The 72089-nt window shown below is 45.1% G+C and overlaps 1 protein-coding gene, 1 long non-coding RNA gene and 2 other non-coding genes across 4 annotated transcripts; 2 read left to right on the top strand and 2 right to left on the bottom strand.

Moving 5' to 3' along the window:
* Window positions 1-10030: 10030 nt before the first annotated feature.
* On the bottom strand, window positions 10031-10139 carry LOC125396436 (U6 spliceosomal RNA). Its single transcript, XR_007230803.3, has one exon. It is a non-coding gene; the product is annotated as a U6 spliceosomal RNA (small nuclear RNA).
* Window positions 10140-40503: 30364 nt separating this feature from the next.
* On the bottom strand, window positions 40504-44396 carry Sowahb (sosondowah ankyrin repeat domain family member B). Its single transcript, XM_048426007.3, has one exon. The coding sequence runs from the start codon at window positions 44107-44109 to the stop codon at window positions 41788-41790; it is 2322 nt and encodes a 773-aa protein (XP_048281964.3). The 5' UTR covers window positions 44110-44396; the 3' UTR covers window positions 40504-41787.
* A 15976-nt stretch (window positions 44397-60372) lies between these two features.
* Window positions 60373-70361, top strand: LOC148121098 (uncharacterized). Its single transcript, XR_015738534.1, has 3 exons — window positions 60373-60629; window positions 63718-63781; window positions 69958-70361. It is a non-coding gene; the product is annotated as an uncharacterized LOC148121098 (long non-coding RNA).
* On the top strand, window positions 60449-60582 carry LOC148121099 (small nucleolar RNA SNORA70). Its single transcript, XR_015738653.1, has one exon. It is a non-coding gene; the product is annotated as a small nucleolar RNA SNORA70 (small nucleolar RNA).
* Window positions 70362-72089: the final 1728 nt, after the last annotated feature.

Genomic DNA, 72089 nt, shown 5'->3' with positions numbered 1-72089 from the left:
CAAGGGGGGCAATGACTGACACAATCTATTTTCCTAAACATTCTTCTCCCAATCTCATGTCCAGCCCAGGATGATTCCAGAACTAATCTTTTTTAAAGTCTAAAACAAGTCCAAAGTACCCTGGAGCCCCACCCACTGCGGATGACGTCCTCACTCTTCCCTTCCCAGAGCTCCTCTGGAGAGCAGAGCCCAGTGCAAGCATCAAATTGAAAAAGCCTCCTTCTGTCAGCCCCTGTGCTCATATCATCCCTTCAGCACTAAGGACCCCTACACGTGCATGTGTGCACACGCTCGCTCACACACACACACGCGCGCGCACACACACACACACACACACACACACACACGCACACACGCACACACCCTGGCCAGACTGCCCTCCTGACCCAGAGGTGGCTTGGGGCTTTTCTGATTTGCATATCCACAGCTCTCAGCTTTGGTGACCTGGAAGCAGGCCTCCTCTCCAATGAGAGTGTCCATCTCTGCTGGGATATCTTCAGTGATTGCTGTGGAGATTGTCACATGTGGTCGCACACTAAGAAACAAGTCTGTAAAGCTGTGTAGCAGAGGCCAGCAGAGGTCCTAGAGCCTGGACCTCCTTCTTGGCATATCCCCAGGAGATGAATTCCAGCTGCTTTTTTCTGGAGACTTCCTCTTAATCCCTCCCCCTTTCCTGTTGGGCCCCCTTTCCTGGCTCTCTCTGGCCATTCACAGAAGGGGAACTGCTTCACCCTAAGGAACAGAGCACAGGGTCTGTCACCTTGTCTGGCACGCCTGGGGTAAGGCAAACACTCCTCTGGCCATCTTAGGCCTCCCTCCTGTCCCTCACTTCCCTTTCCCACAGGACTGACTGGCCTGAAACTTTTTTCTCTCATTTACTTAGTAATTTTCAGACACTTTCACAACCTGGAAATAAAGATGCTTTTGCAAAAGGGGGTGTGGCAGGGTTCGAAGAGAAGGGATACATTCATATGCTAGGAGCAGCCAGCCATGGTGGCGCATGCCTTTAATCCCAGTACTCTAGAGGCAGAGGCAGGCGGATCTCTGAGTTTGTGGCCAGCCTGGTCTACAGGGCAAGTTCCAGGATAGTCAGTGCCATACAGAGAAACTCTTGTCTCAAAAACTACCCTGCCCCGCAGAAGAAGCACTAGTAAGTCACACATCGATCAAACTTGTTTCCAGGCCCACTGTGTGGACTAAAGCTGTCTTCTGTTTTCACCTTTCACCGGCTGTTAACTCATCTATAAAATAGTTGCATTTCTTTCTACTTCTCAGGTGGGGACTTTTCTCCTTTTGAGGTGCTGGGGAACCAACCCCAGGCATTGTGCACGGCTAGCAAGCGCTCCATCACCCTATCCCCAGCCCTGGTGTTCTTGTAATGAAGTCCTAGAGTGGGCTAGAGATCTCAAGATGGCATTGAGCTTCACGCGCACACACACATATACACGTGCATGCATGCTTCAACCTCCATAGTGCTGATATTACGGGCATGGGTCTCAATGCCCTAAATGAGACTCTTAATACACTTCTTATGTACCGCAGTAAATCTTGATAAATGGTAGTGTTGTTATAACGAACAGTGCCATAGATTGTGAAGACAGGAGCTGGTAAGTACTTTCCAAGAAAAGAAAAGCCATGGATATGTGAATATGGAATGGTTTCGCAAATAGGAGTATCCTGTTAATAGCACCCACTTTAATAAATCAGATTTGATAGCTTCCCAGCAGTCACCTCCGTGTCAGGCAGGATCTTTTTTTTATTTCTTTATTTTTATTGGTTTTTTTGAGACAGGGTTTCTTTGGTAGCTTTGGAGCCTGTCCTGAAACTAGCTCTTGTAGACCAGGCTGGCCTCGAACTCACAGAGATCTGCCTGCCTCTGCCTCCTCAGTGCTGGGATGAAAGGCGTGCACCACCACTGCCTGACTTCAGACAGGATCTTTGTGAGTGTGTAAAGTGGAGAATATGTGTTGATCACACTGTCTGCATTTCACAGATGAAGAAAACTAAGCTCCTGGAGGAGCTGAGAGCCAATGTAGAACTTCATATACTACAACATTGCACAAAACAAACCAATGTGCACACGATGGCCACCGGGGTTTTGTGTCACAGACCTGAGAAACAATGGGTCACCAAACCCCAAAGTCCTAACCCTTCAGTGCCTTGTCCGCTGCGTTTCCCAAGAAGAAAGAAAACAAACGGTAGTCTGTGGAGACTACTGTCCTAAGTAGACGGGAGGAGGAAGGCCTTAGGTGTGAGCCTGGTGATTTATGGGTACATCCTCCAGCCTCAGGGGGCTGAGATAGGGAGCCGGCTGATGAGGCTAAAGCCAGTCCCTGCGGAGTACTGCCTGAAAACTGCAGCCGCCCAGATAATAGATTTAGAATGGGAGAGAAGCCAGACATCTAAAACCAAACCAACAGTCTCTCTCCAGTCACAATCCTCCTGATGGCAGAGCAGAACTTACAAACCAAGAGGCCATTCTCAACAGCATGAAGGCTGGGGTTGCATTTTATTTTTATTTTATTTTTTTTAATATTTATTTATTTATTATGTATACAATATTCTGTCTGTGTGTATGTCTGCAGGCCAGAAGAGGGCACCAGACCTCATTACAGGTGGTTGTGAGCCACCATGTGGTTGCCGGGAATTGAACTCAGGACCTTTGGAAGAGCAGGCAATGCTCTTAACCACTGAGCCATCTCTCCAGCCCATGGGGTTGCATTTTATAACCTTCTACAGCAGTGGTTCTCAGCCTTCCTGATCATATGACCCGCTAATACAGTTCCTCATGTTACGGTGACCTCCAATGATAAAATTATGTTCGCTGCTACTTCATAACTGCAATTTTGCTACTGTTATGAATTGTAATGTAATCACCTGTGTTCTCATGGTCTTCAGTGACCCCTGTGAAAGGGTCAGGACCCACAGGTTGAGAACCTCTGTCCTGCCGCTAAAGCGTCTTCTTTCCTTCAAGCCCTGGAGGTGATAGCTTGGCTTCCTACCAGAAAGAACAAGTCGCTGGTTCTGGGTCCCAATCAGTGGTTCCCTAAATAAGAACGGAGAGGAGCAAGCTAAGTGTGGGTTCCTTGATGAACATAAACAGGAAGTGGGCAGCGCACAGAGAACCGCCACGATTGCGCAAGTGCCCCATCTGGTCCTATATACTCTTTAGAAGGCTGAAGAGCGAGTCTTTAAAAAAAAAAAAATACCTCAATCTGTTTTCCTTGTCACTCCTTCTGAGTCTTTGAATAAAATTAAAGCTGATATTTTCTTTAGGGTAACTGGCTGCTTAGCTATACTGCAAGCCCCTTCGACTCAGCAGATCTGAAAATAGGAAGCTGAGTTCATCATCTCCATGCAGGGCACATCCATCCTTCGCCAACTCACGAGTCAGCTGATGGAGCTCGGCCCGCAAACCCGAAGCCTGGGTTTCGGTTCTTTGGGTGCAGATCCTTTATGTCATTCCTCCCCTGGGTCACTGAGTGCAACTGTGTGCAGCCTAAACTGGTTTCAAGTCCCTACCATTATCTCACATAGACAGCTATGGAATAGCTATGGATTCCCCAGGCCCCCAATACTGGACCCTAGACTGCTTGCTCTTTGACTTAGCAGCCAGCATGGCTTACAGCACTCAGCAGTGACCCAGCATTGTGTCCAGCTGATTGGGAGAGATGGCTAGACACTTAGGAGAGGCCATGACTCTTCCAGTTAACAAGCCCAGCTGATGTGGTCTTCCGTGAGAAGATCCAGCCAAACTCCCGAAGATGGCAGCAGTGTGGCCCAGAGGAGAGTCTGCGCAGCCAAGCTTCTTCTAAACTGTAGCACGAGTCAGAACGCCGTTCCTTTGGAAGGCTGCATAGCATTCTATTGCATGTGCAGTTTGCCCAGCCATCCTCCTTCAAGCACTTGGGTTGTTTCTACATTAGGCTAGGATGAACAATTTTATTATAAACATTGGTTTACAAATCTGAGTGTCCGTCTTTCATTTCTTTGGAGGTAATATACCCAGAAGCAGTGATCCTGGGTAATCCGGAATAATTATTGTTTAACTTCTAGTCTTTTCAACTACACTGTGAACTCTTGAGAGATAGAGAGTGAGTCTTGACATAAATATTTGCTGGACAACTATCATTAGCTCAGCGGAAAGGATTCTGTGAGAGACGGAAAGCTGGAGACAAGGGCTGGGGAGAAGACAGGGACTCCAGCCCTCTGGAGGCTTGGCTTCTGACAAGCTCGCAGAACTGTGATCAAGATCTCGAGAAAGGAAAGGTCAGTTGGAGGGCTCCACGGGCAGGCTCCAGTCTTGTAAGTACCACACTTGCGCGAGCTCACAGACTTCGAGGGGCCGACCGCGGGCAAGCACAGGGAGTTAGTGTTTAACAGGTATAGAGCTTGGGTTTTTGACACTACCAACTGAGAGGTAAATCATTCTAAGTTTGACTAAGAGAGAGAGAATGCTGCCAATTAAACTGTGCATACCACAGACTTGAAGATACGCCTTTACTTTGGAGATGTTAAAAATGTCATTAATGCCTCTCTCGGAGTCCTAATAATACATGTTTTAACATGCTACAACATGTTACATCATAGGGGAGTCTTGAAAACAACTGTGCTAAGTGAAAGAAGCCAGCCACTACTGTCATACATATGTGATTCCATTTATATGAAGTGTCCTAAACACATTAATCTACAGATAGTAGGTTTGTGGTTGCTCAGATCTGGAAAGATTAAAGTATCAGTGGATGGGAGCTAAGCAATATAAGGCTGCCTCATAGGACAATGCAAATAGTCTAGAATTGATTGTGGGGATGATTTTACAACTCTGAGGTGATATTAAAAGCCATTGAATGGTTCACTTAAATGGTGTCTTAAATGGGTTGATATGCCTCGATCTAATTTTAACTCCCCCTAAAATTGATGACTCTTAGAATACAGAATAGAATACATGGCACACCGGCAGTGCAGGGGTTAAAAGAGAGGTTAGGTCCCCTGGAGGTGGATCTAGAATGCTTCTGGATTACACATAAATGCTATGGATATAGGCAGAAATGGAGTCAGACACACACAAGCAAGGGGGCAGGAAAGACGTCAGTCTGTGGCAGCGGCCAGGAGATGGCAGGGCTGAGTGGAGCTAAAGAGAGCAGCCGGGGTAGGAGGAAAGCATTAAAAGGCAGGCTGGCACATGGACGTGGGTTCCTGGGATGTGGCTCTTTGAACACACAGTGGGAAATCGCGCAAGTTTCTCCAAATGGCTGTCTTGAAAACCCTGTCAACTCCGTTCGCAACGGAAGCATATTACTAAGGTATCTTCTAGCTCCAGGACTCGGCGGAGCCGTCTGCCAGTACAGTCCCCTGTGGAACTTAAAGCCAGATGATCAAAAGGTTACAAAAGCAAAGGGCACTGCCCCCGGAAACGCTGCCTTTACCCAGAGGCTGGGAAGGGCTGGCGTTTCTGACAGGAAGCCAAGACATTCCAGAAGTCATATCTGCAGAGCCAGGAAGCAGAAGGAATCGAGCCCCACGCCACACCGGAAGAATCAGTCACCCGGCTACTCCAAGGGGATTGAGAACTGACAGCAAAAAACGCCACAAGGAGGAAAACTGCCTGCCCAGAAAGGGAGTGGAGAGGCGCCAAGGGAGAACAGGGATAACACCCCAGGCGAGGAGCCAGCCAAACCCCACAACAGTTCCAAATCCTGTAAGTTCACAGCTGGCCCCAGTAGCACACACCTGGAATCCCTGCCCTTGGGAGGCTGAGGCAGGAGGCTCAGGAGTTCTAAGTCAGTCAGGGCTGCAGAGAGATCTAGGGGCTCAGCTGAGGAGGGAGGTCTGGACAGACTGCAGACAGCACCCCAGCCAGAAGCCGCCAGTTTATCTGCCTTCAGGCAAGAGGAATCTTTACTGATAACTGAAAAGATGTGGCCTCTGCCCCCTGAGGTCCTTCTAACTCCAAGGCAGCTCTTCAGTTTCCCCTAGCCTTGTGGAAGTTTAAAGGAGCCAATCAAATGAGTAAAATGAGCAGCAGAATCCATTGTCATTGTTCCTGAAAGTTCTGACTCAGTTCCCCTAGCTGTACAGAGTACCGCGGAAGGCCCGTGCTCAGGCCAAGAGTTCATTTTCAGTAACAGTGGCTGTGCCGCCCAGGACAGAGCACAGGAGCGAGGAATAAACAAACAAACAAGAAGTCCTGATCTTTGTAGGTAAAATCAAGCCTGGAATGTAAACCAATCAGTGCTACCGAGGCTCAGCGCCCCACCCCCACATCACTGGGCCTGTTACTTGGAAATTCCTTGGTGCCAGGTGCCATGCAGTCTGTCTTCTTCCAAAGAGAACTAGGGACCCTCTCCTGGTTTCTGCCGTCTCCCCATAGAAGGTGGCGCAGGGAGAGCCGTCCTGGTGATGGTGTGGATGGCGTGGAACTCCAGAACTTTCTTCCTTCCTGCCAGAGGAAGCTGTACCTTGCTCCCTTTCTGGATCCACACTCAGCAATGCTCTTCTCAACCCAGGAGCAGGGACTTCTGGGCTCAGATTCCAGTCCAGGCCGTAAGGGAAAGGAGAGCAGTGCAAAAAGCCTCAGCCTGGAAGGGTCCTCGGGCTTTAAGTAATGTAAAACTGCAAAGCCCAACTGACCGGGCCTGGCTTAGCCTGAGACAGAAAGCACAATAGCTTGTTCCTCAGATATCTCCATTCTGTAGGACCAGGGCAGAAGCTCAGAGGCCGGAAAGCACCCCGGACCACTCTTGAAAAGATACACGCTCTGAGGGACTGTCGGAGCTCTAGAAACCCAGCTATGTGCCCCACCGCAGAGGGCAACCACTCCTAACTCTACGTATAAGCTGCCCGAAGCTCCACGCACCCACCCCCCACTGTCCGACCTGACGCTACGGCTCCTCGCTTTCCCACGTGACCCAAGGCAAACTCTCACCACTACCGTGCTTCCCAGCCTGGTCTCAAACTTTTAATCCTCCTGAGTCAGCCTCCAGAGTGCCTAGGGCTATAGGTAAGTGCTAACCACAAATAGCCCTGTCTTTTCAAAATCACAGAGGATTTGCCAGAGCTGTTGTTGAGGCCCTTTATCTCCACCCATAAAACCCTTCCTCCTTCAAGGCTCTCAGGCCCTGAGGTGTCTGTCTGTTTTCAATTACTGGGACTCCCCCTTTCCTCCAGACTCAGATAAGTCCCTTCTCTACACCATCCCCTCAGGCTTAGCGTACTCCATGCCGAGGTTATTTGAATACGTATACAGTCTCTAAGAATGAGTTCCTGGACGGCAGAGGTCATACAACATAGGGCCATAACATCGGCTCTCGTCATACATGGAATAACAGGACTTTGTCCACTATGTTCTCCCAACTTGGAGACGGGAGAAAAAAAGTTGCCTCTCCGGCAGTTTCCAGAGGTTCTGTCTCCATGGACTCTGCAGACCTTCTCTGGCAGCAGTATTGCTGTTTCACACACCCTCTCAATCCACACACAAAAGCCAGAGCCCACAAACAGTGGTATCTTCGAGGTCTAAACAAAGCGTGTATTCTGTCTCCCTCCAAATCATGACTCACCCAGGAAGGGGGTTAAACTGAGAAGTGCCGGTGATAGCTCACTGTGGAAGGTTGTCCTGTAGTGTCGGTAAAATGAACTGTTAACTGGACTCGGAACTGGGAAGATGAGCGGCAGAGCCAGCAGCAGCCAGCACGCAGCAGGAGAGCATGCAGCAGGAGATGCAAGCCCATGGGACTAGGCTAGGTCAGTGACTCGGAATCTTTAGATCCAGCTACGACAGAAATGTCACCCGTTCTGAGCCGCATGGTAGTCAAAGAACCGCTGCCACACGAATCTCCTGACATTTCAATTGACCATGATAGAAGCAAGTGTGATGAGCCACTTTATTCCAGACAATGCTCCACACTTGCATGATGGACAAGAGGCTATTCCTAAGAAGTCAGGACTAGAACACCACAGAATAAGTGTCCCAGATTATATAGTGGCCCTGCACATTGGCCTGATGTGTGAACGGAAAGATGGGTCACCAAAGCATAAAATTGGCACTGTCCCCTTGAGCTCAGGTGGGGAGAATCAGCTCCTGAGTTATAAATAATCTCTTTCCATCAGGTCCCGCCCTGCTGTGATTCAGTCAGTCAAAGTCTCTCTTCTTCCTAATCCAATGTTCAACAAGTTCCTACGATAATTTCTCCTCAAAGCTATATCTAAGGAGAAATATGTTTTTTCTATCAATATCAAAGATGAGAAAGTTCATTCTCATCACAACCGAATCATTTGCCTCTGTGATTTATATGCCAAGCCACCATTGGGCTAGCTTTTTCTCCTTGTGGCATAAGGATGAAATCAGATGGGTCAGATCCCAGCTAATGCCAAGCTCAGGCTAGCAAACCTTTATGCTGCAATGACTACAATTTATTTTTATTTCAGTATTTATAATGTAACATTGCATGTCTATTTGTTTGAGCCAGATACATGACGGTTCATCAGACATGTGTAGGCAAAGGGAGGACAGCCAGCACCCCACCCAAATGGCCCTGTCCTAGAGATACTTTCCCTCATCCTATGTCAGCCAAGTCTTCAGATGGACAACCAAGCATTAGAGGTGGGCTTTATGGCTATCCAGGGCTCTTCAATGAAGTGATTGATCTTAGAAATGTGTTTTCATTGGTGAAATCTAAGGGGTGGGAGGCAGTGTAGCATGTAAGGCCCTTGCCATGTAAGATTTGAGTTTGATCCCCAGAACACATGTGGAAAGCAAGGTATGGCGGCACATGCTTATCATCCCAGCACTGGGTAGACAGAGACAGGTGGATCCCTGGGAATCTCTGAATCTCTGGCCAGCAAGACTGCTCGGCAAGTTCCAGACAAATGAGAGACCCTATCTCAAAAAATAATGAACAACCTCTGAGGAACTACACCTAGGGTTGAAATTTGGCTTATGTACACACCACACACACATATATATGCACACACATGTTAAAGAAACATGAAATGGCTAAAAATGACCACGCTATAAGTATTCCAGACCCTATATACACAGAGAATAAAATTGCAGTGAAACCATCTAACCCCAGATATTGGCGTCTGTGTGCCACTGCCCTGCTCCTCCTCCTCTGATTGCTGGGCATCCATTTGGAAAGCAAACACTGCTAGACTTTGGGAAAAACATCTCAGAGGAAGCAGATGCTCCAGTTCAGCCTTGTCATGGTGGATCATCTCTTGGCTCATGTCTCTGCCTGGTAGAGGAGGTGCTTGTTGGAGAACTGAGTCTCAACAAAGCAGCAAGCTCTGGCTTCACTGGGCAGCAGTCGGAGGCCTTCAGAAGCCAGTCCTGGCCTTCAGGTGGTGTCCTTGATTGCCAGTCTGTTGGCTGAGTACTGGAATAGTATACCAGCGGGCAGATGGCAGCAAGCTGGCTGCACAGCAAGGCTAAGGGAGTGTGAGGCGGGGCTCAAACTCCAAGGTCACTGAGCAGGAGGAAAAATAAAGAGGAGGGGGCAGGTGCTTTCCTACCAAACTATGTGCCTAGTCCTAGGACTGAATGGTCAAAAAGTCCAGCCTTTCAGCCCTTAGTATGAGAAACCTGGATCCTAGCAGCCTGCAGGGCACAGTGATGAGCTGAATTCTGCTCCGCCTGCGGGTCTAGGAACCACTTAGCCACCAGTGCGGCTGCACTTTGGGGCATGTTCCGAGGCCAACCTTTCACCCTTAGGATGGTGACTGTGTCAGGAACTGAGGTGGAGCAGACTAAGGCGTGGTCATGGCAGAAAAGAACGGCTTTCGTTGGGGCAGTTCTTTTTAAAGTTGGCACATTCCATGGTCAAACTTAAACCCATTGCCAATAGACTTTTGAAGTGTAGATGTCGCCTTTTTAGCTACATCCATTAATAGCCTACCTCTGACCCAGAAAAGCTCTAGCGTTACCTAAAAAAAAATCAACATTTTCCTTTGAGTCATCAGAATCAATTGCAACTCAGAAAAAAAAATAAGATAGAAGAAATAACAAAAAACTAACATGTGGATCTGTTTTACAAAAATTGTGGACTGTTTCATGAGTTTGTGTGCTGTCCTTGCCCAGGGGCCTTGCTAATCTTCTCTGTGTCTCCCAGCTTTAGCGCCTGTGTCGGTGCCGAGGGGAGCACAGGCAGGGTTCTTAGCAAAATGATTCATTTACATCAGAAATCCTAGCGCTCTGGTACTCTAAAGGAACAAGGTACACAGAAAGGGTTTGCCCAAATTCACACAGCTTATACGACAAAGGGGTGGGGTTCAGACCACAGTCACCCACCTCCAGAGCCCCAGCTCTGAATATTAAACTCCGTGTCTTGCTACATCTCGGTCTTTTATTTTCTCAGTTGCATGGAAGCTGTCAAATATTTTGTCATAAACACTCTTCGTCTGGAATGGCAGCTCTTGTTTCCTTTTTAACAGCAGTGACCTACATTTCCCGATTTTCTTTTTAGTCCAGCTAGAAGTTGATCTTATTGAACTTTAAAAGTAAACCAATTTTTGTTTCTGCTGGTTTCCTAGTTCTGCTTATCTATGTGCCCCTGATTTCTGCCTCAGCTCTATCTCCTCCCCACTGCTTCTTCGCCCTTAGTCCCCCTGTAGCTCTTAAGAGTCCAGATGTTGCTCGAAGAGCTTTGTTTCCAAGGAAACCACTTGAAGATGTAAATTTCACTCTAAGCATTGAATCTCTCATATTCCTCTATTTTATATTTTCACTATCATTCACTCAAATAGTTTCGAACTTTTCTCACAATTTCTTTTTTGGCCTATGCATTTCTTAGAAATGTCTTAACTTCCAAATGCTTAGAGAATTTCAAGGCACATTTTTTAAAATTTAATCTCATTATCATCAGAAAAACTATTCACTTAAAATTTATTAAAACATTTTATAAACGACTGTATGATTTCTCTTGGTAAGCGTTCTATGTATCCTTGGAAATAATACATATTCTGCCTGTTCAGTGTAGCATCTTATTTATGCCTACTAGGTCATCTTAGTGGATAATGTCTTTCAAATCTACGTTCTTTATTTTTAAGATTTATTTATTTATTATGTATACAACATTCCTTCCATGTATGTTTGTATGCCAGAAGAGGGCACCATATCTTATTATAGATGGCTGTGAGCCACCATGTGGTTGCTGGGAATTGAACTCAGGACCTCTAGAAGAGCAGTCAGTGATCTTAACCTCTGAGTCATCTCTCTAGCTCCCCAAATCCACGTTCTTTACTGTTTGCTCTTTATAAATCATGAAAAGCATTAAAATCTCTAACTATAATTGTGCATGTGTCTGTTTCTCCTTGCACATCCATGTTTTCATGTCCTGTATTTTAAGGCTATTATCAGTTGTATGTAATGTACATTAGGGGTTGGCATGTGCTCCTTAATACTGGACAAATAAAATGCCAGGTGTGCCATCATGGTCACAGTAGAAGTCAGACTCGGGCCTTACTAAAGTGACCCCCCCACCAGAGTCCTTCTTCTCCTTGGGTGCCACGTCAAAACCTTCTCAGGATTTCTCTCATTAATCTTCATGAAGCCCCTACAGAGCAGGACAAGATTTCCTTACTGTGGAATCGCAGCCTGGGGCTCAGGAACTTGCCCTGGTTCACACACTCAGCAAAGCAGGGGTTAAGCCTCATCCCTGTCTGGTCCTCTTTCTTTAACCTCAGTTTTAGAGACAGTCTCGTGTAAGGAAGGTTTGCCTCAGATTTACTGTGTACCCAAGGATGACCTTGAACTTCTAATCCTGTCTTCACCTGACAAGTGCTAGGATTACAGTTAGGCAGGGGCCACCATGCTGGCTTTTTTCTTTTTATTTTACGTGCATTTGGAGTTTGCTTGCATGTATCTCTGTGTGAGGGTGGAGTTATAGACATGGTAAGCCACCATGTAGGTGCTGGGAATTGAACTCACGTCCTGTGGGAGAGCAGCCAGTGCTCTTAATCATTGAGCCATCTCTCCAGCCCTGTTTTGAAGAATATAATATTAGATTTAAATTTTTTTTAATTTTTATTTATTTATTTATTATGTATACAATATTCTGTCTGTGTGTATGTCTGCAGGCCAGTAGAGGGTACCAGATCTCATTACAGATGGTTGTGAGCCACCATGTGGTTGCCGGGAATTGAACTCAGGACCTTTGGAAGAGCAGGCAATGCCCTTAACCTCTGAGCCATCTCTCCAGCCCTTGGATTTTAAGGTGTATAAAATATACCTTATTAAATGAATCTTTGAAAGTGTGAAGAAAATAAAAATCTTTAATAGTTTTTTATTAACATGCTCTCTGGTTAAAAATAACTTGTAAAGAAAAACTGATAGGTAATAGACTGTACAAAATGAATGTATTATATATATGTCTTCATTCATTTCCTGCTGCTGTCATAAGACACCATTAAAGGAAAGCATTTAATTTGGGGCTCAAGGTTCCAGAGGGTAATAGAGCCCATGGCCATCCTGGCAGGGACTGTGGCAGCAGGCACGGCACTGGAGCAATAGCTGGGAGCTTACATTTGACCACAAGCACAAGGCGGGGAATGGGAGAAAGAATGAGCTAATTTGGAATGGCATAGGCTTTCTAAACCTTAACGCCCATTCCCAGGGCACATCTCCTCCAACAAGGCCACACTTCCTAACCCTTCCCAAGCAGTTTCACCAAACTTGGGACCAAGTATTCAAACATACAAGCCTATAGTGACCATTCTGACTTAAGGCACCCAATGTGAAGCACATGCCAAGAGAATAAATGTATGTATGTACTTATGTGGGGCTGTGGGGCTGTATCAGCTGTGTTTGTCTGTTTCACACATTTGGAATTCTGTGGAAACTTCCTGACTTCTGCGGCTGTCTGGTAACCTGCTTTTCCTTAATGATTTAGTTTACTTTTCACTGTTGAAAACGTCAACCATGTTGCAAGATATACGTAATATCATAGCGAACACCCTTGAATTTATCACTTAAGCTAAAATTATTAATACTTTCAAATTTAACTTAATGGCTCATATTATAATGCACAGATCTCACTTTGCTAATTTAATCAATTTTGTGGCAATGGAAATTTGTATTGTTTTTATTATTATGTTTTTCATTATTATAAGTTATAAATTTAATTATTATAAATGTTTTTATTATTATAAATAATGTTTTTCATTATTAGAAATAAAAATAAAATCTGTCTGCATAATTCTTTGTATAAATATAAGATTGCATCAGGGTTAAATTCTTACAAGTACGATTACTTGATTGAAGAGGGGAAACATTTTAAGGCTTTTGCTCTTGTTGCCAAAGTTTGCTGGAAATCTTATATCAATGTATTATACCCTCAAAAAAAATCCCCCCAAAACAAAACAACAACTAACCAACCAACCAGCAAAAAACCTCTTTTCAAGAATCTGCAATAAGATAAAATGTGGTTCTAAAAGCCATAAACCTTGTTGTAAGCAAGCTCACGGATGGGACTGGATTGACAGCTCAGGATCCAGAGTGCTTGCTACTCTACCAGAGAATCAGCATTCCATCCCCAGCACCTGTCCCAGGCAACTCACAACCACCTTTATAATAAAAACATAATAAACCTTGAAAGAAGCTCATGTCAGATCATGGGCTACAAGTTGCATACCAAGTTATCATTGAAGCAGAAGGTTGTGAGTTTATAGTTGGGAATAAATATTGTATGTGTTATCAAAGTTTTCTGGGTAATTTCTTTGAAGATTTAGTATGGTGTGTGTGTGCTTGCGTGTGTGTGTGTGTGTGTGTGTGTGTGTGCGCGCGCGCTTGCATGCACGCATGTGTGTACTCTGTGTGTGCAGGTGCCCTTAGAGTCCAGAACATGGGGTCAGAGCCTTTGGAGATGGAACCCCAGGCAGCTGTGAGCTACTTGATATGGGTGCTAACAATGGAGCCCTGGTCCTCTACAAAACCAGGCATTACTCTTAACCACTAGAAAGCTCTTCAGCACCCACCTTTTTACCCCCCTGTTGTCATGTTCTATATCACATGGTCCATCCTAACTGTCTACATCAGACTGAATTGGAACATGGGGCACTTAACCCAAGCTATGACATCCTAAGTCCAGCTAGTCTGATTTACCTATGACATACCAAGGCCAGCCAGTCTGTGATTGACCTATGACGTGCTTTTCCTGACCTAGTTTCAAAGACCTCTCTGATAAGTTTCCAGAGCAGCAGGCTCAGAGTTATCAGCTGATAAAAGACACATCAAGGCTGATTAAAGGATGGATTCCTCGACTTCTGGCTATGGCCCTTGATTCAGCACGCAGACCATTGATTCAGGAGCTGGATAGCCCTGCGCACCCATTGGTTTTGTGAATCAAGAGAACCACAGTGACTTTCCTTGCGGCTGTGATGAATTATGCTGACAAAAACCACTTAAGGAAACTCACAGGTCTCACATGGCAGGAAGGACACGGAAGCAGGAACTTGGAAAGGCTGGTCACATGACATCAGCAGTCAGGCAGAGGGTGATGAATGCAGGCGTCCAGCTCATTTATCCTGCTTATTCATACTAAGACCCCAGCCCATGAAACGGAGCTGCCCACAGTGGGGGGAGGTTCTTCCCACCTCACTCTAAGCTAGAAAAATCTCTCACATGCCAAGAGGCTTGTCTCCTCTAGGGTACTCGAGAACCTGTCAGGTGGACAATGTTAACCATCACGAACTATACCTTGGCACTGGGTGTGTCAGGAGGCCAGGTGAGCAGCTGCCCCTTTGGGAAAGGCTTGGGAGACCCCAGGTCTGAAAGAGGCAGTGATTCTCGAGCTTAGGTGACCGGTACAGTTACCTGGATCACTGCAGATCCTGGGTCTGGCCTGTGGCCCAATAACCAGCATTTCATTCCCCTAGACAATTGACATGTCTGTTTAGGTTGGAGAAGAGCCAAGCTGAGATGATTTTATGCTGGCTTGGTTCCCGCCCATCCAAGAATGGGATTCTTTTATGAGAAATAAGCAGCAGTGTAAGAGCATTTCCGGAGAGAGCGAGTCACGCGGCGACAGCAGATACACACAGTAGGACACGCTGGGGACAGGTCTGGAACACAAGGCTGATCCAAATTCTCTGCCAGCCTGACTCTGCCACTGAGTGTGTTCCTGAAGGGTTGAATCCGGCGGCCACTGTAACCACAGGACACTGTAAGTGCCTGTAAGCTGCAGCGTGGCCTCCATCTTGGCAAAGATAATAAACAGCAACCTCAGAAGTGTCAAGGCCCTGGGATCTCCTCCTCAGCATCACACCAGCTTGAGATCGTGATGCCCCCTTCCAGCGAGGTACTCACCCTTCTGGTCAGGTTCCAGCGTCTGTGTTCCCAGAAACTGGTGCAGTTTGCTGCTTTCCTTCCTGGCAGGGATCTGGGCGTCTGTGCCAGCTTCCCCAAGAGAAGGGGTTTTCTTCATGTCTCCTGGGAGAGAGTGTGCTTTGGTCATTTTCAGAATTTACAAGGAGTAAGACAGGATGTGAGGGTGCATGCCTACATGAGCACTTGAGACACTGAGGCAGGAGGATTGGGAGTTGTAGCTGGCCTGGGCTACATACCCTATCTCAGAAAAGGAGAAAGGAAGAACGTGCAGTAACCTTCCCCCTCCTGGCGTCCCTCAATCCAGTGGCCACCTTCTGGGTCCAGATCTACTTGTTGTAAGCTGTTTGTTTCTGGCCAGATGAGGGACAGCAGGGTACTGTGGCTGGAGAGGCGGGTCCTAAGGTCCAGGGTCAGAGGAAGAATGTTATCTGGGGAAACAAGAGGCACCAAAGGCAGAGGGACAATCTTAACTGAAGTCTAATGCAGAAGAGCTTCAGGTCCCTGACCCTGGGGAAAACAAACTACAGAATACAAAGAGTTCAGGGGGCAAGAATAGGGGGAGAACCCGGAGCCTAGGCTAAAGGTCAGAGGTTGAGAAGGGGGGAGGGTGCCAAGTTCTATTTCCTGTACTTTTCCCCCTAGTAAATTTAAAAATTGCTATGGAATTGGGGTGTGGTGGTTCATGCCTCTAATCCCAGCACTCAGGATGCCGGGGGCAGGAAGGATTATCAGGAATGCAAATCCAGCCTGGGCTATAGTACAGAGTGAATTTCAGGTCAGCCTGGGCTACAGTACAGAGTAAATTTCTGGTCAGCCTGGGCTACCAAGGGAGAGCCTGCCTCAAAAAAGAAAAGGAAAAAAAAACTTTTAATAAATGTTCTGCTTGTTTAATGGACATCAGGAGAAGTAATTATTGACACTGGGTAATAACATGGAAACTTCTAGGTGATCCGAAGGAGAAGAAATTCAAGACCCTTGTGCACCTTGATTTTCACGCACAGAACCAGACAGACTCACTTTGAGGCACTGTGAGGCCTCCTTTGATTCTCATGGGACTTTTTACACGTTTCCCTTCTATCTGGAAACATCACAGCTCACAGAAAAGTGGCAGGAGACTTTCTCTAGATCAGCTTCCCCAAATGCTAACTCTCCTTCCCAGGATGCTTTCCCCGGACTGCTGGGACAGCCGGAATGTTCCCTGTGGATTAAAGCATGACCACCCTCTGCTGTGAGGTTTCACTCTTTTGGCTTTTTGAGGGACCCACCACCCAGCTCCCAGATAAATCACGCACGGAGTCTTATTCTTAGTTATGAGTGCCGACCTAAGCTTGGCTTGTTTCTTGCCAGTTCTTAAATTATCCCATCTACCTTTGGCCTTGGGGCTTTTATCTTTCTCTATTTCTGCTCACTTTTTCTTTCCTTCTTTTTCCATGTCTGGCTGTGTAGCTGGGTGGCTGGCTCCTGAAGTCCTCCTCCTTTCTGGTTCGCAGATCTCCTCCTTTTCCCAGAGTTCCCTCCTATTCATCCTCTCTGCCTGCCAGCCCCGCCCATCCTTTCTCCTGCCTTGCTATTGGCTGTTCAGCTCTTTATTAGCCCATCAGGTGTTTTAGACAGGCACAGTATCACAGCTTCACAGAGTTAAACAAATGCAGCATAAACAAAAGTCACACGCCTGGAAATAATATTCCCCAACAGCACCCTACACTTCCCATGTATATTTCACAAAAGCAAGGACTTTTGTAAAAACAAGGGAGATTATTAAAATCAAGAAATGAGCACGGACTGACTGGTATATGTTTTATTTTTATTTTATGTACTTTTGGTGCTTTCCCTGCTTGTGTGCCTGTGTGAGGGTGTTGGCTCCCCTGGAATTGGCGTTACAGACCGCTGTGAGCCACCATATGGTAGGAATTGAACTCTGGTCCTCTAGAAGAACAGCCAAGGCTCTTCACCTCTGAGCCATCTCTCCTGCCCTGCCCCCAGCACTGGTATCTGTTAATTGACAGCTCTCCCTCAGAGTTTAGCCCTTGTCCCATTAATGTCCTCTGGTGCATTCTGTGGGAGGCAGGGCAGGGCTCCAAACCTCAGCTGTGCAGTTTGGCTGGGAGTGCAGGGTGTGGTGGGTCTGGACAGCTGGAGCTGTCAGTCATGCAGCGAGAGATGCAACTGCTGCGTTTCCATGGTTGTCAGGACCAAGAAAGAACAAGGCAAGAGAGTTGCAGAGGGGCTGGAGAGATGGCTCAGAGGTTAAGAGCACATGTGGTGATATTTCATTTATTTTAATAAATAAGCTTGCTAGGATCTTCATTTCAGACTGAGGTAGAGGTAAGAGGCAGTGGCTGGCTGTTTTGCTTTCCTGACCTTCAGGTTGAACCCCGGCATCAGTCTCTGGGTTTTTATTAATCATGCTACAAGCACATGCCTCTCTTTCAGAGGACCCAGGTTCCGTTCCCAGAACCCACTGCCTATAACTTGAGCTCTAAAGAATCGAATGCCCTCATCTGGCCTCCTCAGGCTCTGCATATATGTGGCACACATGGACTAACATAAACATATTAGAAAATCAAAACCCTTTCAAAAAAAAAGAAAAGAATGGCAGAGGTCCATTTAGAGCAAGTTGGGCTGCGGAGCCAGCCAGCAGCTCCCGCCTCCTGCCCTCCTGGGAAGGTCAGAAACATAAACCGCCGTTTATCTAGGCTCCTGGAAGTTGGCTTCCTGTTAACAATGCCCAGAAACTTCTCTGACCTAACCCTCTAAAAGCAGGAATGCCAGCTCTTTGTACTCATGTGCGTGTGTGCCCACACAGACATATTCAAACTGTTCTCGCCAAAACAAAAAGAAAGAAAACAAGAGTTTTCCCCAGCAATTCGATCTATTTTTATCACTTTCCTTTATTTGGGTGATTTTTAATAGACATAGCACCTCTCTTTAACAAGCCGCACAGGATCACAGAGTTTTAGAGCTGCAGGAAATGTGAGAGATGCGCTCATCGAGCCCCCTCACGAGTGTCGTTTAGAGAAGGGTGTTTGCACATAATAGAGGTAGCCATGTGTAGCAAGGAGGAGACCGCTTGTTGGTTCCTGGCCGCTTAGCCCCGAAATAACCAAATAGATACTGTATCAATTAAATCATTGCTTGGTCAATTAGCTTTAGTCTCTTATTGGCTAACTCTTACATCTGAATTTAACCCATTTCTAGTAATCTGTGTATCACCACATGGCTGTGGCTTACCAGCAATGTTCCTGCATGCCTGTTCCTGGAGATGGCTACATGGCATCTCCCTGACTTTGCCTTTCTCCCAGCATTCAGTTTAGTTTTCCCCACCTACCTCTATTCTGCCCTGCCAGGCCCAAGACAGATTCTTTATTCATTAACCAATAAAAGCAACACATGTACAGACTTCCCACATCAACCATGCGAAGGAAAAGGGTGGCCTCAGGAAGAGGAGGCAGATGAGCTTCAGTACCTCCCATCAAACAGTCTAAACTGGAGGCCACCAAGGTGCCCAGGAAATAATACTTCCTACAGTGTTTCCAACAGCCACTGTCACCAAACTGTGTGGTAGTGTGTGTGTCTGAGAGAGACAGTGTGTGTGCATGTGTGTGTGTCAGTGTGTGTGTGACAGAGAGGCAGTGTGTGTATACATGTGTGTCAATGTGTGTGTGTGTGAGAGAGAGACAGAGTGTGTATGCATGTGTGTGTGTGTCGGTGTGTGTATGTGAGAGAGAGACAGAGTGTGTATGCATGTGTGTGTGTGTGTCGGTGTGTGTGTGTGTGTGTGAGAGAGAGAGACAGAGTGTGTATGCATGTGTGTGTGTGTCGGTGTATGTGTGTGTGAGAGAGAGAGAGACAGAATGTATATGCATGTGTGTATGTATCGGTGTGTGTGTGTGAGAGACAGAGTATGCATGTGTGTATGTGTGTATATGAGAGAGACAGAGTGTGTGTTCATATATGTGTGTCGGGGTGTGTGTGAGAGAGAGACAGAGTATGTATGCATGTGTGTGTGTGTCAGTGTGTGTGTATGTGTGTGTGAGGGAGAGATAGAGTGTTTATGCATGTGTGTATGTGTGTGTTTGAGAGAGACAGAGTGTATGTGTATATATGTGTGTCGGTGTGTGTGTGTGTTTGAGAGAGACAGAGTATGTGTGCATATATATGAGTCAGTGTGTGTGTAAAGGAGAAACAGAGACAGAATGTGTGTGAACATGTGTTTATATGTGAGTGTCAGTGTGTGTGTGTGTGAGAGAGAGAGAGAGAGGGGGACAGAGACACAGAGTGTGTGTGCATGTGTGTATGTATGTGTGTGTGTGAGAGAGAGAAGAGACAGAGATAGATTGTGTGTGAGTCATGTGTTTGTGTGTTAGTGTGTGTGTGTGCATGTGTGTGAGTGTCAGAGTGTGTGTATGAGAGAGAGAGGGATAGAGACACAGAGTGTGTGTGCATGTGTGTGTTTCTGGGTATCTCTCCTACTCTCAAGGAAGGCACTATCATTAAGCTCCACTCCCAGCCCTCCTCTTTCTTACAAGCAATACAGTAACAAAGCTTAAGAGAGGTTTACACTCGATGTCAGACTGCACATTGTAGTGGGAGCAGGAAGTTCTTCAGTCTCAGTCTCAGTCAGCTTTATTATAGGCCACCCCCTGCTAAGGATGCAAGTCCTTTTGCTTGCTCTTTGGGGTCTTGTTCCTTTAATTTTTTTTTCTCGGATTCTTTGATGCATTCTCTCCTTGATTTTTTCTTCCTTTGCAGTGATAAGGACTGAACCTCAGGCCTCTCACTTTCCTGTGTTCGACCCGAGGGGCATCCCAGTCCGTGATCTGCCCTTTCTTTGCCTTACTTCTCTCTGTGTGGCAGCACACATTTGGGAGGTGGAGGCAAAAGGATGGGAGTTCCGGGTCCTCCTTAGTGAAGGCGAATCCTTAGCTACGTAAAGAATTTGAGTACAGCCTGGAGTATGAGACCCTGTCTTTAAAACAAGCAAGCAAGCAAGCAACACGCAAAGTCAGGCGTGGCGGTGCACATCCTTAGCATAGCACTTGGGAGGCAGAAGCAGAGGCAGCCTGCTCTATGCTGCGAGTTCAGGGAAAGCTATGGCTATGTAGAGAGAACCTGACTTTAAAAAGCAAGCAAGCACACAAACAGAAGGTACAAATGATGCCAGGCGGTGGTGGTGCACACCTTTAATCCCAGTACTTGGAAAGCAGAGGCAGGCAAATTTCTGGGAGTTCAGAGCCAGCCTGGTCTGCAGAGTGAGTTCCAGGACATCCAGATCTACACAGAGAAACCCTGTCTTAAAAAACTAAAAAACACAAACAAACAAAAAACGTATAAATGAAATAAGAGTGCTTCTAGGAGTTCCTACCTCTTAAGGGGCTTGTGACAGCTTGGGGATTCCAGCACTCCTACTGTTATTACAGTGTCCCGATTATTAAGGCGGGTCACATGCATTGGTTACACCATATGAGGAAATGTGGTGAGCTTACACTGCTCCTGTGGGCCTTGGGCACCCAAGGGTTAAAGAACTTTGCACTCTGCGTTTCCCTGAGTCTGGCTGGGCGCCAGCTTGCATACCTTCCCATGACAGGCAGAGGAGGCCTCAGATCTTTGGAGACCTTTGAACCTACAATTGCGACAAAGGCATGGCGATTTATCCCTGTTGCTACAGAAACTGACCCTGCCCGCAGCCTTCTGTTTGGAGTTGCTGCATCTCAGCAGATTCTGATGGTGGGGGCTCCCATGAGCACCTCACACTCCCAGATCAGGGCCTGCCCCTCCCTGTGAAGCCCTCATGTCAATCTCTGCAGAGCTGCTCCCAAATGCTTATGTAAACAAGAGGAAGGACTCTGTGTCTTAAAGGGGGAAGCTCTTTTGGGTCTGTCCCCAGCTGAGTTGTTCCATGCCAGGAAGCAACAGAAATGAATTCCAGTGATCCAAGAGCCCAGAAAAACCTACCTTCGTGGAGCTGATCCTGAAGGACTCTGTTCCAGAGTCCAGGGGGATTGCTCAATGGCAGAGTGAGTGCTCACTTAATAAGACAAGGCTCTGGGTTCAAGCCCTAGTACTATGAATGAATGAATGAATGAATGACAGATAGATAAGTTACCCCAAGGAACACTCAGCAATGGAAAGAAACTCAGCAGTGGAAAAGTTATGGTATGAATAAAAGTCAAGGTCAGAATAAAGCCACTCTCCCAACCTCGGCTCACACTAGTCCCCTGAGTAACTATGCATGAATTATCTGATCTATGTGCTGGTGTACATGATAGGTTGAAAGGGCACAGCACTAGCGATCTTTGGAGACAGTGGAATAGGGTTCTACAGAATTTCCTGGTCCGTTCTGGAACAGAGCTTCATTCATGTCTGCAGTCTACAGTAAACCAATGATTCTGGTTACTTTTGGTCCACTTGCTACAAAGTAGAGCTCCCGGGGAAGAGGGCACTTTCATCTAGGAGTCGGAATCGCTCCCATCAGATTGGCCTGTACATTTTCTGGATTAATGATGGGTGTGAGAGGTCCTGGCCCAGTGGAGGAAGTGCCACCCCCTAGGAAGGTGGTCCTAAGTTGTAAGAAAACAAAGCGAGTAAGCCAGGGAGAGCAAGTCAGCAAGCAGCACTCCTCCGCAGCCTCTGCTTCAGGCACTGTCTGGAGTCCCAGCCCTGGCTTCCCTCCATTGTGGACTCTGATTTGCAAGCTGCACAAACTCTTTCCCAGGTTGCTCATGGTCAGGGTTTATCACAGCAGCAGAAAGCAAACCAGGACCAGAAGTGTAAACAGGATGTTTCCTGAAATCAAACAAGTTCCTACTTTGTGCTTACTAAATGGGCCTTAATAATGCCTCAATTCTAGATTAAGTGTACTTCTCACTGTGTAAAAATGACACACATTAATGAAAAACATGTTGCTGCCGTGGGCACGCTTTGAGCCCCTTTGTGGCCCTCAGACACCAAATGACAAAAGTACAAATACTAGTCAGGAATCAGCTCTGCCTCCGTAAATTTTCAGCTGTGTAATCTTAGACAAGTGACCTTTGCTCTCTTCTCTCAGATCCTTGATTTATCTGCATTCCTCAGGAAAGAGAGAAAGGGGAGCAAGGGCAGCCGGTCCACAGCGGATACTTCTTCTTCTTCTTCTTCTTCTTCTTCTTCTTCTTCTTCTTCTTCTTCTTCTTCTTCTTCTTCTTCTTCTTCTTCTTCCTCCTCCTCCTCCTCCTCCTCCTCCTCCTCCTCCCCCTCCTCCTTCCCCTCCTTCTCCTCCTCTTCTCTTTCTTCCTCTTCTTTATTTGTTGTTCAAGACAGGGTTTCTCTGTAGCTTTGGAGCCTGTCCTAGAACTAACTCTTGTAGACCAGGCTGGCCTTGAACTCACAGAGCTCCCCCTGCCTCTACCTCCTGAGTGTTGGGATTAAAAGCGTGCGGCACCACCACCCTGGCTAACAGTATGTACTTTCACAAACAATGGGGTGGAGAGACACTGAGGAATAGGCCAAAGAACCAGGCCAGATCTGGGAGAAGTGGAGGGTCCAGCCTCCCCCAGATGGGCAGAGTCACAACAGCTGCATGATGTGTGGCTCCACGCGTGTGTGATGTCATATGCACAGTTCCTGGAGAAATGATCCAGTGTTTCCCCAATGAAGTGACAGACAGACACTCGGGGGTATTAATTGGCTCATATGAAGCAAGAGACAGAGGCGATGTGGGAGTTAAAAAGCATGAGAAACATTGGTCAAAATGTCTCAGCCGACCTGTCAGGACCCTGGGAATCTGCCGAAGAGGAGTTTAAAAAGCTGTCTTTCCCACTGTCACCCACTTTGTGACACTTTTGCTGTCCCCCTTCCTGCGCCTTCTGCCCAGCCCGATAGCGTGGAGGGCTCACAGAGTGGCAATCCTGGGGAAATCAGCCAATGGAAGAAACAAAATGAGTTTACGAGCCCCAAAAGGACACTTGTCAGAGAACTGTCATTTGATGAACCTGAAGGTCCCCAGAGAACTGTGCCCTAAACCCTCGTCTTGATTTGAGTTGACTCAAAGCAGCCTGTCCCCAGGAGTGTTGTCAAAAATGATTGATAGCGCAGCTGGCTGAGGCAGCCACTGCAGTCAGAGGCTGACCAGGAAACTGAGGAAGAGAAACCGCGGAAGGAAGCATTGAGGAGGCCTCGCAACACTAACGCGTTTCTGGAAATCTATGGGATGCAAGTGATAGACCTATGTATGCGCCCAGTCAAGGCCTCAATAAGTAGAAAGTTGTCCTGCACTCATGCGCTGTAAGATTTAGTACTAAGACAATGTTTTCCCAGCTGGTGACGGGTTCAAAGCGACCCCTACCCAAATCGTACACCCTTATTCTTAAGTCCGTTCTATGATGCATAGGGAAGTGTAGGGGACCCTGGAGATCCAAGGCATTTTTGAAAAAAAATAGTGAAATTTGAAGTACATTTTGCAGTTTCAAATACAGTTACCTAGAGTAATCAATTCAGTGCGATACCAACTTAAGAACAGACAGCCAATGGAATCCATCAGAGTCTAGAAGTGAATTGTTACAATTTTGATAACTGATTTCTGAGTACGGAGACAAGTCAGCGGGCAAAAGAATGGCTTTTTCCAGGATATTGCTCGGGCATGGTGGTTCATTCCTGTAATCCTAGGGCACAGTGGAGGAGGATTAGCAGTTCAAGGTCGTTCTTGGGTATCTGGGCTACTTGAAGACCTGTTTCAAAAACTAAATCCCGCAAATCGGGCAGGAGAGATGGATCAGTGTTTAACTGCACTTGCTGCTTTTACAGAGGACCTGGGTTGGGTTCCCCGCGCCCTCGTGGTAGCTCACAACTGTCTGCAACTCTAGTTCTGGGCAATTTTAAGTCATCGTTGGGTGTCTGAAGAAGCCCAGGCATGCATGTGGTACACATACATACATGCGGGAACACATGACTTTGAAATCACCCAGACTGAGGGGTCTACACTAGATCCTACCTGCAAAAGAATTTCTTTCCTGAAAATAATGCAATAGAACTTGGCCTGACTCATCTTTATTATAGTTGATTGTTTCTGGGCCATAATTGAATTGGGGGTGGGGAGGCAGGAAACACTGCCCAGTTAACTTTCTGGAGTAGTTAGTTAGGTTCCACAAAGAAACAAAGTGTCGAGCTGTCACAGTCCTGAACTGATTTTAAGGGAACAAAATAAGCACTGTCGCTCTGCCTGTCCTGTGTAATAGGATCACCGGGAAACCGCACGCTCAGGTCAAGCCACCGTAGCTCCAACAGCTTCGGTTAGCCTCGGGGTGGGGTCAAACTACCCAGTGTCATTTTTATGAAGCTTGGAGACCTGGCTGGATCCCCCTGTCACTTCATTCCTCCCCCCAACCCCACCCCCTACCCATTTGCATTCACATGTCTTGGGCTTTCTTGCAAACTCAGAGCTTCCTGGTGTTTCTCACAGGTGCTGAGCCTTCGCTGGACTCAAGTCCCCTCACCCCCAAGTTCAAAGAATAGGAAGCTGAGTACAGTGGCATCTGTCTGAGGCTCAAACACTTAGAAGGTAGGGACTGGAGGGTCAGAAACTCAGGGTCATCCTGGGCTACATAGCAAGTTTGGTGCATCCTGGGCTACAAGAGGCCATGCCTCAAAAATGAAACAAAACAAAAGCTGATCTTGCTATTTTAAAAGGTGTGGTTCGTAGTAATGTATGCTTACCATCCCTATTTAATTCTACAACATGGCCTACATCACTCTGTAACAATGCCAACACTCATTGGCAGTTGCTCCCAATTCTTCTCTTCCTCTATCTCCCAACAACCCTAGTCTTTGTCTTCCTGGAATTATCTAGTCCATAAAAACGAAATCACGCAAAATGTTGAACTTTTCTTTTAACACTATTTTAAAGCTTTGTCTATGTGATAGCGTGTATCAGCGGTCCATTGCTCTTCCAGCTGAGTAACACATTCTACCATATGGACACACGTTCCGTCATATGAACACACGTTTTGCTTGTTCAGTCATCAACTGGTAGGCTTCACCTTATTCCCACTTTTTTGGATATTGTGAGCAATGCTGTTATGAGCATTTGGTTACAAGTTTTGTGTGTGAGAATGTTTTCAATATTTTGGCTTTGTGTTGGTCATTTTCTCACCACTGGGACAAAATACCTGGGAAAACAAAACAAAGATGAATTGGTTTTATTTGGGCTCTCAGTTTGAGAGGCTTCAGTCCACAATCTGCTCAACTTGTTTTATCTGACATCTTCACAGTGAACAGGAGCACGATGAAGGGAAGCATGCGGTGGAGCAGAGCGACTTAACCTCTGGGAGACAGGCGGGATCAGGGACAGAGCTACACTGCAAAGCCTTCCCAACGTGACCTTCCCTCCAACCAGGCCCACTGCCTAATGACCTGCTCATGGATTGGCCTGCCGACAACATTAGCAACTTCATGGTCCAAACACTTTTTAAAAGCTCACTTAACAATCCCACACCTATATATAATGTGCTTTGATCATATTCACCCCTGCAACCCACCCTCAGTTTTCCCCCAAAATATCTCTCTCCGAACTTCATGTGCTTTTAAAAAAATCTTTTAATCAAAGAACTCTCAACAGACGAATCTCAAATGGCTGAAATACACTTAAGGAAATGCTCAACATCCTTAGCCATCAGAGAAATGCAAATCAAAACGACTCTGAGATTCCATCTTATACCTGTAAGAATGGCCAAGATCAAAAACACTGGTGACAACTTATGCTGGAGAGGATGGGGGTAAGGGAACACTCTTCCGTTGCTGGTCAGAGTGAAAGCTTGTACAGTTGCTTTGGAAATCAGTATGGCGATTTCTAAGAAAATTAGGAAACAATAAACCTCAAGATCCAACAATACCATTGTTGGGTATATACCCAAAGGACGCTCAATCATACCACAAGGACATGTGCTCAACTATGTTCGTAGCAGCATTATTTGTCATAGTCAGAACGTGGAAACAACCTAGATGCTCCGCAACTAAAGAATGAATAAGGAAAATGTGGTCCACTTACACAATGGAGTACTACACAATAGTAAAAAAATAATAACATCTTGAAATTTGCGGGCAAATGGATGGATCTAGAAAAAAGCATATTAAGCAAGGTAATCCAGACTCTGAAAGACAAATATAATATGTACTCACTCATAAGTGACTTCTAGGTATAAAGCAAAGTAAAAAACTAACCTAAATTCACAACCCCAGAGAACCTAGGCAACAAAGAGGACCCTAAAAAAATACATAGATCTACATAGAAAGGAGAAAAAGAAAGGATCTCCTGAGTAAATTGGAAGCGTGGGGATCATAAGAGAGGGTATTAGGAGAGGGGGAGGGAGGGGAGAGAAGAAAAATGTATGGCTCAATAAAAACAACCACCACAACAAAATCTTTTAATGGGGACTAGAGAGGTGGCTCAGTGGTTGGGAGCACTGGCTGCTCTTCCAGGGGCCCTGAGTTTGGTTTCCAGTAACTATGTGGTTGTTCACAGACATCTGTAGTGGGATCTGATGCCCTCTTCTCTCATGCAGGCATACATGCGAGTACTCACATGCATAGAATATACAAATAAATAAAAGATGGACGGCAAAAAAAAAATAAGTCTTTTAACCACCTATTAGGTCAAACTTGTGTTGTCTGCATGTGTGTGGGTGTACGGTCATCCACTGGGACATGGACAATCAGCCAGCAGCCACTTGTCACAGAAAAGGAACTGTCCTTCTCCCGGCAGCCAACAGTTGCCGTGTGCTCTTTAAACAGGGCTGGAGAAGCCTTGGGAGTCCCTCTCACTTCGTGCTGGAATATTTACGTGGCTTCATGTCGTGCAGACCTAGTGCAGGTGATCACAGCTGTCGTGACTTCATGAGTACAACAGCCATGTCATGTCTGGGAGACATCTTCCCCCCGCATCCCTCCCCACCCTTCCCCATCCTCTGACTCTTACATTCTTTTCACCTCCTCTTCCGTATGCTCCCTGAGCTTGGTGTGGGGTGACATGGATGTCCTGTCTGTAGCTGAGCAACCAGTCCCTTATTCTCAGCGCTTTGAACAGCTTACAAGCCTCTACATTAACCCCTCACCGCCGTATCGAGAACCCTCTCTAGTTACAGTTGATAGAGTACAAATCTATCCAAGTAAACATACAGCTCTAGCTCGTCCTATCCACCCCTTCCAGTCTACCCTCAGTTCCTATGTAGACCAGACTGACCTCGAACTCACAGAGATCTGCCTGACTTTGCCTCCCATGTGTTGGGATTAAAAGTGTGTACCAGGATGCTCAGCTATAAGCACACAGACTTTAAAAACAGTTTGATAGCCTGTCCATTTAGGGATATGACGTCAAGGCGCCCCCACCCCAGGACTTTCCCAGTAGTAGGTTTTGGCTGTGTTTACAGCAGCAGAAATGAATTTCCTCCTTCAGTGTTGGCCTCAAATACAATCAAGAAAGTCACTGCCTGCTCCCATGAACAACAGTCTTGCCACTGTTACAGTTGGTACATCTTGCCTGGTAGGTCAGTATTAAAGCATGCAGGATCCAGTACTTGGTAAGATCACTAATACTTTTCCCAGAGGCACCCAAAACAATACAGACTACCGCCATGGCTCTTGGTTAGCCAACATAAGAGAAAGTAAGAGCCTATTGTTGTTCTAAACCAGATGTGTTTGAGATGTTGGGCAGATGGTCTCCTGTCACACCTACTGTGTTATTTTCTAGGTGCCTGGCTCACCCTCCTGCTCAGAAGGCTTGGTGGAGAGAGGAGTATGTATCTTACCCACTAGCACAGTGCAGGGCATCTGAAGGGCAGCAGTGAGAAACTGAGACTGAATATCCACACACACACACACACACACACACACACACACACACACACAGAGTATATGTATATTGCTGGGATTAAAGTCATGTACCATCAGCCCTAGTGGGGTGTGTGTGTGTGTGTGTGTGTGTGTGTTTGAGAGAGAGAGAGAGAGAGAGAGAGAGAGACTCTTTTGACTATTAGCCAATTTGTAATCTTGAGTTTAGTATCATTTTTCTATAAAACTCAATGTTTGTATAAAAATTTATAAAACTGTTAATAACTTTTACATGTATGGCACACCAGGTAGGGATAATTTATTGACGCATGGTTTCAGAGGTTTCTATGGTGGGTAAAGGAACTAGGGTCCAAGTGTGACCCTCAAAGACACACCTTCTTCCCCAGGACCTGTTTGCTCCACTTAGGGCTCATCTAAAGTTTTCTGATGTGCCCAAAATAATGCCACCATCTGGGGACCATGTGTCCCACATCCAAGGCCATGGGGGACATCTCAGACTTAGACTAACGCTGGCTAGGTGCCATGTTTAGCCATATCCACCACACCCTCTACTGCTCTCTCTTCTCTACTTCCCATAATCCCCTTCACTTCCATAAAAGTCTGCTTTCTTCTCAAGCCATCTCCCTACCCTCACTCTATGCACATATGAGCAAAAACATGTTCCACTTTCCTTATCGTGTCTGGTTAATTTCACTTAGCATAATAAACTCCTGTTCCACCCATCGCTTGTAAATGACATAATTTCATTCCTTGTTATAGAACTAAATAAAGACCCATTGTTTAAAGACCCACCGGCTCCTGAACTGATTCCATGTCTTGGCTATGGAACAATGATATATATGTATATTTTTATGTATAGTACATGTATAACATGTTTATTATATATAACATTCATACATATATAGTATGACTATTTGTCTTTTAGTGTTCAGTGATGAATCTGGGGACCTCTAATGATGTGGGATTTTCCTTTGTATGCTGTGATTACCATTAATGAATAAAGAAACTGCTTTGGATCTATAGCAGGGCAGAACTTAGGTAGGGGGAAGACAGAACTGAATGCTGGGAGCAAGAAGGGCGGAGTCAGAGAGAAGTCATGGAGACGCTGGAGACAGATGTTGGGAACTTTACCCAGTAAGCCACAGCCACGTGGCACTATACGGATTAATAGAAATGGGTTAAATTAATATGAGTTGGCCAATAAGAAGCTAGAGCTAATGGCCCAAGCAGTGATTTAATTAATACAGTTTCTGTGTGATTATTTCAAGTCTAAGCTAGCTGGGTGGCCAGGAACCAACAAGTAGCTTCCTCCAACACACTCACTTTGTCAAGATGGAAACTAACTTCATACATATAATAGTTGAAGCTTGTCTTGAAATCTTCCTGCCTCAGCTGATGTTCTAGGATTACTGGCCTATACTATCATGCCTGGCTCATTTCCTAAATTTTAAGTGTGATTGTATTATAATTTAAAAAGGTATACAAAACACTGAAATCAACAACGTGAATTGGTTCTTAAAGTCTATATGACTGAAGTGGTGATCTCTGGTTTCCTTGTCTTTCAAGACCAAACCATGTCTAACTCACAAGTGGTCACTGTAGAGAATGCTGCTTATGGAAGATACTTTCTGAAAACTGGAACATCCTATATCCCAGCAGCCAAGTTGGGAGTTTTATAGAGTACTTCACAATAGTTTAATTGTACTTAAGAAAAAGTAAAGACAGAAAATGTTTCTTTAAATTTTCAAAAGTTTTTTTTAAAATTATTTATTTATTATTACACAATGTTCGGTCTGCATGCCAGAAGAGGGAGCCAGATCAAATTACAGATGGCTGTGAGCCACCATGTGGTTGCTGGGAATTGAACTCAGGACCTCTGGAAGAGCAGCCAGTGCTCTTAACCTCTGAGCCATCTCTCCAGTCCCAAATTTTCAAAAGTTTTATGTATTTATATGTAGGGTTTTTGCCTGCATGTATATCTGTACATCACATGTATGCCTGGTGCCTTTGGAGGCCAGAAGTCATGTGATTTCCTGGAAGTGGAGTTTCAGATGGTTATGCATTACCGTGTGGGTACTGGGAAGTAAACCCTGGCCTCCAGAAGAGCAGTCAGTGCTCTTGATCACTGAGCCATCTCTCCAGGCCCTATGCTTTGTGTTTGTCTTGTCACCTTGGGACACCATGCAGGAGATGAGGACTATCACTTGTTGCCTTTTAAACTTGCCCCTTTGGTAGCTCTGCCTGTCAAAAACACAAACTAACACAGAACTGCTTTAAACTTTCTTAATTCCAAGAGCCTGGTGATTTGGTCCCTGTTTGGACAGAGGCTTTGGATAAGCAGGAATAGTCTCATGAGCATGGCAGTGTCATTTTGCCAACTAAGAACTTGTAGATTTCCACCAGAGCCACCCCATCTGGCAGGGAGTCATCTCCCAGGGATGCCCAGGGTTGAGAAAGTGGGACACCCACACATTCCATGTGATCACAGCCCTAGCAGTGCCAAACACAGGAGAAGTTGCTTTGGAGTCTAGGCTGGAAGGACAGGAAATCTGGACTGGAAGACTACGTGCATTTGCTTCTAAAGGGCATTGCCACTGCTTGTAGTGGGTGCCAGGTTCAGCTTCTCTAGCGGTCATCTGGGTGCCAGGGTTCCTTAATAAATTCCAAGTCTGTAAAAGGAGACTGCACGTTGGTTTCCCGGCCACCCAGACCCGAATAACCACACAAAACTATATTAATTACAACACTGTTTGTCTGGCGGTTCAGACATATCCCTAGCTAGCTCTTATATCTTAAATTAACCCATTTCTATTCATCTGTGTGTCACTACGAGGCTGGGGCCTACTAGTGTCTTTCTCCTTCTGCAGCTACATGGCGTCTCTTTGACTCTGCCTACTTTCTCCCTGCATTCAATTTAGTTTTCCCACCTAACTCTATTCTGCCATAGACCAAAGCAACTGCTTTATTAACCAATGGTATAAAACATGTTCACAGTATACAGAAAGGAATCCCACATCACAGGTCCCAAAGAAAGCCTAGTCAGAAGAAACAACTTGCTCACCCTCTGCGCTTCACAAACTCCCTATTCTTGTCTTTCCCTTGCTTACTCTCTGCACTCCTGTCAGTCCCTTTGCCTTCCTCGTGGCTTCCCTTCCTACCCCACTATAGCATCCACCTTTCCTTTCCCCTGAGGGCAGCTCTCACAAGTGAGCATAGAAGGGTTATGGTTAGGACAAGACATCATAATCAAGAGCTTGTGGGGAAAGCAGGGCCCTTGGGAAGTACAAGTGGAAAGAGCAGGGGCAGACAGACATCGTGGACAGCAGTCACTCCTCTATGTACCAGCCTAGCAGACAGTCAGCCCCAGACCATTTTTGATCATCTGTCCTGTCCTGGTAGTCAGAACCTGGATTCTGCTTAGGAACTTGAGGGTGCCATTGGCTGAGACTGAGTCTATTTACTAATGTGGCCGCAGTATCACAAATGATAAACTTTCACAGACATTTAGCTTGGATGAAGCCCAAGAAATGGATGATCGGTTACTTTAAAAACAAAACAACAACAAAACCAAAACTAGAAAATCTACTTGAAATCACTTCCAAGTTTTCAGTAGTTTACAAGGCACCTGTTTACCCTTGAGTTCTCTTTCCCAAATGCTAATATTTCACCATCTTTCCCCTGTGGTTCCCTTCCTATCTCTTTCATTTACTAATAGACACTGCTTCCCCTCCCCCCCCATGCCAAGGATGGGACCTAGGGCCTTTGGACATGGTAGACAAGGTAGGCAAGCTTGTGGTTACCACTGAGCTATATCAAGACCTTATTAATAGACATTTTAAGGATGCTTGAGGTTAACTGAAAAAAAAATGAGCAACACTATTATTATATAGTGTTCAGATATACCCATATCGACCCACACAGGGTTCCCCCATCTTCTGTCATCATACATTAATTTATTTGCTATAATTAATCAGCCAGTATGAACACACTATAATTAACTAAAGTCCTTAATTTACTCAACTTTCCTTACTTTTTACCTAATGTCCTTTCTTCTTTCAAGACCCCATCTGGGATATATTACATGCAGTTATCATTTCTTTTTAGGGTCCTCTAACCATGACAGTTTCTCCAAATTTGCTTACTTATTTTGGTTTTCTCCAGATAGGGTTTCTCTTTGTAGCCTGGAACTTGCTCTGTAGACAAGACTGATCTTGAACTCAGAGATCTGCCTACCTCTGTCTCCCAAGTGCTGTGTGCCACCACTGCCCAGCTGACATTGCTCACTTTTGATAATCCGTACCCCTCTGGGGAGTGTTGGGCAGACATGCGGTAGGTACCCTCTACAGAAATATATTGAATATTTTCATCATGATTAGACTTGGTCTATGTGTACGTGGGAGGAAGGCTGCCGAGGTCAAGTGCCATTCTCCTTGGATCACATCAAGGTACACATGATCAGTGACTCACTGTCCTTGATAGGTGTGTTGACTAAGTCTTCCCACCGTAGCCTCCTCCTCTTTTCCTATGTCTACAAGTCAGTCACATGGCCAGCTCGCCCTGGAGGAGGAGCCTGTCTTCCACTGTATTCCACATAAACAGCTCGGGGTTCGACACAAAATCTGTCTCACTGTTCACGTTGTATGACTGCTTCATGCTTCGAGTCAGAATCCATTTGACTTGGATTTTGCTTTTGCTTGCTCAGACTGTTTTAGCATAATGATTAATTCATGAAAAATTAGTCTGATAATCTAAGATGTGAAAGCTAAAAACACTTTCTCTCCTGGGCTCTAGTTAAAGTATAACCTATGGTTCTACGGAATTCTTTGCTTTAAATTAAAAACTTTTAAACTAGCTTGAAGATTCACGACTCTAAAAGGGGAGAGGTGTTCAGAAGTCTCTCGGCTGAGGAGGTGCCTTTGCGGGGAAATGCCCTTGCTGCTGCCGCCAAGCCTGATGACCTGAGAACACCTACATGATGAAAGGGGAGAACTGGTTCCCACTGACTGTCTTCTCCAAGTGTGTACCATGGCACGTGTGCACACCCACCCCCACACCCCCAGACATACACGCATGTTAAGTGTGTGGTGGCTTTGAAATATGTTTACAAGTCTATGGTCGTCCTCACATTAGGAGCTAGGCCCCCTCCTCCCCCCTACATCATCTCGACTGAATGACTCTTCCAAACAGAATCTGATAGAAGTGTCTGCGTGTGGCTTTTGAGACTGGCATCATGGAAGACCCCATGACCTTCTTTACGTCTGCCATGGAGTACTCGTTCTGAAGGAAGCTCTGCCCACACCTACACTACATTTGTGAGGCTCCTCACGCTACTTTCCTGTCAACATCGGCAGGGACTGAGGTCTTTGCCAAAAGCCGAGTGGCCACTAGAGATAGAGCCGCTATCTCCCACACATGGTCAAGCCTGCAGCCCTGGATGGTGTCCCGACCAGGCTCTTACGAGCTTCCCTGAGCCTTAAACCACCCACCCAAGCTGTCTCCAAGGCACCAAAATGTGAACTAGAACGTGCTTGATTATTTTTTTTAGTTGCCCAATCTTGGGGTAACTTGTTATATGGCAACATATAAGTCATAAATTATAATATTACATTTATGGTATCTAGCAGTGAGACCCTTAGAAAGATCCAACAAACAGTTTGCTAGAAAGAGAAGCTGTAACCTGTGTAAAAGTTGCTTTCCTGTGCATTACAGCGAGTGAATAAATTAAAATTGTGAAGTCCACTGTCAGCAGGGCTCCTGGGAGATAGATGGCGAATGGTGCTTTACTTAAGATGATCCAGTGCCTTTGAAGCTGGCAGATGAGATGAATGCTATACTGCTATACCCAGGGCAAGAGCCAGAGATTAAAGAGCCTCACACTGATTTCCACGATGATATTCCTATCAGCACCATTTGTACTAACAAGAAAAGACTCTGAAACCCAAAAGTGATGGAAGCCAAGCGTGTCTGAGTACAGTGCCTATGTCCTCACTGATAGTTATGTAAACAGTCAGAGTATAATCCTCACACTTCAATGAATAAATGAGTAAAATGTAATCAGAAAAGCTTGTGTATTTATCTATGTGTGCATGTGTATGTCAGCACGTGCATTCTACAGCATGTCTAGGCCAGAGAACAACTTTCTGCCGTCAATCCTCTTCTCCTACCATGCAGGTCCTAGGGACTGAACTCAGGTCACTAGGCTTGGTGGCAAGTGCCTTTACCAACTGAGCCATCTAACTGAGCCCAGATAATTCTTAAAGAGCTGGGAGTGGTGGTTCACACCTAGAACCCCAGTGCCTGTAGGCAGAGACAGGAGAATTACCAAAAGTTCAAGCCAACTTAGCTTGCACATCAAGACCTGGTCTCAGAAACAGAACAGAACAAAACACAAACAGAGCCATGTGATCATATGTGCAGATAGGTATGTATGTATGTATGTATGTATGTATGCATATATGTATGTATATATGTAATTACATAGATAGATAGATAGATAGATAGATAGATAGATAGATAGATAGATAGATAGACAGGTAAGTAGGTAGATAGATAGATAGATAGATAGATAGATAGATAGATAGATAGATAGACAGGTAGACAGATGGTAGGTAGATAGATCGATGATAGATAGATAGACAGACAGACAGACAGACAAACAGTCAGACAGATAGATAGATGGATCTCTTTCCCCACCCTTACATTTCATGACAAAGTGGCTATAAAATATTCTCCCTAGGGAAAAAAGATAAAACCCCACCCAGCAATACTGGAAGACCTGGCCCATTTTAAACTGTCACCAAGCAAAGTCCTCCTCCTACCTGCCTCCTTACCTCCACTGCCCCATAAGCAAACAGAAAGACTCAGATAGCTACTCAGAGAGTTCCCTTCCCTTGCTTCCTGCTGGTTGCGGCAAGCAGCCAGTTTCCTGGAGGAGGAGCCTTCTGCCTGGTAAATCCCAGACCCAGAACACTCTGGCAACAAAGCTGGTTAAAAACCAAAGAAAGCTGTTGTTCACATCACAGGAATGCAAAGGCTAACCGACGGTGGAGCACATGCCGGAAAGCAAGTTCGGCATGTATGAGACCTGGGTTTGGTCTCTGGAACCCCCGCCCTCCCCCTGCCCCACCATAGCAGCCCATACCAGCTTAGCACATCAGGGAGTAACCCTGGGGTGACAGAGAAGGAATCTGTTACCTGAACACACAAACACACAAACGTTCTCTATCTGCCTCCACATGCAACATCCAGTTCAAATGGAATATGATAGTGATGAATTGACCAAATAAAACTGGCATGTAGCACATTGAATGAGTATCACCTTTGTTATGGATGTAGGACTGGTACACACTAAATTATTATCAGCGACTGGCTCATGCTGGTGAAATCAGAAGAAGCTGTTTGTGCTTTTGTTGTTGTTATGAATCTTTCTGTATATAAAACAGTTATTATTTCTATTTTTTTAAAATATAAAGGTAGTTGTAAGGCAGGCCTGATGGCACATACCTATAACCTAAGCTGAGAAATAAGCCAGAGAATCAGTTGGGCTCACAAATTCAAGACCACCCTGAGCAGCATGGTGAGATCCTATGTCAATGGCACAGAGAGAGATGTAGTTCAATGGTAAAGCATTTGCCTAGCATGCCTAAGGTCCTAGGTTCAGTGCCCAGCACAAAACAAACTAACAAAAGCTGAAGTACAATGTATAAAACACAGCCTTTTATTTTACTTATTTAGTTTTTTTCAAGACAGGGTTTTTCTATGTTGCTTTGGAGCCTGTCCTGGGGATCTCTTTGTAGACCAGGCTGGCCTCGAATTCACAGAGATCTGAATGCCTCTGCCTCCTAAGTGCTGGGATCAAAATTGTGTACCATCACTCTCTGCACAAGGTTTTATTAACCATGCAATTTTAAAGATTTTTTTTCTTCAGAAAGTGAGTAAAGACATAATAAGTGCTTCAAAATCCTATACTCTGTTTTTAAATAAGCCAATTACTGTTTGCTTCATTTAAATATTTTGTATATATTGTGTATGTGCACATGTGAGTGTGAGAATACGTGTGAGTACAGGAGCATGTGTGAGTGCGTGTGCCTGCGTGAGTGTGGGTGCATATGTGAGTGTGTGCATACGTGTGAGTGCAGGAGCATGTGTGAGTGCATGTGCCTGTGTGAGTGTGGGTGCATATGTGAGTGTGTGCATACGTGTGAGTGCGTGTGGATGCCAGCAGACAACCTTAGATTTCTTTCCTAAGTCTTTAGCCTCCCTGTGTTTTGTCTCTCACAGTGGCCTATTCTACTTGCCTTGCTGGCAGATAGCCCCAGCAGCCACCTTCTGTGACTCCGCAGCTCTGGGTTTATGAACGTGTCCTGTCACATTCGGTTTTAAGACGTGGGTTCTGGGGTTAAACCCAGGCCCTCACGCTTGCACGGTGGGTACTTTACCAACTGAGTCCATCCCCCTAGTCCTCCAAATATTTTAAATGTAGGTTTTTAGATGTTTTAAAGATGTCACCATGTAAATAATATATAAGAAATCCCTATTAACTAGAATAATTTATTAATCAAAATGACCCAATTCCACTGGAATGAGGCAGGATGGCCCCAAGTTTGAGAACACCCTGGGCTATACAGTGAGTTAGAGGCCAACTTGGGCCACCCAGCAAGATCCTGCTTTAAAAACAAAAAAAAACCCAATGACCACACAACAACGACAACAAATCCAAACCTAGCAGGTAACAGAATATTTGCTATAGTGCTTTCCATTGCTCAAATTCCTTCCCTGGGGAAGCTTAAACAATGGCTACCCCTCTCCTAAGGTCCAGCACCAAAACCAGATACATTCTAGGTTTACTCTGTAGAGCCAGTGAAAGTCAGTGCATATTGGGCTTTCTTACAGAGCTGTGGGTGAGGGGTGACAGCCAGGCGCATGTACAGCTTAGAGCAGCCACACGGGAGGCGGGGGTCTACACCCAGCATAAATGATGACTGCACAGATGCACACCATCCCTAACCCTTCCTAACTTATATACTTCTAACTCCTCCCTGAAGCCACGAAGGAAGAAAGCGGCGCTTTGTCTGAGAGAACAATCCTTCCCCCCATCACCTTCAAGTTTCCCACACACATCTTCCATTTTCTTTCAGGGATACCAACTGTTTACAACTTCACAGCCATTTTTCATCATGCTGTAGATTTAAATTTTTAAGAGATGGGGTTTTATTTTTTCTCAACCAAGAAACATAAAGACATTTGGAGTTTTGAGCGTGAGAAAGGGCACACAAAGACCTCCAAACCGTCTTTGAGTCAATGGTGCCCATAGTAACAGAGCGGGCACAGCACCAGACCGGCATCCAGGATGCTGAGAGCGCGAGGTGATGCCGCTCCACCTGCCTCTGATCTTCCAGGTGGTCCTGAGGCAGCTTATAGAAGGAAACACACACCTGGACCCACGAGCCCCTGGAGGTGTAAGGTGACACACAGGTGGGGGTATAGGGTTTTGGTCAGGTGGCACCCAAGGCAACTTAGGCTACAGATGTCTTTGTCCCGTATACCTCGATAATCACTCCTTTTCCCTCCTCAAAGGATTCTAGGCTGTTCCAGGGGGAGGAACTTCTGTGGCTACGGAGCCAGCTGCCTTCCTTCCTAAAAAGCTGAGAGACGTCGTAAGTAAACACAGTAAATCTTCTGGCGGAAGAACAGAGACACCGTCAATTTGGTGTCCCATTATCCACGCTATAGGAGATGCGTGCCAAGGGTATGGTGATTAAGAACACTGCACACCGAAACCTCAACTCTAACAAAACCTTTAACCAGTAGCAAACTGTCTGGAGTTTCAAGCTCTCCCTCTCTGAATTCCTAATTCTGCAATTAGGAATAAAGACCAGAAAAGAAAAGTGCTGATGAGAGATCATCCTCACTAGATACACTTCTGAAAGGACCGGGCACCCGTGCAGGAAACGGTTCCAGCACCCAGCTATCCATGGCTTAGGGCTGTCACACTTGAGGAACCAGGATGTTATTTTTGTGATGAATGCAGAGAAAGATGGTCCATCAGTGACAAGCTACTCCAAGGTGTTGATTAGCTTAGAGCCCCCTTAGGGGCAGAGTTTAAAGGACTGTTATGTGAATAGGTGGCCCCAGGAGAAAGCAGCCAGTCTCTGGGTTACCATACATTTGCGGTAACATTAGTAGTATTGCACATTTTAGACCCTTCCTGACCGCTCTCTTATATTTTTTTTTAAATTGTGCCTGGGGACAGTGGGGTAGGGAGACGCGTCTGCCTTGGTGTGTGTGTGGAGGTGAGGGGAAGAGACCTGGATGTTGAACCAGGTCCTCGGGCTTGGTGGCTCATGCCTTATCCACCGAGCCATTTTCCTGGTCCACTTCTCGAGTTTTGATGCATACATCTGTCCACTGTTACGGTGACTCCGCTCGCACGGCTCCCATCTCCAGCCACCAAAGAGCCCTGGAAGGCAGGAAGGCTGAAATGGTACCCCCTGGCAAGCCAGATGTTCAACAAATTCCCAGTACAGGTGTCCAGACCTGATGGCATGGCTGTGGTTATGCAAGAGACAGAGGCAGATGTGTTCCTTGAGCCCAGGAACCTGGGGCTAACCTGGACTACACAGCAAGACCCGTCCACCTCATTTCAGTAGGGGGGAAAAAACCCAGTAACAACAGTCAGCCTGGTATATTTAGATGAGTTCAAAGCATGTTCTAATCTTCAAAGCCTCAGGGTAAAAATCAAAACCCTTTGCTTAAACACATGGGATGGTTGGTCTGGGCCATGGTATGTGCTTGTAATACCAGCACATGGGAGGCTGAGGTAAGAGGATCAGGAGGTCTAGGCCACCCTAAACATGAAACATTGTCTCTAAAAAGCAGAAAACGAAATGAAACACTATAGTAAGTCAGCGATTGTGAGGTCTGTGCACAGTATTCTGGGAACTCTAGTGAAGCAGCCACGCCTATAACTGGAGGTCTTCACCTTGAATCTTCTTTACAGGTTGTATTTGAGCTGTTTTTGTTTTGTTTTGCTTTGTTTTAGGGTTATGAGTAACCTTACCAAGAAGGTAGTAAGTTTGGGTTTCCAAGCTGAAGGTATCTAGGACAAAAACTGAGTGGGTAGGGCCTTGACCCTCAACCCACAGGTGTGGTGCCACCTGGGTGCAGGGAGAAGCCAGCAGAAGGCTGGAAGAGTATTCCTGCCTGAGCCCTCCCCACCTAGACTTTGCAACGTGAGCAAAAGGCTCTTTGACCCTGCCCTCCACTCTTCTGCCCTGACTCCAACCACCCCACCCCCCCCAGTACTGTGACCCTGTAAGAGAGTTCACCAAGTCAGGTACAACAGACACATGAACAAAGGCCTGAGGGAAGCGAGGAGCAAGTCCTGATAAGAGCCTGGGACTGTGTTCTGACCACTGAGCAACAGCCAGTGCCAGGGCTGTGTGGAGCCACACACAAGTAGCCGGCAAGAATGCGGAGGAACCAACAAAGCTGGTTTCTTGGGAAGGCCGGTATCACTCCTGGCGGGAACCAAGCCCTTCCTGCTTTCTCAGCCTAAGGGATTCTCTGTCCCTCTGTTTTTCTCTCTCTGTTTCTCTCTCTCTCTGTGTCTCTCTGTCTCTCTCTGTTTCTCTCCGTTTTTCTCTCTCTCTTTCAGAACACTTAGTTTTTACTTCTGGTATTCAGAGTGTTGTATTACATTAGTTTGCCCTCATTCCTGATACGTAGGCCTTCCACCACCCCCCCCTTGCCTACTATTACAAGCTTCTCTCTGGTGGAACTCTGTTTTGAAAGACACCTCGGGAACAAGTCGAGGTAGAAAGCAGCCAGGAACAAATAGTTTAAATTTTTAGCTTCTAGCAGAGAGAGATCATGTCCTGTTCATTTTATAAACCCCACAGCACGGTGTGAAATATTTGTTGGTTAAGCTGATCCAGTTGTGACGATCTGGCAAACCCACTGGTTCCTAAAAGAAGCTGTTTACTAGATTATTTACACAGACATCTATTTTGTAAACTTAAATTTTCATTTTACCAACCCCTGCTTTCTCTATCATGTTTTCTGATTTGATTTTCCAGGTTTGTCCTTTAGATAGGGGATGAAAAGGCTATGCAACTGGAAAAACTCCTAGAATTGATTGTTCTGCCTTTTTGGTTTAAAAATGGTAGGAGCTGGGAGAGGGACACTTGACTAATACACATGATGGCCAAGATTCTATCCCTAGAGAAACAGAGAGGGATGGAGAAAAGAAAGAGACTGAATTCAGCAAAACAAAGTTAAACTACAAAGAAACAGAAAGATTTGGTGATCGTCAAGCCCATTGTGTAAAAACATTAGCAATAATCAGCTGGGTACAATATAACAAATTATAATGATCCGCTGGTCTTTTAATGCAGGAAAATAACCAGAAGAAACACAAAAAATATCTTTAAAAAAATACAGCATCATTGCCACTACACATGAACATATTTCCATAAAAAAGTAATCTCTGATTGAACATTGAACTTTCCAGCCCTCTTTGGGATCACTGTTGGTACACTCCGCTGAGATTTCCAGAGTTGTCAGTCTCCAGCTTCAGCCAGGGATCTGCACTGATCAGTCTTCCTGAGACCGGGACACTTCCTGTTAGACATTCAGTACTTCAAGGCTAATATTTAATCTTAATTGGCAAAAAGTTTAGTGCAAATAAAGTTATACTTAGCTGCTTGACACAGTTCTGATGGTTTTAACCCTTACCGCTTCCCCAGAGCGACCCCAGTTCTCCTGAGTACCAGCTTTGACCTTGAAACCTATGACAGAGAAGATTCTGTTTGCTACACAGGCATTTTCCCTGCGGGATGAAGACTCTCAGTCATTATACAAGTAAAGAACCAAACTGCTTTTATACCTGGGAAGCTCACTTTGGATTGATACAAAAAAAAAATAATAACAAACAGAAATAAACAAACACAAACAGGGCAGGAATGGTGTCGTTTCTCTGGAGAATGGAGTCAAGGTCGTACTTGGTCTCTCGTGTCTGCTTCTCTGACCATCGGCGAAGATACCCAGAGAAGAAAGTCATCAGTTCACACCATAGATGCTGCTCACAGGAAGGCTCGGGCGCAGGACTGAGGGAATCACTTCAATCAAATTCTACACTCTCCAATAACAATTTTTTTCCACCGGTTGGAATGGCAAAAGGCACGTAAAGAAAGTGAAGCGAGGCCATCTGACTCCAAACTTGGTGCCTTCCACTCCGCCAAGGCGTATTCTGGAGATGAACAGAAGCCAGGGAGCTTCCTGCCAGAGAAGACTGCGAGGAGCTGCGTCAGTTCCGCCAACTGCCTCTCTTTGACGCATCTGCTCCCTTTCTAGTAAGGCCTGGCACTGCCTCCGAAAACACTGTGCCTTCCTGTGCCCAAACAGACTCAGGAGAGAGCGACCCTTCCAGAATTGAGTGCCTGGTTCTGCTTTTGTGTACATTTCATAGCCCAGACATATGAAACTTTAAGAAGTCGAGATGACCCTCGAGGACGGCATTTCACGGGTCCTTTCTCTTTACCAACCCCTAACAGTTTGTTTCCCCTGGGTTCTCTCACCTACTTAGTAGCTTCTGTGGGGGAGGGGGGGGGCGCGGGGGGAACTCTGCCTTCTGGAGAGACGAGCCCACCTCAGTCGCTGTACTCTTCTCTCTCCTTTAGAGTGTGGAATTTCTCATATTGGTTGGCCAATTTCCATTTGTTGTGTTGAGTTTTGAGTCTAGCAGCCAAGGAACTCTTCCGGGTGACATTTCTAGACACTTCCCGGTTCTTGACCTTCCTGGCTGGGGAGGAGCTTTGCACTAAGGGATATACAGGGAAGATGGGTTTGCCCCGGGGTGCACCCAGGAGCTGCCATGTTTCCCCAGTGACATTACCCGTCAGGTACTGCCATGGTTTCTTGCCACTGACGTCCCGGATATTCACCCGAGAAGCCAACCTTTGTACTAGCAATTTGATGACTCCTTGGTGGCCGTGAATAGCTGCAAGGTGCAGCGGGGTATAGCCGCAACTGGACCTCACGTTGACGTCGAGCGCAACCCCTGCCTTCTGGGCTCCAGAAATCAAGCGCTGAAGGGCATTCAGGTCACCATGCTTTGCTATCCAGTGCAAGGCTGTGTACCCCGTCAGGAAGTCTCTGTGCAAAGCCAACTGGGGGTCCTCCCAGAACAAAGCCTCCACACGAGGCCAGGAGCCACTGGCAAGCTTCACAATCCATTCATGTTCCCTGGCATCTAGGGGGACAAGTGGTGACCTGTGCTCAGGAGATCTGTGGGGTATCATGGCTGCAGATCCATCCCTGCAGGAGACCCACGAGGTGTGTGGCTGACCTGCCACAGCATTAGCGTCCGGTAATTTCTGTACCAAAACAATATCCACCCTTGGACTGGGCAGGGCTCCTGCCCTGGAAGTTTTCCTGGACCGAGGTGGGCGCCGGCTTCTTTTCAACAAGTCCTCATCAATATGCTCCTCATCAGAAGAGGAGGAGGATTTGATTCTCCCACTTCGAGTGCTCCTCCTGAAAGACCTTCGGAATTTGGGGGCTGGCCAGGGCGAAGCCTCTTGAGGGTTGTCTCCGAGGTTTTTAGCCACTGTTGGGACCTTCTGAGAACTGGGCGCATTCCCTCTATTCCTGAGGCTCCGCCGGATCTGACTGGGGCTGCCTTCAATTGAAGACACAGACAGGCCCTCAATAGGATCCCTGAGCTCTCCCCAAGAGGAAACTCTCAGGACGGGCTGCAGCCACTCTTCGGGGGTTCCAGGAGACTCTTTGGGTCCACTGCTGCTCTCCTCGCTGCCGTGGCTCTCTTGATCCACAAAGTCATTCAAATCCTGGAGGGACAGCTGACAACGAATGCTTCGAAAGACAGTGGGTGGAGGGTTCCCGGGCCAGGATTCTGAGGACTCATCAGGAACTACAGGAAGGAGAGAATGAAAAGACAGTTCGGGCTCTGGCAGCGCCAACTGCGTCTCCGAGACCCCAAAGGCGGTTTCCGAGGATAGCTGAAGGAAGTTGTCTGGCAACACCGACCAGGCGCGAGTGGGCCGCTGGTTCCCGGCCTCGGGCACCTGCGGGTATCTGGCTACCCACTCTCGAGTGCGCTGCTGCTGCTGCAGCTGCTGGGTTGAATGGTTCGGGAAGCCGGCAGTAAACAGCTCCAGCGGTTCACTGGAGGGAGCCGGGAGGGGCGGGAGCGCGGACGGGGACGTCGGGCTCCCAGCAGCCTCGATGGCAGCCGGAGGGCAGATAGGCGTCGCAGACACCGGTGCTCCGTCAGCCGACGCTCCTTCCCGCAGCCACCCGGGAGGTCCGAGGTCATCCCGAGCAGGCGCGGTGAACTCCGGCTCCTCGCATGAGGCCGCGGGGTCCTCGAGATCTCCGGGAAGGGGCTGTCCCGCGGGGTCCCCCCAGCCATTCTGCTGGCATTCCCAGCAGCAGCGACCCTGCGTCTCCACCGCCGCACACCTGCCTCTGGTCTGAGCAGCCTCGGGCCCCGGGGGCGTCCGGCTCGGGCTATTCCTCGGGCTGTCCCTCGGGCTATGATGTGCCCGGGTCGCCTCCCGCGCGCTGCTGCCCGCTAGTTCATCGCCACCTGAGTCCACTCGGGTCGCCGCACCTGCCGGCGGCTTCTGTGCCTCCGGGTCACGCGGGCGGCGGCGGCCCCGCTGCGGTCCCTCTGCAGCGGTGGGTCGCTGCAGGCCTTCTTCCCCCAGCAGGTCCCTGTACCTCCTCTTGAGCACCACGTACTTGGTGCCGTCGGGGTCCTGGCGCACTGCGGCCACAGAGTTCACGAAGCCCTTGAAGAGTTCGCGACGCTGCTGCTGCTGGCCGGGAGGCACGTGAGGGTCGCGCAGGAAGCCCTTGAAGTGTTTCAACAGCTCCGTGTTACGCACTCGGCCCCCGGCCTGGCACAGAAAGTCCAGCAGTGCCTCCTGGCTCAGTTCTCCGGCCATCGCTGCCAGGTCCCTGGTCCCCGGGGCGGCTGCGTCTCGAGCTCCCAGCGCACTCCCACTCCGACAGAAACCCGGGCCCGGCGTGTGTCACCTGCGCCCGGGGCGGCGCCACCCGCCTCCATCAGCCGCAGAGACCGGCGCCGCCCGCATCCCCGAAGCGCTTCGGGAGGGCCGAGGGTCCCCAGGGTCAGGTGCCCAGGCTGAGTCCCCGCGCGCAGCCCCGGTGGCAGAGGGCGGCTCCCAGGCCGCCCCTGAGCGACGCTGGCCTGTGGCAGCCGGTCCCCGCAGCGAAAGTTCCCGGGATAGGTCGGAGTCGGTTTCACCTGCGCGCTGGCTACGCCTCCTGGGCTCTGGGGGAAGGGCCCGGCCCGCCTCCTGTACCTCCGCCCTCTGATGTGTGCCCCCCCCCCACCGCCACCCATCCTGGGTGAGTCAGGCTGGTCCACCTGGGGACAGTGCTGGGAGGTGAGGCCGGGGGCGAACGGCTCTGCAGGACGCCCAGGCTCCCCGGGCCCGGGAGGTGCAAGGCAGGTAGGCGACCGGTTGTCCCTCAGAGTGCCCTCCACACAGGAAACAAAAGCAAAAGGAGGTCGGCTCCCTTCCTCTCTCCCCGCGGCACAAGTTACAGCTCACGCGGGTGGGGGTCCAATAGACAGGCTCTCCACTGTTTCTCTTTATTGACGCGGTCTAGGGAGTGGCTTGGGGTTCCCAGTGGCAGGTTTGGGACCCGAACTCCACCTTGGTCTTGACCAAATCTTTTCTGGTTTGGCGGTACCGAGGTACTGGGAAGGCCTCTCCCGGGGCACAGGCTTCAAGGAGTTCAAATGCACCTCCCTAAATCTGTGCTGAGAGCGAAACCACTGAAAGCTACACCCAAGGTTGGTTTCTGCCTTTCTTTTTCCTGCATTATTGTCTTACAGTTACAGTGCAGGGGGAGGGGGATTCTCCGTCAGGGAGTTTATTGCCTGGGGAGCCAAAAACAATAGGAATTGTGTCTCCCCTGCTAAGGTATTTGATACCCAGGGCTGTTTTGTTTTTTATTTAGTCTAAGATTTGTGAACAGAAGAGACTCGTTCCATCTGTTTCATATTGACCACTTGATGAAATCTTTACTCTGAGAATGGAAGTTTTCCTCCTCGCGTTTAAAATGTTGAACACGTGACAAAGGCCTGCGTCCACCCCAGGCTGAATGTTAGCTGGATCTGTGGAAGGACTGTGTGGTCCACCCTGATCCAGAGCCTCTTCTAGAGTGGTGCTAAGTATTTCCTTGGCGTCTTCTGAGGAGGGGAGAGTTAACTTACAGTGCGTTCTCTCTTTCTCAGCAGCAGCTGCTACTGCCCTCCGTTTCTGTCTGGTCTGGGTGCCTCTCCGTTATCTTGAATCCGTTTGCATGCTGTGCTTTATCTACAGGATCTGTCTTTGTCGCACCAAGCGCCCTCCTATCTCTGCGCGGCTGGTTGCAGCTGCCCCTCCCCACCTTTCCCCAACTGCCAGCGCAAATGCCAGCGTCAGCATCCTCCCGTGACAGCCACATTTCTAGCGATAAACTCCATTTTCTCTCTCCCTGGCATTTGACACCTTTCTCCTGTTCTCATCTCTTACTCCGCTTTGTTTTGCAGCTCTGGATCCTTCACTAAGAATATCTCGAGTATGTCGGTCCTACAATAGTCAACACACTTTGACATGGACATTTTCTACCCCACCCCCACCCCCCACCCCTCCAGCAATGAGGATAGAATCCAGGGCCTCATTCCTGCTAGGCGCTGTCACCACTACAGACCATTCTCAGTGATTGCCCGATAGGCCACATTGAAAGTGCTTGATTTAAAATCTCAACAGTATCCTGGTACTTTTCCATGAATGACTTGGAATCTTTAAATTATCTAGGTCAGAAAGAAGGACTGTCTATTTGGGGCAGTTTCTAGAATGGAAATCCATAGTGGGTTGCCATGGAGAAACCGTTCCCACTGATGTCTTCATATAACGCTGAGACCCCTACAGTAATCATTCAAGCCAATGTTTTCTGCTCAACTTCGGCTCTCGTAGTTATTTGTTGGGGCTCAGTGGGATTTGTAGGTGTGGGAGGGATCCAAATGGAAACCTCAGGGGGGCAAGTCAGGAGAAGCCCTCTTTGGTGACTTGCACACACATATATATGTTGAGTTGCACAAGCGGCCAAGAGGTAGAATGGGGGTCCCAACTTCCAATACTTTAAGATAAGAGGGGCAGATGTTAAAAGTTTTGACACCATTCACCTTCAGTTAGGGATAGAATTACTAGGTCCACAGTTGGTTTGGTTTCTGGATACCCAAGTGGTTTAGTGTCCTCTTGTCTTAAGGTAAGGGGGTAGTTAGCTGGAAGGCTCTACATCTTATATAAGGGCATCTCCCTGCTTTCCTCATATGTAGTTCATTGTTTCCAAAGGTATTTATTTCTTGGCTACATTGCTGGGCACTGTTAGAAGTGGGTATATAGAAAGAAGAATGTTGATATATATATATGGAACTCTGTGTTGCTGTTAAAATACCAGAGAAATGACATGGGTTTGCACGCTACCTAATTTAGGGACAGCATGTACCATAATCTGAGGTCCAGGGGTTACAGGAAGCAAGAGCTCAGGCTTGGCTCAGTGAGTGACCACTTGCATTTTAAAAAGGTAAATGAGACCTTTAAGACCGAAGACACTTCTGGGCAGAGGGCTCTGGCTTCACTCAAATATTTTAAGGAATTAGCTGCAAATATAGCTGCTTGACTTTAAGGTAGAGGGGGTGCAGATGTGTAGAAAGGTGGGGGCCAGAGGAGGGAGAGTTAGAGGAAGGGGATAGGCAACCCCTGTCTCCAAGGCAGAGAGCCTTTTAAGAATTTCCCAGAGTTGCAACCAGATCAGATTTGCACTTTAGAAAGATCTGATAGTAAACACTAATTTAGAATTATGGCTAAAAAAGCGCATGTATCGGAATGAATAAAAAAGGACACCCTGCACAGCTGAATTTAACCAAACTGAAGACTGCATCGGGGATATTAACACTAAAAGAAGTACCTCTTAAAATACAAGAATTTCAAAATAAATAGATACATAAGCCTTGTGCATGCCTTTAATCTTAACACTCAGAAGGAGGAGGCAGATGGATCTCAGTGAATTAATTCCAGGTCAGCCTGGGATACACAGCAGAATTCTAGACCTGCTGAGGCTATATAGAAGAAAGGGATGGGGGAGGAGAGAAGGAATTGCAGGATGTAAAAATAAAATATTTCTTTAAAGAAAAAAAATGAGTTGGGTGGTGGTGGTATACACCTTTAATCCCAATACTCAGGAGGTTGAGGCATGTGAATTCCTAAATTCGAGGCCAACTTGGTCTACCGAGTGAGTTTCAGGATAGCCAGGGCTACACAGAAAAACCCTGTCTTGAAAAACAAAAGAACGAAAGAAAGGAAGAAAGAAAGAAAGGAAAGAAAGAAAGAAAAAGGAAGAATATGTACTGTGTATTGGGGGTTAGATTTGAGGACTACTTGAGAGCAGTGTGGCCTTACTGTTTCTTATTACCTTAATAATCTTACAATCATTTGACTAGATGAGAATATGTTATTTTTTCATATGAAAATGACACTTAAGAGCAACAAAGTAACAAGGCTGTATATGTCGGTGCACCTCTCTAATCCAGGGAGCAGGAGCAGGCAAATGGGAATTGTGAGTTGAGACCATCCTGGGCTAAACAACCAGACCACCTCTCCAAAGCAGGGGGGTGGGGAGAAGAAGACAGAGGGAGGGGAGGGCGGGGGAGGTTAAGCTACAACAGGAAGAAGCATCCAGATGCTGCTGAGATGCCCAGGAAAGAGGTGAAAAATGTTTGAGTTCAGGCAGAAGCTGAGAAAGGTGGACAGATGGATTCAAGAGATACTTAGAAGGTGAATTTAATAGGACCTGGCACCAGAGTCCATCAGCGAATGATGAGCAAGCTTGGCAAGCTCCTGAGTAGCTGAGAGGTGGTTGGCACCATCTCTCTGCTTGGAGAGAAATAGGAGAAAAGGTAGTTTGTGGAAATACATAAAGATGGTGAATTCAACTCGGGGCATATTAAATTTGAAGGGCCATAAAAATAGAAACATCTAGAAGATAGCTGGCAATATAAATTTAGGTCACCAAAGGTATGACATTCACATCCATAAATGGTCATTTAGACCACGGGAGAGAAAATTAGTTAACAAGATACAGGCAGGAGGGCAGAAGGAAGAGACCAAAATGGCAATTCCCAGAGAGAAAGAGGAAAAGCCTTCTGTGGGGACTTGGAAGGGACCTGGAGAGGGAGAGGAACACCTGTGTCTCACAAGAGCCGGAGCAGGAGGGACAGCTTTCTGGAGACAGTGCCAAGGCTGATAAGAAAGGAAATAGGACCAGAGCTGGCAGGTCACCGGGGCTGATCTGGAACAGTGTCAGAACAGTGACAGGGACGGGGACAGGTCGTAGAAACCTGAGGGGTGGGTACCGTCAGAGAGTGGGTAGGGGAAACTGACCTACCTACTCTCCCCTGGGGAAAAGGGAAGAAGGCAGATGTAGATACAGAGCGCATCATCAAATCACAGGACCTAGGTTTTCATCTTCTAGGACAGGGTGTGATCTTGTGTGTGTGCTGAGGGAAACAAGCCAAGGGAGGCAAAGCGAAGATCTAGAGCCGGGTGAATAATTGATCAGTAGGAAGTGGGGGTGCCACTGGAGTCCAGAGTTCAGGGGGAGGAGAGAACCACGCCCCCCATTGAAAACAGATAGAGGAGAAGGGGCGCAGCTCAATGGCAGAGCCCTTGGCTCCATTCCCAGTCTGGGAACCAAAGACAAGAAAAGAAAACCAGAAGGGAAGGAGGTATTACATTTGGCGGCTTGGGATGTCACTTAGTTGGTAGAATGCTTGCATAACCTGCATAGGGTGTTTGAGACCCAGCACTGTATAATCCAGGCATAAACTTAGCATGATATGTGCCTGGAAACCCAGTACTGTGGAAGTGGGGACAGGAGGATCAAAAAGTCAAAGTTATCCTTGGCTATGTAAAGAGTTTGAGGCCAGCCTGGGCTACATAACTGAGTGGGAGGCATCTATGTCTCTTCTCCTGCCATGCCCCCAGCCTTTATCTATTTGTCAAATATTTATTGAGGGTCTACCAGATGTATATATTGGGGAACTGAGAGTATAATGGTGAACCCAACAGGCAGAACCTTAATTCTCCAGAAACCCAGATGTCAGTGGGAAAGAGAGTGGCAATATACATAACACAGATGGAAAAGCCCACTATTGGAAGTGCTCAGACACAAAAATCAACTGATAAAGTGGCAAGCAAGGGCGAACAGGGAAAGACAGTTAGAGAAACAGGCAGAAACCACGTGACGGAGAGGGAGGAGGAGCAGCCTGGAAGAGCACTCCCCATCACAGAGATCTCTGGGTGTCTCTGTCTTTGTGCCCCAAGTCATATATACACACACAGGAGTTAACTCTCTTGCAACATTAGAGCTTAAACATTGGAAACGGCAGTATTGACAAAGCCCCTCTCCCTTGGAGTCTTTGGGGACATCTTTCTTTTCCTCTCCTAGCCTTGGGAATGGCTGTCATTTGACTCATTAAATGGGAAACGGAGAAGTTCAAGAATGTCTTTTTATTGCCTTCCCTTCTCTCTTCATTCCAGCTAGCTTAAATTTCCTTCAAGATTTGACTCAGCTATCACTGACTCCAGGGATCTACCCACACCCTCTGTCCCAGCTTTCTCTATCTTTAGTGATGTGTTAGGCTTGTGGTATTGGCTGACTACAGTGTAAGAACTAACCATGGCTAGCAATACCTTAAGACTTATTTGGGTTTGCATATTTTCTTTTACAATTTATACTTCTGCTTGTATAATTCATATAACACTGGTTCAAGTATTGAGCAGCTTTTTGTTGCTATAACAAAAATCTCTAAGAAAATAACTAAAAAGAGGAAAGGTTCAATTTTGGCTCATGGTCCATGGCTGCCTGGGCCTCTGGCTTTGGGCCTGAGGCAGGGCTGAATTTTAAGATGAAAAGCCCATTATGGCGCAAATCTGGTTATAACAAATTAGAATGTTAATGTTAGCAACTTCTTGTCTTTATTGATTACATGGCGAGCACATGAATGCCACGGGCTTTTATTTTTAAGTGAAGCTATGGGTGGTGACATCTTAGTCACCAACTAAACATGATATTAAAATTTGATATTTATATACTATGGTTGGCACGTATCTGAGGAGAACCGAGGATACTAATTTAGCATGCTATTAATAAGTCTGGCAGCCCAAAATTCCTTGGCAAACACACTTAGGCAGATAATTGGATTTCCCCCAAATTTCAAAGGCTAATTTCTTTTTTCAAGATGCAATATTTTTATTGTCTTAGAGGATTTCATGTAATATACTTGGATCATACTCATTCCCTACCCCTTTCTGCCCCCTTAACTCCTCACAGACATGTGCCCACCTCTCCATTCCTACCTCTCTTCTTAAATTTTTATCCTTAAAAGCTAATTTCTCACGGCATATCAATTATCATGTTGAGGTAGCTGAGGTACTGCCTACAGTTTTTATTGCTATATAATTATAAATGGGTGCTCTTCTTTTTCCCAATGAGGGTGGCCAGTGAGAAGGCTGACCCGGATAAAGCCACTTCCTCCCACCTGCTGACCTGAGTTCGATTCCCCAGACCCTCATAGGAAAAGGAAGGAACTGATTCCCCAGCATTATCCTCTGGCCCACGCATTAAGCTTCACAGGGGAGCTACAGGTAAAGTATGGTCAACAAACAGAAATACAGCAAGACCGTTGAGAAGCTGCCTGACATTCATACAAACATCCACTAGGACCTGGCTCAGCAAAGAATGTCAGAAACCAATGGTGACATTGAAATTGCAGCCTCTTTCCCACAGATCCACGGGCAGCCCAGAACTGGTGCAGAAGCAATTGTCATTTGCCCAGACTCCTGCTATTTTGTGTTCTATCTCAAGTGGGGTTTCCACGCGAGAGCCTAACTGGCTGTCGCAGCATGGGTCACCGTATCCATACTCCAGCCGGTAGGAAGAAAGGGAGGCAGAGTGGAGGACAAAGCTGATGTCTGGAAGAAGTTGCACACAGTCAGACATAAAGGTGCGTGCTTATAACCTTGACTCCTGGGAGACTGAGACAGGAAAATCATGATTTTAGGCTGGACTAGAATACACACCAAGCTCTACCATAGCCTGGAATACAAAGTAAGACCATGTCTCAAATATATTAAATGTATATATTAAATGTATAACATATGTTATGTATAAGATATATATATAAGATATGTAAATTTGTTTTAAATTTTATTATTTCTCTGTGTGTAAGAGATGGATATATGTATTGCACGTACATGTGTGTGCATGCTGGTCAGAGGTCAGTTACATACATGGTTCCCTCATTCTACCTTTACCTGTGTTTCAGGGCTCAAACTGAGCCCCAGGGATTAAACTAGGGTTTCCAGGCTTACGTGACAAGCAACCAAGCCGTCCCGTCAGTCCCAAAAGATGCTTTACAAAATAAATTAAAATGAAAAAATAGTTGCATACAACACTGCTGATCACATTCCAATGTTCAGAGTGTAATCTCACGGCCACGTGTAGGTGGGGAGGAAGGCTGGAAAGAAAACCCCTTTGTTCTGGGTAGACATGTCCTCACTTAAAGACAAGAAGTGTGTTATTTCAAGACTGGCTTTATCACCTGAAGCACTATAGGCCTCTTGGGCAGGTCAAGTCTTTACTGAATGACATCATCTTGAATATTTCAGGTCTTTTTTCCCTCTAGGGCCCAGACACCTAAACATCAATCACAACCTCTCTGCCGTAGTATCGACTCCTATACACTTACTTTACCCATAGGGAGTGGCACTACCATCACATGCCCAGTGTGTCACTTTCTCGGGGAGAATCTCTGCAGCCGTGTGCGGAGTCAGAATTCTTGGGTGACCCTTCCCCTGTACTTACACAGATGAGAAACCAGGTCAGTGTCTGACCCAGGCTAAGTCAAATAAAATCTTATCCCAGATTTTAAAAATCAGGACCGAGGGGAGACGTTTTAGTTCCTCTGTGAGACAGAAGACCTGTGCCATCAGCACATTGCTGGCGGGGAAGAGGGACCGATCCTTTGGAAAATAATGGGGCCTCTCTCCAGAGACTCAAATGGTATAGTAGCTGCACTCCTGGCTCTATGGGTTAGTCAGTTAGTTAGTGTTAGTCAGCTAGTTAGGGTTAACCAGCTGGTTAGTTAGCGTTTACTCCTTACTTTATCTGTTTAGTTGGCTTTGCGTATTTGTAGGCAGGATGCTCGTGAACTTGTGTGTAGGTGGAGGCCCGAGGTTGATGTTGACTGTCTTCCTTAACCTCTCTTCACCTTCCTTTCTGAGACTGGGTCTCTCAGGAAACCTGGAGCTTGCTGATTTGGCTAAATAGGCTGGTTAGCAAGCCCCAGGGACCCTACTGGTGCCAGCTCCTCAGCACTAAGGCATGTTCCTCTGCACCTGATGGCATTTTCCTGTGATGCTGGGGATTGAACTCAGGTCCTCGGGCTTCTGCAGCAATCACTTTCCTGAATGAGCCACCTTTCCAGTCCTGGTTAGAGTTTGTCTGTAGCTCACAGTTTCTGCAGACTCAGCCAAAGGTCAGTTGGCCCTGGTGCCTTTGGGCCTGTGGTGATGGTGGATGTGTAGAGGAGCAGGCTGCAGGGTGAGCAGGAAGCAAAGAGAGCTGGAATGGGGCTGTTCTCAAGGGCACACTCCCAGTGACCTTCACCCCTTGAAGGTTCTACCAGTTCCCGATAGTGACAGTTTCATGGCAGGGAGTGTGGCTGATTTCCAGAGATAGTTTTCAGATACTATTATATACGGATGGTGTATACTTTAGATATATATCATTATATCCAAACTGTGGTATGGATTCCTTATACCAGTGTTTCTCAACATTCCTGTGACCCTTTAATATAGTTCTTCATGTTGTGGTGACCACCAACCATAAATTATTTTCATTGCTACTCCATGACTGTAATTTTGCTACTGTTATGATTTGTAATGTAAATATCTGTGTTTCCCGATGGTCTTAGGTGACCCCTGTGAAATGGTCATTGGAATCCCCAACGAGGTCGTGACTCACAGGTTGAAGCCCACTGCCTTAAACACACTACGACATGGAGGGAACCTGAAGAAACACGCTAGGTGAAAGAAGAAATCTCATACAACCGCACATTATAGGGTTCCTGTTATGTGATGTGTGGGAAACAAAGAAAACCCCTAAACCGGGGTAGATTCCTGGTGAGTGAGAAGGATGAGGAGGAGTAAGTGGTTCCAACAGCTCCTGGCCAATTTCCCCACTACCTAGCCTTAAGAAACTCCCGTCATATTAGGGAAAACTAAATAGGCCACATGAACAAACACACACAAGTCCATAACTTCAATTTATTATAATTTATTATTTGTGTTTTGTGAGCATTGGTGTTTTGCTAGTATGTATGTCTGTGTGACGTTGTCAGATCTCCAGAACAGGAGTTACAGACAGTTGTGAGCTGCCATGTGACTGCTGGGATTGAACCTGGGTCCTCTGGAAGAGCAGTCTTAACTGCTGAGACATCTCTCCAGCCTCCCCCCCTCATAACTTCAGTTTTTAAGACGTGAAGTGTATCACACATGCTGTTTTGAACTACAAATTGGCAAATGGGTATTGAGGGGTTTTGTTGTTGTTTGTTTTGTTTCTCTGTGTAGCCCTGGCTATCCTAGAACTCACTCTGTTGACCAGGCTGACCTCAAGCTCGTAGAGATCCACCTGCCTCTGCTTGCTGACTACTGGGATTAAAGGTATTCTTCATCACCACCCAGCAAAATATTGATTTTTTTAATGTAAAAACAGGCCTGTGTGGGCCCATTGCCAATTGCGTGGTCAGAGGTCCACGTTATTGCTATCATGTTATTCCTACCCCACAGTAAGCTTGTGTGTGTGTGTGTGTGTGTGTGTGTGTGTGTGTAGTATTTTTACTATTTGGAAATTTCACATCATGAATTCCAATCACATTTACTTCCTAGTCCTCCCAGATCCACCTCCTCACCTTTGTGACCTCCCCCAGAAGAGGAAGGGGAGGAAGAGAAGGAAGAAGAGGAGAAGGAGCAAGTCTAATTTGTATTGTGCCTATATTCACTTGAGCATGGGCAAACTCCCGTGGCCAGCTCCTAAGCGTGATTGCTAGGATTTAACAAACCACCCATCTGTATTTGCTATGTCCCTCCTGTTCCTCCTAAAGTCCTTGCAAACTCTGGAGACTTTTTTCATTTCTCTATGACTTCTGGAGTCAGCAGGTGTGTCCTTTGTCATCCCTACTTAAGTCCCTTCCTGCCTTGTCTGAACTTGTGACAATGCAGTGACTCAGAATAGACCTTTAGTCTGGCTCAAAAATGAGTCAGTCACACCAGGAAGGCTGTGGACATGACTAGAGGGTTGGGCTGTCAGCTGCCGGACGATGAGTTGCTTTTCTTATCACTGTGACAAACAAAGGGAGAGAGGATCGGGTCTGGCTGATGGTCTCAGGGAATATGGTTCATCAGGTGAATGGAGGGTATCTCTCAGTAGTTGCGGGAGCTTTAGGCGGTATCTCCTCCCCAAAGTTTAGTGGATTAGAAAGCAGGGAAGGGGAAATAGACAAGATCTCCTGAGTAAATTGGGAGCATGGTAGAGGGAGGGGAAGGAGAGTGAGGAGGGGGAGAAATAAGAAAGCAAAGAAATGGCTCAGAAGCAGAGCCACGCCCAATACCCATCCCCAGTGGCCTAAGTCCATAGGTTGGTCCCTAGCCCTGGAGGTTGGCTAACCTCCCCAAACAGCAAACACCATGAGCCTGCAGGCCACATTTCACAGTGGCGTCATCGCGCCCGCTTCTGCCTCTAGGGAGGGAAGAGGGGTCAAAGAATGAGTCCAGTCCCATGGTTAGCAGTTAATTAAGCTTCCTAATCGATGCCATGCAATGTGGACAGGGGTTATGTCACACACCTAGGGACAGAACTGCCACCTCTCCTCAGGCTTCATCTAAATTGCCTTTAATATGAGACTTTCTAAATCTGGGCACAGTGCACACACCTGGTACCTCAGCAAAAGCAGGGGAATCAAGAACTCCAGGCCAGTTTTCTCTATATAACATGTTTAAGTCTAGCCTGGGCTACAAGAGACCCTAGCTCAAAATAGTAACAGCAATAAAAAGAACACAAGAAGGAAAACCAGAACGACACAAAACAATCGTGTCCTCTGCAAGTGCTCTTAATCCTCTGAGCCATCTCTCCAGTCCCAGGATCAACATTAAAAATGACTTACTTTGTGTGCAGGGGTGGTGTGAGGGAGTCCATTCTCTGCTTCCTCCATCCCTGGGGATCAAACTCAGGTTCTCAGGGTTGGCAATGGGCACCTTTTCCCACTGAGCCATCTCTCCTGCCCTTGACAATTATTTAAAGTCTTTTGTTTTGTTTTGTTTTGTTTTTTGAGTCAAGGTTTCTTTGTGTAACAGTCCTAGCTGTCCTGAAACTTGCTTTGCAGCCCAGACTGGCCTTGAACTCACCAAGATATGCCTACCTATGCCTTCCAAGCGCCGAGATAAAGGCACGCACCACCACTGTCAGGCTGAGCTAAGTCATTCTTAACTTTACAAATGCTACAAGGTATATAATAAACAACAGTAAAAACCAACAAACAACTGTCTCTTCTTATTGTTCTACTGACCCCATCAAAGGTAATGAATCTGGTTTACAGGAAATTGTCTTGAGGTGTAGACCTGGCTGAAGGCTTAGTCAGCTGCTTGATTCAGTTTTCTCCCATCTGGAGTGAGCCTGCAGGGAACTTGAAACAAAATAGCCACTGCTGTGGAGTGCCTAGGCTTGGCCCTCTGCGGGTAACAAACTCTATTTCCTTCAATTGAAATGGTCTTTACATCGTTTCTTTTAGAGGAATTATTGTTTCCACACTTGCTCCCGTCCTTGTCTTCTACCTGGCTGCCTGTTATTCAACTTGTTAAATTTTGTTTCCGGCCAGGCTCCCAGACCACACCGGTTGAACTAAAACTCAAAGTGGAGGCATTCTTTTTAAAGTTCTATGCAATGAAACTGAAATTAGATTGCTCTCAGAACTTTTGAGACACCAGGAGAGATAGAATAAATAGCCATTTCCCCCAAAAGAACAATTCCTCTTGGCATATAGTTTCCCCTGCACTAACCCTCGCCTCTCCCCTTGATAAAGAGTAGGCTGCTGTGAAGCAATCCCTTGGTGGGGGTGGGGGGGGGGTGGTTTTTCTCTTCCTTTGTTTCCCTGTTCCTGATTGAAAGGAAAGTGACTTTAAAATAACCCACTCTGACCTGGGCCTCTAGTGAGATTGGTAGAGCACTTTGATCAACATGCCTCAGGCCCTGCCTCCATCCCAAGCACCACATAAAACCACATTTGTTGGCACATCTGTAATCCCAACATTCAAAGAGTGGAGGCAGGGGGATCGGAGACTAACCTCCAGTCTCAACTGCAGCATCCCGCACTGAGAGAAGCAGACCAACCAGATAAGAGACTCTGTGCATCAGGTCCTTTTTTGAGGCCACCATCCAGCTCCCAAATCATGACGCAGAGACTTATTATCAGTTTTGAATGCTTGGCCTTGTTTAGGCTCATTTCTGGCTAGCTCTTTTAACTTAAACCAACCTGCTTCTCTTTAGCTCCCTTTTGCCTCAGGACTTTTTACCTGTTATTTCCGTATAACTTACTTCCAGCACTCCTTTGTCTGACCAGCCAACTTCTTGTCCCTCCTTCTCTCCTCCCCCCTTGTTTCTCCTCTTCTCTGCCTAGCTGTCTCCTCCTATAGACCCTGCCTATTTTTCTCTGCCTAGCTATTGACCATTCATATTTTAATTAGACCAATCTGGTGCCTTAGGCAGGCAAGGCAAAACAAATGCAACACAGCTCTGCATAATTAAACAAATACACCATAAACAAAAGTAACACACCTTTTCACAGTTAAAGCAATATTCCGCAGTAACACATCTTTGCCTAGTTAAAATAATAATCCATAACAACCCTGTCTTTAAAAATGAATTAAACATCTCTGCTCTGCCCATTGCATTAAAACACCTGTTCTGCTTTGCGGAGTGAAAGTATTACCAGATTCTAGAATCATAAAAAAAGCCGTTTAAGATATGCAAGCCAAACTGTTTAATTTTGACCTTAAGACATCCTTCACTCCCTCATAGGAAGGACATTAGAAAAGCATACCATGAATAGCGCAGTGGCAGAAATACTTTAAAGACTTTAAAAATATTTTAAAAGACTTTAAATGAACAAGAAATAGTTCGTTATAAGGAAATGACATCTCTCTAGGAACATGGAGAAAGGGCTGTTGCTTTTGTACCCTTAGGGCATGGGCAGCCAAATGAAGGAACACTTTCAGATTTGGAGAAGGAGGAAACGTCAAACCAACTCCTGAGGCACAACACAGACTAAATATTTGCAAAGTGACCATTTTAAAATAGGTTTCTAAAACTAGTTATTTTTTATTTTCTGTGTAGGGTGTTTTGTGTACACAACTCTGTGTATGCAAGCATGCCTGGTACCTGTGGAATCCAGAAGGCCATAAGAGGGTGTTAGAACCTCTGGAGCTGAGGTTACAGGGGGCTGACAGCTGTAAGCCACCATGTAGCTACTGGGATTGGGACCCTCCTCTTCTGGAAAACAGCCATTGCTCTTAATGAACGCTGTACCCACAATAAAGATTTTGAGAAGATGAATCAGATGTGGTGATGCACAACTTTAATCCCAGCACTCGGGAAGTAGAGGCAGGCAGAACTCTGTGAGTTCGAGGCCAGCCTGGTATATACTGGGTTCCAGACCAGCCAGGATTACATAGTGAGAAACTGTCTTAAAAAAAAAAAAAAGAAAAGGTAAAGACATAAAGTGTAAAAGAGGCACTGAAGGCAAGAGAGGATGGAGTCTTCCTTTTGAGGCATAATATCCTTATTATTGGAACTTGATCTTAGTAAATGAGTTAAAAACATCTCACTATTTAAGGTGTTTTTGTTTATATTTTGTTTGTTTGGGTAGTGCTGGGAATTGAACCCAAGGGCTTATACACATAAGCAAGTTTCTATCTCAGAGCCATATTCCCAACCCTAATTTTTTTTTTAGAAAATTTGCTCTACCAAAACAATAGTTTTTTATGGTTATTTCACATGGGAATATTAATGACTTCACTGATTTACTTCATCAAATCATAATTGGAAGGACATAATGGCATTTTTCTCATCTTAAAAGACTGTGATCAGTCTTATCATGATGGGTCTTACAGACTTCCTTATGTGCAAAAGATGATATCATGCATTACCTTCCTAATATTTCAAAACTACATGAAACTGTTGATAACACCTCCAGAGGACTGTGAACATGAGTAAAATTATGCATTTTTTAGCTTGCTAACTGAATAACGCTTTAGCTCATCGAAAACATTCCTCGAGACTATAACTAGTTCATTTATTTTAATCGCTAACTTAATTTCAGCAGTAACAATTTTATTTAGGAAATAATTTCATGGGGGAAAAGTGATAGGCAGCAGGAAGGAAAAAATTGACTCTGTAGAAGCTAAGATTCCATTAGATTTAGACAGAAGCTGGAAAAATGGCTCAGCAGTTAAGAGTGCTCTTTCGGAGGACCCGGGCTCAAATCCCAGCACCCCCAGCTTACAACAGCCTGTAATTCCAGTCCCTAAGGATCCATTTTTTCTGAATTCCTTGGGCATCAGGAACACACTTGGTGCACAGACATTCATGTAGATAAAATGCCCATAAACATAAAAAACAAAAAGATTCCATTAGTTACCAGGTTTATCATACTACTTAGTATTTTGGGGTGCAGTACCTACCCTAGGGAAGAAACTTGGCAATGTCTAGTGTAGGTTTCAAATTTCCATGATGAATTCCATGTTCTCCATAGTATGTAGGACAGTGACTCTCAACCTGTGGGTCATGACCTCTTTGGGGTCACATATTAGATATCCTTCATATCAGATATTCATATAATGATCCATAAAAGTGAAAAAACTACAGTTATGAAGTAGCGACAAAATAATGAGGGGGTCACCATAATACGAGGAACTGTGTTAAGGGGTCACAGTGTTAGGAATGTTGAGAACCACTGTTTTAGGACATTCAAGTGTTCTAACAGTGTTGATAACCGTGGGGTAGGATCGTGTGTGTGTGTGTGTGTGTGTGTATCTCCACAAAGATACTTTATGCAGAGCAATGGTTGATAACCTGCACACACAAAAATTTCTATTGCTCAAGACAGAAGTAAAATACCCTCTTGGAGACAGGTAAATGATATAAACACTGAATTTACAAAGAAATAATGGGGCTGGGGAGATGGCTCCATGGATAAAGCACTTGCTATACAAGTGTGAGGATCAGAATCCACTTAAAAGTAGGCAGGTATAGAGGCCACTGTATTCCCAGTACTTGAGAGTCAGAGGCAGGGAGTTAAGGGCAAGCTGGCTAGTTAGCCGAACTGGTGAGCTCTGTATTCAGTGAGAGACCCTCTTCAACAAATTAAGTGGAAAGCAATCAAGGAAAACCAGCCAAACAACCACCCCCTTAAACCTTGTCTGTTTGGTTGTGAACCTAGCCTTTAATGGCTGAGCCATCTCTTCAGCCCCATCTCAAATCTTTAAAATGGAAATCAGATTTGCGCACCAACCTATTAATGCAGAAGGGGGCACCGGATCCCCTGGAACTGGAGCTACAGGTAACCGTGAGCCATCATGGGGATGTTGGGAATTGAACCCAGGTTCCCTGCAAGAGCAGTCAGAGCTCTTAGCTGCTGAGTCGTCTCCCCAGCCACTTCTTTTTCTCTCTTACATAATGCATGTATGTATTTCCTTATATCTATGTGTGCCGTGCATGCACGTAGGAATCAGAAGACAATTTCAATGAGTCTGTTCTCTCCATTCTCTCTGTGGTTCCTCAGGATAATACCCAGATTATCAAGTTTAGCTGCAAAGGTGTCTTTACCCTCTGAGCCATCTTTCTGGCTGTCTCTCTAGCCCAAGCTAGTTAGATATTGAGAGATTAGAAAGGACCCTTAGTCTGAAAGGCTGAATAAGGAGCGACCATTTCCACAGCATTCCGGAGAGGCAGAACTATAAGGTTTGTGAAGAGGTTTGTAGCTGAGAAGAGCTTATGGAAAATTGGTGAGTGTGATACAATTTGTTGTAGTGTTCTGAGATTCCCACTGTAATCTATGATCAGATAATCAATTAACTATTAAAAAGCAGCGTTCCTCTGCGACCAGTTAGACTAATCAGGTTCCTTTTCTCAAGGGGACCTAGTGTGCAATGGCTACCAGCAGTAGTCCCCTTAGGAACACATGCAGTCTCTTGCCTGTATGGGTTCTCTAAGGAACACTGATGTTGGATATGCGTGCCTGTGATCTCACACTGTCCCCAGTTGAGGCTCCAGACAGGTGAGTGGGATGCCTTTCGAAGCCCAAGGCACAGTGGCCAAGTTTAAGTTCCCTGACTGACGGACAGAAGAATCCCATTTCAAACGGGTGGGCTTCACCTACTGCAATGCTTATTACACTAGTTAAGTGTGCTGGTTTGAAAAAGAATGGCCCCCATAGGCTCATATACTTAATGTTTAATCACCAGGGAATAGAACTTTTTGATAGCATTAGGACGTGTGGCCTTTTGGAGGAAGTGTGTTGCTAAGGGTGGGTTTTGAGGTTGTCAGAAGCCCACACCCAGTCCAGGGTTTCTCCTTTTTTCTCTCTCAGCCTGTGGATCAGGATCTAGCTTCCTAGTATGCTCCAGAACCATGGCTGCCATGCCTGCTGCCAGGCTTCCTGCCATGAGGACAATGGACTAAGCCTCTGAAATTATAAGCAGGCCCCCAACGAATTGTCTTCGATAAGAGTTGCTTTGGTCATGGTGTGTCTTCACGGCAGCAGAACAGTGACTAAGACACAAAGAAACTGCTCATCCTGAACGGAACTGGACCAAATATATCCCTAAGCATGGCCCCCCCAGAGGAGGGCGCTACACCTCTAAAAGTTTCCACTGGACCTCACCCTGCCCCCCCCAGTTATATTTATGAGTCAATCTTCCAATCAGACTAAAACTTTAAAAAATTAAAAGCAGTGTTTTGAAAGATTTTCAGCAATATAAAAGGAATATATGAAAGTGCTCCAGGCGGTGGTGGTGCACGCCTTTAATGCCAGCACTCGGGAGGCAGAGGAAGTCGGATCTCTGCAAGTTTGACGCCATCTGAGTTTTAGGATAGCCAGGGATACACAGAGAAACCCTGTCTTGAAAAAAAATTTTTTTTAAAAGTGCTATCACCATAATACTATAAAAATATTCACTATCTTGGAAGAAAATAGACTCTTGTATATGTTTTTCTTTTAGTTTAAAATAAAGATTCTCAGATATTTAAAAATACATAAGTGTGCATATTTTTAAAAATTTGTTTAACTTTATTTTGTGTGCATTGGTGTTAATCCCCTGGAACTCAAGTTGCAGACAGTTGTGAGTTGCCATGTGGGTGCTGGGAATTGAACCCAGGGCCTCTGGAAGAGTAGTTAGCTCTCTTAACCTTTCTGATTGGGGTATTTGATCTGATTGGGGAAAATGATGAAAGAAAAAAAAACAGAGAGAAGGAAGTGGGGGAAGAGAGGAGGGGAGGGAAAGAAGGTATATGAGCAGGTCAGATTTGGGAATCTACTGTGGGATTAACTCTAAAAAGGGTTGGTGAGTTGAAACCTCAATTCATTTCCCCAACCCATCTTTGAGGACCCATTTGATTCGGTCAGTTATTCATCTAGTACATAATATAACTGATCATAGACATGCAGGCCATGTTAGCCCCAGCAGCCATGCTTCCTACTGACCAAGGAAGCCACCTCTTCCCACTGTGAGTGCCCTTTGCAAATTGGTGCTGTCTGAGGCCTTCAGTGGCAGTATGGAATAGACAGTATGAATAGTGTTTGTGCCAGACACTTGAACCACTGTAACCAAACTTGCCATAATCAACTCATAATGAATTCTGGCACAGTTTAGGGGATTTTAGGCAGGGTAGGCTGGCCCCATTGCCTTTAGGCCTGTGGAGAAGCAGCACATTGTGACAGGGACATGTGGTGGATGGAGCAAAGCAGTGTCAAAAAGCAAAAGAAAGATCAGCCAGAAGAGACCAGGGTCCCACATGCTCCAATCCCAGACGGTGTCCACAGGGTCCCAGCTTCTGAAGCTTCTGCCACCTGTAAGTGGTGGTAAGTGGGAACTAAGACTTTGGGGTCCTGCTTCTGTTTCTGAAGCTGTGATAAAAGCAACTTGGGGGAGCAGGGGTCTTATGTGTGCTCACAGTTCTAGATTACCATTCATCAGGTTTATTATTAACTAGCTCTTACAACTTAAATTAACCCACACTATGGTTAGCCACGTGGCTTGGTATCTTACTCAGTGAGGCATTCTCATCTTGCTTCCTCTGCATCTGACTGGTGACTGCAGACTGAACCTTTCATTTTTCCAGAATTCTCCTATTCTGGTCACCCTACCTATGCTTCCTGCCTGGCTACTGGCCAATCAGCATTTTATTAAACTAATACAAGTGACAAATCTTTTTTTTAAAGAATTAGACATATTCTTATTTATTTATTTATTATGTATACAATATTCTGTCTGTGTATATGCCTGCAGGCCAGAAGAGGGCACCAGACCTCATTACAGATGGCTGTGAGCCACCATGTGGTTGCTGGGAATTGAACCCAGGACCTTTGGAAGAGCAGGCAATGCTCCTAACTTCTGAGCCATCTTTCCAGCCCTCAAGTGACAAATCTTTACAGGGTACAAGAGCATTATCCCACAGCAGTTCCCCATCTGTGAAATGGAGATAATAGCAGCTCTCTGTGCTAATCAAGATGGTGCAAAGTGAGTCTTGCCTCCTGGCACTGACACCTTTTTATAATCACCTTCTATACAGACTAGAGTTGATGCAATAAGCAACAAGCAGGAAGTGATTTCTATGATTAGCCCATAAGAGACCTCAAGCTTCTCACCTTGCTCTTTGCTTCATTTTGGATCACTTGTTTTAAGAAAGTCAACTGACATATCACTAGGACAGTAACCTCGTAGTGAAAACTAGATAAAATAAAGCTGGATCCTCAATACAACACAGTTCCTCCTTCCCAGACACATGGCTGCCAAGCCTTCAAATGACTACTGCCCCAGACAATATAACTGTTACCTCCAAAGACATCCTGAGCCAAGCCACCTGGGTAAGCTGCTTCTAACTCACCCACAATTTTTAATTCACTATATTTTGGGGGCAATTTGTTATACAGTTATAGCTAGCCAGTGCTCTATATCATAATGCATGTGATCTTTGCTTTCTTTAGCTGCTGATCTAACAAAAGGTGATAGAGAAGGCAAGGTGTTGGGGTCACATTTTTGGGAAAGAGGAGGAATGCTTGAGACTATAAACAAAAGGATCAGTTTGTACATGTAGGGACAAGGATACTTATGGTGGGAAGATACAGGTTTTTCATTTGTCGTCAGAAGGAAGCATGGAATTGCTGCTAGAGGGACTGATGGAAGACATGCACAACACTACAGATAAATGGTGAGTATACGATCTGAACATCTGGCTCTTGTCTTTGTCAATTCTCTGTGACCTAAGGCAGAGCGATGTAAACAGTTCATGGAGAAAACCCAAGGGAAACATTCCTCAGTGGCCTGGCTACCCCAGACCCTGGCAGGCAAGACATGGGTATGTTGACTGCTGAGTCCTTGTGCGGCCCCAGGGACTTGTCCTGAATCAGGGCAATGAGGGAATGGAGAAAAGACAAAAACAAGGCATAGATGCTATGGGTTCGGGTGCACTGGACTCTCTGATAGAGAACTACAGCACCTTGTATCTGCTAAAATAGAGTGTTTATTACAGAGTTGAAGAAAGAGGCAGGGTTACTGCATGCAGCTGGAGGAGGTGGGGTTACTACATAGAGAAAACATGGAGTCAGGGTTATTATACACAGCTGGATCAAGGACACAGGCTTAGCTAATCTTAGTAGGCGCAGTCTCTGTAGGACAATGGTCTTCGGGTTGTAAAGAGCTGAGGGGAGAAAGCTAACATGGACATTTTCTGCACACTGTCTATCAATACCCACTTTTGGACAATGAGGAAGGATTTGCTATCTTCTCTGAAGCTCACCCCAGGAGGAAGGCTTTGCTATTTCCTTTTGGACCCATGTCAACCACACACATTCACCAGGACCTCACACACTCAGGGCTTCCTCCACTCCCCACAGTGGCCCCTGCTTAGTTCTTTGCATTGTATTGCTGATATTTAATCACTTTGACCTACATAAAATCCAGCTTTGAGGAGGTCAACCTTTGTTAACTCTGTAAGGATAAATCAAACCCGAGTGTGGATGGTTGAGCCCATCTCTTTAGAAACCACATCTTCTGGGACTTGTTTCTTTAGAAATTAAAGGCATTTTTTCCCTTAAATAGTCTTTGTTTTCTAGTATCTAAAACACAGTACCCACTTTTAATCTCTCTCTCTCTCTCTCTCTCTCTCTCTCTCTCTCTCTCTCTCTCTCATCTGTCTTCAGCCACCCAGCCACCCACATACATTCACATGATTGTAAAAGAAAAATAGGGCTGGGGATATGGTTCATTGGATAAAAGCATTTGCAATACATTCCCGATAACCTGAGCTTAATCCCCAGTACTCATGTAAAAAGCTGGCTGCAGTAGGGACAACTATAATCCCGGAACTTCTGATGAGAAGAGAAGTGGAAACAAGAAAATCATCCTGAAGCTCATGGGCCAGCAAAACTGGAATGTGCTGCAAAATGCCGAGACCCTGCCTCAACAACGTGACAGGAGAAAACTCAGTCAGTTTTCCGAGTGCCTTTGAGTGAAACGGGGATGGCCGAGGCACCTGAGGTGTCTGTATCTTGCCTCATGCCTGCCTTGTGCACCTTTCACTGAGGCAAGGGCGATTCCCAGCTTCCTGTGAATCTTGCAGACAGTATTCTATAGATGACTCCTTTCTTCCCTTTTGTACAGGAAGGAGGGCACAGGGTATATGTGTCTTACACGGCTTCTAATAGGACATTGTGTTAAGTGCTTACTAAATATGATTAGAACATGTGTTTTGTAAGTCAGAGTAGGTTTATGTTCTAACTATGCATCTTGTTTATTTGTCTTATGTGCCCCACTAATGGTAGTCTTATTACCAATATTATTATTTTTTACCTCCAGCAATATTTTTTGGGCTGAAGGGAACTAGCAAGGGTTTTGGTTTGAAATGGGACTAGGAGTTGACTGAGGATCAGCCCTGCCTGACCCCTGGCAGCAGCATCAGAAAGAAAGGGAATCCCAAGACCAAGTCATATAAACCGCAGCAATAACAATGGATGCCACTCTGTACTTTTTATGCACATGCTCATTTACAATATTTATTTTATACATATACACACACATACACAACACTACAGAATGTGTTGAGCAAGAACCAAGTCAGGCCAGGTGTGGTGCACACATCTGTAATTTAGCACTTGGGAGGCTGAGGCAAGAGCTTTGAGTTTGAAGGCAACTTAGATTACATCATGAGATGCCCTCTCCACCAAAAACAACAACAGTTAGGTTTGCTTGCCCAACTGTTCATACAGCTAAAGGTTCTCCCTAACATACATCCAATGTTTATTAGTGGTTTAGTGACACACGTGATTCTCTTAGACTTGCTGGGTGAACTCCAAAGGACTTTGCTAAAACATGAGTGATACAGCACAAGACAGGAACCAGACAAAAGCTCTAAGACATTTGTGCTTGAGTCCTAGATGTTTGGTGGTATTGCTCCTCTCTTCTAAGACATTTATCCTTGAGTCCTAGATGTTTGGTGGTATTGCTCCTCTCTTCTTTGTCTCTTCTTGTCTCTTCTTTGTCTCTTCTTTGTCCTCTTGTCTCTTCTCTCAAGAAATCTAAACAAAATTAGATGATCTCTGATTTCTAAAGAAAGATAACTCCACTTAGAGTTTTTTATATAACCCAACAGTACTGGGGCTGGGACTGTGGAATAATCCTCCTGTATATTGTGAAGATGTGTTACTCTTATTGGTTTAATAAACAGCTAACTGGCCAATAGCTAGGCAGGAAGGAGTTAGGCAGGAGAGCCAAGCTGAGATAATGAGGGATGAAGAAGAGAGCACCACCAGGAGATGTAAGGAGAAGCAAGATGAACATCCTATGTTGAAAAAAGATACTGAGCTACATGGTAGAGTGTAGATAAGAAATATGGGTTAATTTAAGTTGTAAGAGCTAGTTAGTAACAAGCCTAAGCTATCAGTCAAGCAGTTATAATTAATAAGTCTCTGTGTGGTTATTTGGGAGCTGGCAGGTGGGACTCAAGAAAAGTCGCTACAGGCTGGGGATTCAGCTTAGTTGGTAGAGTGCTTGCCTGGCAATACGAGGCCTGGGCATCTTGGCGTGATGGAGCAGGAGGCTCAGGTGACCCACTTGCTATAGAGGAAATTTTAGGCCAGGCTGTTGTACATGATACCTTTCCTAGCCCAAGCAAACAAGCAAATAAACCAAATGCCAGTAGATCAATTTTTAAAAAACAAATTTTACCTACAACTTTTTATTTGATTTGTACTCAATGATCCATATCCATTCTTAAGATAAATGCGTTGTTGGAGTCATTCATCACACATTCAGCATCATGTTGACTCAGTGCATTCTCATCTCTGGGATTGGCTGGGGGTTCTTTCAAGTCAGACCCTACCCAAGACCCAGGGTCACCACTGTTTGCTTTTGCTACTAAAGATTAATTTTGTGTTTCTTAAAATTTCATATAAGCAGGATCATACTCTGTCTTTTGAGATTTATCCCCATTTTACAGAAATTGTAGTTGAATTTCATTGCTGAGTTCGGCTGGGTGTAGCCACACAAACTGTTTATCTACCACCTGTTGAGGAATTCCAGCTGTTTCCATTGTTTGGCTATTGTGAGTACCATTATGAATAAAACTATCGTTTTGAGGGGATTTTTTTGGTAGAAACATGCTTTTCCTTCTCTTATACAATTATTTTTGTGTGTAATGTTGAGTCATATGGAAGTATATTTTTAACTTTATAAGAAGTTGCCAATCTGTGTTCCAAAGTCTGGAACACTTTATATTCTCACCAATAATCAGTGCCACATTGCATTCTCAGGAAAAACTGACATGGACAGTCTTTCTAATTTTCCATTTCCCCCAATATGGACCTTCATTTCATGTGCATTTAGCCAACATCTTTATGATGTGAATGTTCACATATATTGACCATTGATTTTGTTTTTACAAGTGGTTCAGGTATTTCTTTTTCCTAGTCTGTGGTTGCATCTTTAGTTTTCTCCCATTGTCCTAGGTACATTTTTGTTGTTGTGGCAAGCACTCTGTCCAAAATCATCTTAGGAGAGTAAGGATTTATTGGACTTATAACTCCAGGTGACAGTCCTTTATTGAGGTAAAGACAGATGCTTAAAAGAAATCCCACACTGAGTATAATAGAGGGTTATCTATTTAGCGGTATACTCACAGATTACAGTCCTCTGCTCAAACAGGGAACAGAAACTGAATCCCACAGCTGGAAGAGAGGTTGGACATGTGCTTTTCCTCAGCATTTATAGTATAAGAGGCCATACCCAAGTGGGCAGGTAACTTAAAGGCTACTGGCTGTAGGAAATTCTACAGCACCTTCCCCTTTTGTTTAAATAAGAAAGTTCTAAGCCTAATATAAAATTTCATACAATAAGATCAAATATCAGGTATAAAAATTGGAATTACAACCAGCATAAACAACATTATGCAAGAAGCATGATAAATGTTTCAATAATTATCCAATCTTAATGAGTTTAAGTCTTGTGTAATAAATAACTTGGCCAGTCATGAGAGGAAAGTAACTACAACGATCTAGCCTTCAACACCATCAAAGACCAGAGAAGGGAAATAATATTACTTGAGTAAGCAGGAAATGCAATCAAGCAACTTCCAAAATATGCAACAAATAACAAGACAACTGGCTACCTGGGCAATCACCCAAAATCTGATTTGCAACATTGGAGCAACCAACTTTGGCTAAGATCTGGAGTAACTGACAGACCATTTTCAGAGGCAGGAAATTTTTCAAAACCATCTTACCCTGTCTTGGCAAGATTTGACAGTTTTTTTTTTTCCTTTTATCCTGCTTGTCCTGTCCAGACATTGTGCATTTTGTCAGTGGTTGATGCATGGGTAGTTCCTTGCCCAAAGGCCAGTTTTGCCGAGAAGAAAACAAGCTCCAAGTGGAGTGTCTTCAGTGCTCAACATTCTCTCAGGAATAGATTGGTGCTGTCAGGAGCAATTGTGTCTCCTGTCAACAGAACTCTAAGTAATTTAAATGCCATATTCTACAGTTCTTTGAAGAGGTTGAAGATTGCCTACCTATGCAGAATACAATCTCTATGTATCTAAAGAACCTGACTAGTCTAACTATAATATGATAAACACAGATGATTATTGTCCTAGAATTCTTAATACCTATATAACTTAAAGACTAAGACTTCATATTAGAATATTAAACAATCTTTAAGCAACTGTGCAACAAATAAGGGCAATGATCTCAAAATGTAAACAATGTATAAGTATTTTAATAAGAGGCAGAAATGTATATTGCAGTATGATAAATATATCCTAAAGTTATATCAGCATACAAAATTTCTTAAGCAGAGGTAGAAGCATGCATACATATAATATGACAAAATAACTTTGCCTAGTTATACAAATATTGTAGATAAAATAGGAACATATTCAATATAATTTAAGTTTGTATCAATATACAAGAATCTATACCAATGTAAATAATAGCTCACAAGTATTCACTCCATTGCTCACTATTAATATTTGTGTGAGTAAACTCACACTAATCTATTATCCCATCCAATTTCTCCCCCACCTTTTTTTTTCAAAGAGATCCCTGAGCCTACATAATTTTCTCCCAATCCCCAACCCTATAATAATTATAATCAACCCATAAATGATGTCCCTAACTCTGAGAACAAACTTTGTTGAGAGAGGGGACGTCATCTTCTAGAATTACTTCCAGCTGACATGGGGGTGATGTACTTTCTATGGGATCCCATGAAAGTAAAATGATGGTTAAGTTCCACGATTACTGGAATAATTGCAAATAGTCTCTGAGTGTTTGGTAGGATTTTTCTGAGGATTTTTTGGAGTTCTGGTCAGAATGTTGCAAAAAAGTGCACCATTTCAGCTAACCAAGTTGGAACCATCAAAGAGCTGGTAACCAAAATCAGGTTTTATATAGTAGTGCTATCAACATCATGACATCACATCAACCAGATGGAGTTGTTGTTGTGGGGCCCCATCTTCTTCCAGGAAAATTCTTTGTTCATTGTGGAAAACTTAAACATTATTTATACAGACATATATATTCAATGAAAGATATGACAGAGACAAAAACAGGTATGAAGAAAAGAAAAAAGTTTTTCTAAATTCTTTTTTCTTTCTGTCCCATATCATGGCTCCTGACATGAGTCAGAAACTCTGAATTTTTATTTTAACAACACGCTTGGATTTAGAGAAGGACAGAGCTACTGTCCAACTCCAAAGCCAACTTTGATTTTTAAGTGAGTCATAATTATTATTTTATTTAGTGTTCAGAAATTCTTAACCTCAGATTATATGTCCTCAAAAGTGATAATTCTCTTTGCTTGGTGATCCTATCTGAATAATTATTTTCTTCTCTTTAGATGTCCAGGGTCTCTTGGTTTTCTGAAGAGAATATTTTCCTGCAAAGACAAGAACAGAACCCTGCTCCAACCCTTATGAGGTTTCCTTACCACCTGGTTTGGTTTTTCCTCTGTGAATGAGCCATCATTTCTCTTTCTCAAGAGATTTCTCTTTATCAAACTGAATCTTTATTAATTTTGATGGTATCCATAACTTTTCTTCTTCTGTTAAAAAAAAAAGAGCAAAACCCCTTCCTCAACGTAGCACATTTCCTGGCTTCCATTGTGAGATCAACACATCCTTGAAATACACCGGCTTATTTAATTCAGAAGACTTTTCTATTATCCAATGTCTCTCTGCTGCTGTTGTCCCTTTCTCATTAGTGCTAAGAAAATTCAAGGTTAATAAAGCATCATGAAATCTATTTCTTGGGGTATTTTCTACCTCTTTCTGTTTGTTTAACCTATCCTATATGGTTTTATTTGATCTTTTTATAACTGCCTGACCTGTAGGACTGTGTGGTATACCTGTAATATGCTTTATATTATAATAAACAAAAAACTGTTTCATTTTCCTAGAGACATATGCTGGACCATTATCTGTCTTTATTTGTGCAGGTATACCCATGATGGCCATAACTTCTAATAAATGTGTGATTACCGAAACAGCCTTTTCTGAGCTCAAAGCAGTTGCCAACTAAAAACTTGAATAAATGTCAATGGTGTGGTGTACATACTTTAATTTTCCAAATTCTGTAAAGCGGAACACATCCATCTGCCAGATTTCATTCCTTTAAGTAACCTTTGGGTTAGTCCCTGTAGGTAGCTGTGTTTGGTTATAGAAAGAGTAAGTAGGACATCTCTTTATAATCTCCTTAGCTTGTTGCCATGTAATAGAAAACTCTTCCTTTAAACCTTTACTATTGACATGATGTTTCTTACAGAATTTTGAGGCCTTCAACATACTTCCAATCAGTAGTCAATCAATTTCTGCATTGCCTTGTACTAGAGGACCTGGCAGACCCATATGGGATCAGATGTGTATATGTATATGGGACAAAGCCTATTCCTGATTATATCTTGAACCTGTGTGAATAATGAAGTCAATTCTGTATCATCTGGCATAAACTCAACAGTTTCAATATGCAAGACAACTCTTTCTGCATATTGTGAATCAGTAACTATATTAAGAGGTTCTTTAAAATCCCTTAGCACAATGAGAATAGCATATAATTCTGCCTTCCAGACAGAATTATAAGGGCTTTGTTTCACTTTACTTAATTCTTCTGTTTTGTAATCTGCCTTCCCTGATTTATTTGCATCAGTATAGAATATACGGGCTCCAGTTATTGATGTGTCCCGTACAATGTGGGGAAGGATCCAAGTAGTTCTCTTTATAAGGTTAAGTCTATCACTTTCGGGATAATTGTGATTAATCTCTCCTTAAAAAAAAATAGCCCAAGTTCTTTGCCAAGGTTCATTGTCTTCCCATAATTTTTTAAATTTTATCAGTAGTAAAAGGCACTATAATTTCTGCTGGGCCTATACCTGCTAGTTGATGAAGTCTCAATTTTCCTTGTATAGTTAATTCAGAGACTTTTTCCACTTAATTTTAATTTTTACTTGGTTTATGTGGTAAAAATATCCATTCTAAGATAATATCTCCCTTTGCATTAAAATTCCTGTAGAGGAAATTCTGGAAGGCAATATGACTAAAATGCAGTTAAGATTTGAATTCACCCTATCCACATGTGCCTCCTGTAATTTTTCTTCAACAACAATCAATTCCTTTTCCATTTTGGTTGTTCATTCTCTGGAACTATTTAACTCTTTGTCACCATCTAAGGTTTTATTTAAATGAACTATTAGATGGGGTGTTATCCCAACAGTCTGTCGTAGACTGGAAATGTCTTTTAACAATCTTTGAAAGTCATTCAGAGTCTGCAATTGGTCTCTCCTAATTTGTGCCTTTTGTGGTCTAATTTTCTGTAAACCTATTTTATAACCTAGGTAATTGACAGAATCTCCTCTCTGTATTTTTTCAGGAGCAATTTGTAATCCCCATTTTGGTAAAACTTTCTTTACTTCTTCAAACATTGTTTTTAAAGTATCTATGTTTAAATCAGATAGCAAAATGTCATCCATGTAATGGT

This window comes from Myodes glareolus, chromosome 8, assembly GCF_982192425.1.
Source record: "Myodes glareolus chromosome 8, mMyoGla1.1, whole genome shotgun sequence".
NCBI classification, from domain to species: Eukaryota; Metazoa; Chordata; class Mammalia; order Rodentia; family Cricetidae; genus Myodes; species Myodes glareolus.
The sequence above is the reverse complement of the archived record's forward strand: the minus strand, read 5'-3'. Positions and strand labels throughout refer to the sequence as shown.

Coding starts and splice junctions, on each gene's coding strand:
- Sowahb (XM_048426007.3), bottom strand. CDS start 44,109: ATGGCCGGAGAACTGAGCCAGGAGGCACTGCTGGACTTTCTGTGCCAG.